The sequence below is a fragment of the Pseudophryne corroboree genome, chromosome 9 (genome assembly GCF_028390025.1).
Source record: "Pseudophryne corroboree isolate aPseCor3 chromosome 9, aPseCor3.hap2, whole genome shotgun sequence".
Taxonomy (NCBI): Eukaryota; Metazoa; Chordata; class Amphibia; order Anura; family Myobatrachidae; genus Pseudophryne; species Pseudophryne corroboree.
The window spans coordinates 408389926-408462014 of record NC_086452.1 but is presented as its reverse complement, the minus strand read 5'-3'; the positions used below and the strand labels follow the sequence as shown (position 1 = coordinate 408462014).

The window sequence follows — 72089 nt, the reverse complement described above, 5'->3', positions numbered from 1 at the left end:
GTCGACATTTAACATATCAACATTTAATATGTCGACATAAGAGTTTTGCATTAAACCTGAGGTCTAACCCTAAATGAGGCTAAACCATAACCCTAAAATGATGTGGACATTCTAATGTCGACAATCAGTCAGTGTCAACACTGTGAATGACGATATTCCGTACATGTCAACATCCAGAATGTTGACTTTTATGTCATGTCGATATTTATGGTGTCGCCATCCTGAATGTTGACAGAATGACCCCATAGCCCCTGCGTCTGCTTTAACATGCAGTGGTACAATACATATGCTAACAAATAAACCCTCCCTAGGATCAGATGCTGCATTGGAACATCAGGAACCCTGAACCCAGTTCACTTGGGGGTCATTCCGAGTTGATCGCTCGCTAGCTATTTTTTGCAGCCGTGCAAATGCATAGTCGCCGCCCACAGGGGAGTGTATTTTAGCTGTGCAAGTGTGCGATCGCATGTGCAGTTTGTGCAGTTTCTGAGTAGCCCAGAACTTACTCAGCCGCTGCTATCACTTCAGCCTGTCCGGTCCCGGAACTGACGTCACACACCCGCCCTGCAAACGCTTGGACACGCTTGTGTTTTTCCAACCACTCCCAGAAAACGGTCAGTTGACACCCACAAACGCCTTCTTCCTCTCAATCTACTTGCGATCGGCTGTGTGAATGGATTCTTTGTTAAATACATCGACCAGCAACAATCCGCTTTGTACCCGTACGACGCACCTGCGCATTGCGGTGCATATGCATGCGCAGTAGTGACCTGATCGCTGCGCTGCGAAAAACAGCAGCGTGCGATCAGGTCGGAATGACCCTCTTGGAGCGGGGGTTTACTTGAGCAAACAAGTATCAGTGTCCCCACTGGTAAAGAGAACAATTCAGCTCCTGCTGTTGCAGTGTTGTTACATTCAAGTATAACCAATGTAGGTGATTTCTACTGTTACTCAAGAGCTGAAAGACTTGTTTGTTTTGCTGACAAGTTCTTAAGAAATAATGAACAGGGAATGGATGTGCAGCTGTATTCCTTTCATGCTGCACTGGCTTATGTTAAAATAAAGATACAAAAAAACAAAGAGTAGTGTATTGGAATAAAGAGCATAAGAAAATAAGATTTTACTCACCGGTAAATCTATTTCTCGTAGTCCGTAGTGGATGCTGGGAACTCCGTAAGGACCATGGGGGATAGACGGGCTCCGCAGGAGACTGGGCACTCTAAAAGAAAGATTAGGTACTATCTGGTGTGCACTGGCTCCTCCCTCTATGCCCCTCCTCAGTTAGGATACTGTGCCCGGAAGAGCTGACACAATAAGGAAGGATTTTGAATCCCGGGTAAGACTCATACCAGCCACACCAATCACACCGTATAACTTGTGATACTATACCCAGTTAACAGTATGAAATATAACTGAGCCTCTCAACAGATGGCTCAACAATAACCCTTTAGTTAGGCAATAACTATATACAAGTATTGCAGACAATCCGCACTTGGGATGGGCGCCCAGCATCCACTACGGACTACGAGAAATAGATTTACCGGTGAGTAAAATCTTATTTTCTCTGACGTCCTAGTGGATGCTGGGAACTCCGTGAGGACCATGGGGATTATACCAAAGCTCCCAAACGGGCGGGAGAGTGCGGATGACTCTGCAGCACCGAATGAGAGAACTCAAGGTCCTCCTCAGCCAGGGTATCAAATTTGTAGAATTTAGCAAACGTGTTTGCCCCTGACCAAGTTGCAGCTCGGCAAAGTTGTAAAGCCGAGACCCCTCGGGCAGCCGCCCAAGATGAGCCCACTTTCCTCGTGGAATGGGCTGTTACTGATTTAGGATGCGACAATCCAGCCGCAGAATGCTCCAGCTGAATTGTGTTACAAATTCAGCGAGCAATAGTCTGCTTAGAAGCAGGAGCACCTATTTTGTTGGGTGCCTACAGGATAAAAAACGAGTCAGTTTTCCTGACTCCAGCCGTCCTGGAAATATAAATTTTTAAGGCCCTGACTACGTCCAGTAACTTGGAATCTTCCAAGTCCCTAGTAGCCGCAGGCACTACAATAGGTTGGTTCAAGTGAAAAGCTGATACCACCTTAGGGAGAAACTGGGGACGAGTCCTCAATTCTGCCCTATCCATATGGAAAATCAGATAAGGGCTTTTACATGACAAAGCCGCCAATTCTGACACACGCCTGGCCGAAGCCAAGGCCAATAACATGACCACTTTCCACGTGAGATATTTCAAATCCACAGTTTTAAGTGGCTCAAACCAATGTGATTTTAAGAAACTCAACACCACGTTGAGATCCCAAGGTGCCACAGAAGGCACAAAAAAGGGGCTGAATATGTAGCACTCCCTTTACAAATGTCTGAACTCCAGGCAGTGAAGCCAGTTCTTTCTGGAAGAAAATCGACAGAGCCAAAATCTGGACCTTAATGGAACCCAAATTTAGGCCCATAGTCACTCCTGACTGTAGGAAGTGCAGAAAACGACCCAGCTGAAATTCCTCTGTTGGGGCCTTCCTGGCCTCACACCACGCAACATATTTTCGCCAAATACGGTGATAATGGTTTGCGGTTACTTCTTTCCTGGCTTTTATCAGCGTAGGAATGACTTCCTCCGGAATGCCCTTTTGCTTTAGGATCCGGAATTCAACCGCCATGCCGTCCAACGCAGCCGCGGTAAGTCTTGGAACAGACAGGGTCCCTGCTGTAGCAGATCCTGTCTGAGCGGTAGAGGCCATGGGTCCTCTGATATTATTTCTTGAAGTTCTGGGTACCAAGCTCTTCTTGGCCCATCCGGAACCACGAGTATCGTTCTTACTCCTCGTTTTCTTATTATTCTCAGTACCTTTGGTATGAGAGGCAGAGGAGGTAATACATAAACCGACTGGTACACCCACGTTGTCACTAGAGCGTCCACAGCTATTGCCTGAGGGTCCCTTGACCTGGCGCAATATCTAGTTTTTTTGTTTAGGCGGGACCCCATCATGTCCACCTGTGGCCTTTCATAACGGTTTACCAACAGTTGGAAGACTTCTGGATGAAGTCCCCACTCTCCCGGGTGTCGGTCGTGTCTGCTGAGGAAGTCTGCTTCCCAGTTGTCCACTCCCGGAATGAACACTGCTGACAGTGCTAAGACGTGATTTTCCGCCCATCGGAGAATCCTTGTGGCTTCTGCCATCGCCATCCTGCTTCTTGTGCCGCCCTGTCGGTTTACATGGGTGACTGCCGTGATGTTGTCTGATTGGATCAGTACCGGCTGGTTTTGAAGCAGAGGCCTTGCCAGAATTAGGGCATTGTAAATGGCCCTCAGTTCCAGTATATTTATGTGTAGGGACGACTCCTGACTTGACCAAAGTCCTTGGAAATTTCTTCCCTGTGTGACTGCCCCCCAGCCTCGAAGGCTGGCATCCGTGGTTACCAGGACCCAGTCCTGTATGCCGAATCTGCGGCCCTCTTGAAGATGAGCACTCTGCAGCCACCACAGTAGAGATACCCTGGTCCTTGGAGACAGGGTTATCAGCCGATGCATCTGAAGATGCGATTCCGACCACTTGTCCAAGAGGTCCCACTGAAAGGTTCTTGCATGGAACCTGCCGAATGGAATTTTGCTTCGTAAGAAGCTACCATTTTTCCCAGGACTCGTGTGCAGTGATGCACCGATACCTGTTTTGGTTTCAGGAGGTCTCTGACTAGAGATGACAGCTCCTTGGCTTTCTCCTGCGGGAGAAACACTTTTTTCTGTTCTGTGTCCAGAAACATCCCCAGGAACAGCAGGCGTGTGGTAGGAACCAGCTGTGACTTTGGAATGTATAGAATCCATCCGTGCTGTTGTAGTACTTCCCGAGATAGTGCTACTCCGACCAACAACTGCTCCATGGACCTCGCCTTTATAAGGAGATCGTCCAAGTACGGGATAATTAAAAACTCCCTTTTTTCGAAGGAGTATCATCATTTCTGCCATTACCTTGGTAAAGACCCTCGGTGCCGTGGACAGTCCAAACGGCAGTGTTTGGAATTGGTAATGGCAATCCTGTACCACAAATCTGAGGTACTCCTGGTGAGGATGGTAAATGGGGACATGTAGGTAAGCATCCTTGATGTCCAGGGATACCATGTAATCCCCCTCCTCCAGGCTTGCAATAACCGCCCTGAGCGATTCCATCTTGAACTTGAATTTTTTTATTTTTTTTTATGTATGTGTTCAAGGACTTCAAATTTAAAATGGGTCTCACCGAACCGTCCGGTTTCGGTACCACAAACAGTGTGGAATAGTAACCCCGTCCTTGTTGAAGTAGGGGCACCTTGACTATCACCTGCTGGGAATACAGCTTGTGAATTGCCTCTAGCACAGCCTCCCTGCCTGAGGGAGTTGTCGGCAAGGCAGATTTGAGGAAAACGGCGGGGGGGAGACGCCTCGAATTCCAGCCTGTACCCCTGAGATACTACTTGAAGGATCCAGGGATCCACCTGTGAGCGAGCCCACTGATCGCTGAAATTTTTGAGGCGGCCCCCCACCGTACCTGGCTACGCCTGTGGAGCCCCTGCGTCATGCGGTGGACTCAGAGGAAGCGGGGGAAGAATTTTGATTCTGGGAACTGGCTGACTGGTGCAGCTTTTTCCCTCTTCCCTCGTCTCTGTGCAGAAAGGAAGCGCCTTTGACCCGCTTGCTTTTCTGAAGCCGAAAGGACTGTACCTGATAATACAGTGCTTTCTTAGGCTGTGAGGAAACCTGAGGTAAAAAATTTTCTTCCCAGCTGTTGCTGTGGATACGAGGTCCCAGAGACCATCCCCAAACAATTCCTCACCCTTATAAGGCTCTATGTGCCTTTTAAAGTCAGCATCACCTGTCCAGTGTCGGGTCTCTAATACCCTCCTGACAGAATGGACATTGCATTAATTCTGGATGCCAGCCGGCAAAATATCCCTCTGTGCATCCCTCATATATAAGACGACGACTTATGTTCGCAAAATAGTATCCCTGTTTGACAGGGTTACAGACCACGCTGTAGCAGCACTATCTGCAGGTCTCAGTCTAGTACCTGAGTGTGTAAATACAGACTTCAGGATAGCCTCCTGCTTTTTATCAGCAGGTACCTTCAAAGTGGCCGTATCCTAAGACGGCAGTGCCACCTTTTTTGACAAACGTGTGAGCGCCTTATCCACCCTAGGGGATATCTCCCAGCGTAACATCCTCTGGCGGGAAAAGGTACGCCATCAGTAACTTTTTAGAAATTACCAGTTTTTTATCGGGGGAACCCACGCTTTTTCACACTTCATTCACTCATTTGATGGGGGAACAAAACACTGCCTGCTTTTTCTCCCCAAACATAAAACCCTTTTTTAGTGGTACTTGGGTTAATGTCAGAAATGTGTAACACATTTTTTATTGCCGGGATCATGTAACGGATGTTCCTAGTGGATTGTGTATATGTCTCAACATCGTCGACACTGGAGTCAGACTCCGTGTCGACCTCTGTGTCTGCCATCTGAGGGAGCGGGCGTTTTTGAGCCCCTGATGGCCTTTGAGACGCCTGGGCAGGCGCGGGCTGAGAAGCCGGCTGTCCCATAGCTGTTACGTCATCCAGCCTTTTATGTAAGGAGTTGACACTGTCGGTTAATACCTTCCACCTATCCATCCACTCTGGTGTCGGCCCACAGGGGGCGACATCCCATTTATGGGCATCTGCTCCGCCTCCACATAAGCCTCCTCATCAAACATGTCGACACAGCCGTACCGACACACCGCACACACACAGGGAATGCTATGACTGAGGACAGGACCCCACACAGCCCTTTGGGGAGACAGAGAGAGAGTATGCCAGCACATACCAGAGCGCTATATAATGTAGGGATAAACACTATCACTGAGTGAATTTTCCCCAATAGCTGCTTGTATAAACAATATTGCGCCTAAATTTAGTGCCCCCCCTCTCTTTTTAACCCTTTGAGCCTGAAAACTACAGGGGAGAGCCTGGGGAGCTGTCTTCCAGCTACACTGTGAAGAGAAAATGGCGCCTGTGTGCCGAGGGAGATAGCTCCGCCCCTTTTTCGCGGACTTTTCTCCCGCTTTTTTATGGATTCTGGCAGGGGTAATTATCACATATATAGCCTCTGGGGCTATATATTGTGATTATTTTGCCAGCCAAGGTGTTTTTATTGCTGCTCAGGGCGCCCCCCCCCAGCGCCCTGCACCCTCAGTGACCGGAGTGTGAAGTGTGTATGAGGAGCAATGGCGCACAGCTGCAGTGCTGTGCGCTACCTTGGTGAAGACCGAAGTCTTCTGCCGCCGATTTTCCGGACCATCTTCATGCTTCTGGCTCTGTAAGGGGGACGGCGGCGCGGCTCCGGGAACGAACACCAAGGACGGGTCCTGCGGTCGATCCCTCTGGAGCTAATGGTGTCCAGTAGCCTAAGAAGCCCAAGCTAGCTGCAAGCAGGTAGGTTCGCTTCTTCTCCCCTTAGTCCCTCGTTGCAGTGAGCCTGTTGCCAGCAGGTCTCACTGTAAAATAAAAAACCTAACATATACTTTCTTTCTAGGAGCTCAGGAGAGCCCCTAGTGTGCATCCAGCTCGGCCGGGCACATAAATCTAACTGAGGAGGGGCATAGAGGGAGGAGCCAGTGCACACCAGATAGTACCTAATCTTTCTTTTAGAGTGCCCAGTCTCCTGCGGAGCCCGTCTATTCCCCATGGCCCTTACGGAGTTCCCAGCATCCACTAGGACGTCAGAGAAACCCCCATACCTGCAACACACTGATCAGTCAGAACGCCCTGGTTTTCACAAGGTAAACCAGGAAGGTTATATAATTGTCAGCTGCTGTCAACCTGATTGTTGTCTCCTCCATCCAAGTTGGTACTAATTAGTGATGAGCGGGTTCGGTTTCTCGGAAACCGCCCCCCCCCCCCCGAACTTCACCCTATTTACACGGGTCCGAGCCATACTCGGATTCTCCCGTATGGCTCGGGTAACCCGAGCGCGCCCGAACGTCATCATCCCGCTGTCGGATTCTCGCGAGATTCGGATTCTATATAAGCAGCCGCGCGTCGCCGCCATTTTCACTCGTGCATTGGAAATGTTAGGGAGAGGACGTGGCTGGCGTCCTCTCCGTTATTGTTGAACTTGATTGTGCACTATTGCTTAATTGTGGGGAGGGCTGGGGAGCAGCTGTATATAGGAGGAGTACAGTGCAGAGTTTTGCTGATCAGTGACCACCAGTTATCCGTTCTCTGCCTGAAAAAAACGCTCCATATCTGTGCTCAGTGTGCTGCATATATCTGTGTTCACACTGCTTAATTGTGGGGACTGGGGAGCAGCTGTATTATATAGGAGGAGTACAGTGCAGAGTTTTGCTGACAGTGACCACCAGTATACGTTGTCTGCCTGAAAAACACTCCATATCTGTGCTCAGTGCGCTGCTTTATTGTGGGGACTGGGGACCACCAGTATAATATTATATAGGAGGAGTACAGTGCAGAGTTTTGCTGACCAGTGACCACCAGTATATAATATATAGCATTACGGTACAGTAGGCCACTGCTGTACCTACCTCTGTGTCGTCATTAAGTATACTATCCATCTACATTCTATACCTGTGGTGCATTTTAGTTTTGCAGTTTGTTGACACAGTGACCACCAGTATACTATATATAATAGCAGTACGGTACGGAAGGCCACTGCTGTACCTACCTCTGTGTCGTCATTAAGTATACTATCCATCTACATTCTATACCTGTGGTGCATTTTAGTTTTGCAGTTTGCTGACACAGTGACCACCAGTATACTATATATAGCAGTACGGAAGGCCACTGCTGTACCTACCTCTGTGTCGTCATTAAGTATACTATCCATCTACATTCTATACCTGTGGTGCGCCTCTTTTTTTCTTTGCATCATGTGCTGTTTGGGGACTATTTTTTTGAAGTGCCATCCTGCTTGACACTGCAGTGCCACTCCTAGATGGGCCAGGTGTTTGTGTCGGCCACTTGTGTCGCTATAGATTGTAAGCTTGCGAGCACGGCCTTCCTACCTCTGTCTGTCTGTTTTTACCCAGTTTTGTTCTATTACTGTTTTTCTAATTGTAAAGCGCAACGGAATATGCTGCGCTATATAAGAAACTGTTAATAAATAAATAAATAATAAAATTAGCTTAGTCACACAGCGACCTTGGTGCGCCTCTTTTTTTCTTTGCATCATGTGCTGTTTGGGGACTATTTTTTTGAAGTGCCATCCTGCCTGACACTGCAGTGCCACTCCTAGATGGGCCAGGTGTTTGTGTCGGCCACTTGTGTCCCTTAGCTTAGTCACACAGCGACCTTGGTGCGCCTCTTTTTTTCTTTGCATCATGTGCTGTTTGGGGACTATTTTTTTGAAGTGCCATCCTGCCTGACACTGCAGTGCCACTCCTAGATGGGCCAGGTGTTTGTGTCGGCCACTTGTGTCGCTTAGCTTAGTCACACAGCGACCTTGGTGCGCCTCTTTTTTTCTTTGCATCATGTGCTGTTTGGGGACTATTTTTTTGAAGTGCCATCCTGCCTGACACTGCAGTGCCACTCCTAGATGGGTAAGGTGTTTGTGTCGGCCACTTGTGTCCCTTAGCTTAGTCACACAGCGACCTTGGTGCGCCTCTTTTTTTCTTTGCATCATGTGCTGTTTGGGGACTATTTTTTTGAAGTGCTATCCTGCCTGACACTGCAGTGCCACTCCTAGATGGGCCAGGTGTTTGTGTCGGCCACTTGTGTCGCTTAGCTTAGTCACACAGCAAACTTGGTGCGCCTCTTTTTTTCTTTGCATCATGTGCTGTTTGGGGACTATTTTTTTGAAGTGCCATCCTGCCTGACACTGCAGTGCCACTCCTAGATGGGCCAGATGTTTGTGTCGGCCACTTGTGTCGCTTAGCTTAGTCACACAGCGACCTTGGTGTGCCTCTTTTTTTCTTTGCATCATGTGCTGTTTGGGGACTATTTTTTTGAAGTGCCATCCTGCCTGACACTGCAGTGCCACTCCTAGATGGGCCAGGTGTTTGTGTCGGCCACTTGTGTCGCTTAGCTTAGCCATCCAGCGACCTCGGTGCAAATTTTAGGACTAAAAATAATATTGTGAGGTGTGAGGTGTTCAGAATAGACTGGAAATGAGTGGAAATTATGGTTATTGAGGTTAATAAAACTATGGGATCAAAATGACCCCCAAATTCTATGATTTAAGCTGTTTTTTAGGGTTTTTTGTAAAAAACACCCGAATCCAAAACACACCCGAATCCGACAAAAAAATTTCGGTGAGGTTTTGCCAAAACGGGTCCGAATCCAAAACACGGCCGCGGAACCGAATCCAAAACCAAAACACAAAACCCGAAAAATGTCCGGTGCACATCACTAGTACTAATATGGGCCCTCATTCCGAGTTGTTCGCTCGGTATTTTTCATCGCATCGCAGTGAAAATCCGCTTAGTACGCATGCGCAATGTTCGCACTGCGACTGCGCCAAGTAACTTTACTATGAAGAAAGTAATTTTACTCACGGCTTTTTCTTCGCTCCGGCGATCGTAATGTGATTGACAGGAAATGGGTGTTACTGGGCGGAAACACGGCGTTTCAGGGGCGTGTGGCTGAAAACGCTACCGTTTCCGGAAAAAACGCAGGAGTGGCCGGGGAAACGGTGGGAGTGCCTGGGCGAACGCTGGGTGTGTTTGTGACGTCAACCAGGAACGACAAGCACTGAAATGATCGCACAGGCAGAGTAAGTCTGGAGCTACTCTGAAACTGCTAAGTAGTTAGTAATCGCAATATTGCGAATACATCGGTCGCAATTTTAAGAAGCTAAGATTCCCTCCCAGTAGGCGGCGGCTTAGCGTGTGTAACTCTGCTAAATTCGCCTTGCGACCGATCAACTCGGAATGAGGGCCATTGTTTTATAGTTTGTGTGGGTCTTCAGATTGTGCAGATTGTTTTAAAGACAAGTGATTGGTCAATCAGATTGTTGAATGATGTCATTAATTCCAATTGAACCATGCTGTGTGTGGATGAAAATGATGACTTGTCTATTTCTCCCCTAGATCTAGTGGCTGCAATGCTGAGTGTTTTTTTGCATTGTGCCACAACCATTTTGGTGGGGTGTCTGAGGAGGTAATTGAGATCTGATCGCAGCAGCAAATTTGTTAGCTAATGGGCAAAACCATGAGGGTTATTCCGAGTTGATCGCTCGCTAGCAGTTTTTAGCAGCCGTGCAAACGCTATGCCGCCGCCCACTGGGAGTGTATTTTAACTTAGCAGAAGTGTGAACGGTTGTATCGCAGAGCGGCTGCAAAACATTTTTCTGTAGTTTCAGAGTAGCTCAAAACCTACTCAGCGCTTGCGATCACTTCAGACTATTCAGTTCCGGATTTGACGTCACACACCCGCCCAGCGTTCGCCCAGCCACACCTGCGTTTTCCTTGGCATGCCTGCATTTTTCCAAACACTACCTGAAAACGTCAGTTGCCACCCAGAAACACCCACTTCATGTCAATCACTCAGCGGCAACCAGTGCGACTGAAATGCATCGCTAGACCCTGTGCAAAACTACATTGATCGCTGTGCCCGTACGTCGCGCGTGCGCATTGCGCTGCATACGCATGTGCAGAACTGCCTTTTTTAGCCTGATCGCTGCGCTGCGAACAAATGCAGCTAGCGATCAACTCTGAATGACCCCCCCATGTGCACTGCAGGTGTGGCAGATATAAGATGTGCAGAGAGAGTTAGATTTGGGTGGGTTATGTTGTTACTGTGCAGGGTAAATACTGGCTGCTTTATTTTTACACTGCAATTTATATTTCAGTTTAAACACACCCACCCAAATCTAACTCCCCTTGCACATTACATCTGCCCCACCTGCAGTACACATAGATTTGCCCATTAGCTAACAAATTTGCTTCTGCGGTCAGATCTGAATTAGGTCCTGAGCCTGCATCTTCATACACCGTGAGTAATTCAGACCTGATCGCTAGCAGTTTTTTGCAGTCCTGCGTTCGCATAGTCGCCGCCCACCGGGGACTGTATTTTAGCTGTGCAAGTGTGCGATCGCCTGTGCAGCCGAGCGGTACAAAAAGATCTTTTGCAGTTTCTGAGTAGCCCAAAACTTACTCAGCCACTGCGATCACTTCAGCCTGTTTTCCAAACACTCCCAGAAAACGGTCAGTTGACACCCACAAACGCCTTCTTTCTGTCAATCTTCTTGCGATCAGCTGTGCGAATGGATTCTTCGTAAAACCCATCGAAGCAAGCAACAATCCGCTTTGTAGCCGAGCACCGCGCCTGCGTGCGCAGTTCTGACCTGATCGCAGCGCTGCAAAAAATGCTAGCGAGCGATCAGGTCTGAATTACCCCCACAGTTGTGAAGGCTCTGGCGGCTTATGTGCGCCTTTGTACGCAAGCAGCAAATCAGAGATGCCATCATTGGCTGCCTCTGTACAAATCCCCTCGGAAGCATCATTAGCAATTCACAGATACGCTGTGTCCAAATACGCAATTGCAAATATCTGAATCAGGCGCTGAGTTTGTCACGATTGATATATAAATGTACATACAGTGGCTTGCAAGTGTATGCAACCCCTTAAAAGTCAACAGCTTTGCCTGTAAGACAAATGATACTTACACGGATTGCACAGGAGCTACAGAGCTCAGTGACTGGAGTGAAGATGCACCAGCCACCCATATGAGAAGCTCTACATCCAACTGGCCTTTATTGGACGGTGGCTAAAATAAGAATTTACTCACCGGTAATTCTATTTCTCGTAGTCCGTAGTGGATGCTGGGAACTCCGTAAGGACCATGGGGAATAGACGGGCTCCGCAGGAGACTAGGCACTCTAAAAGAAAGATTAGGTACTATCTGGTGTGCACTGGCTCCTCCCTCTATGCCCCTCCTCCAGACCTCAGTTAGGGAAACTGTGCCCGGAAGAGCTGACACAACAAGGAAAGGATTTGGAATCCAGGGTAAGACTCATACCAGCCACACCAATCACACTGTACAACTTGTGATAACCATACCCAGTTAACAGTATGAACAACAACTGAGCCTCCATTCACGGATGGCTCATAACAATAACCCTTTAGTGAAGCAATAACTATATACATGTATTGCAGAGAGTCCGCACTTGGGACGGGCGCCCAGCATCCACTACGGACTACGAGAAATAGAATTACCGGTGAGTAAATTCTTATTTTCTCTGACGTCCTAGTGGATGCTGGGAACTCCGTAAGGACCATGGGGATTATACCAAAGCTCCCAAACGGGCGGGAGAGTGCGGATGACTCTGCAGCACCGAATGGGCAAACTCAAGGTCCTCCTCAGCCAGGGTATCAAACTTGTAGAATTTGCAAATGTGTTTGAACCCGACCAAGTAGCAGCTCGGCAAAGCTGTAATGCCGAGACCCCTCGGGCAGCCGCCCAAGAAGAGCCCACCTTCCCTGTGGAATGGGCCTTCACCGATTTTGGATGCGGCAATCCAGCCGCAGAATGAGCCTGCTGAATCGTGCTACAGATCCAGCGAGCAATAGTTTGCTTTGAAGCAGGAGCACCCAGCTTGTTGGGTGCATGCAGGATAAATAGCGAGTCAGTTTTTCTGACTCCAGCCGTCCTGGAAACATAAATTTTCAAAGCCCGGACTACATCCAGCAACTTGGAATCCTCCAAGTCCCGAGTAGCCGCAGGCACCACAATAGGTTAGTTCAAATGAAACGCTGATACCCCCTTTGGGAGAAATTGGGGACGAGTCCTCAATTCTGCCCTGTCCATATGGAAGATCAGATATGGGCTTTTACATGACAAAGCCGCCAATTCTGACACACGCCTAGCCGAAGCTAAGGCCAACAGCATGACCACCTTCCACGTGAGATACTTTAGCTCCACGGTCTTAAGTGGCTCAAACCAGTGTGATTTCAGGAAATCCAACACAACGTTAAGATCCCAAGGTGCCACTGGAGGCACATAAGGGGGCTGAATATGCAGCACTCCCTTAACAAACGTCTGAACTTCAGACAGTGAAGCCAGTTCTTTTTGAAAGAAAATAGATAGGGCCGAAATCTGGACCTTTATGGATCCTAATTTTAGGCCCATAGACACTCCTGACTGTAGGAAGTGCAGGAATCGACCCAGCTGGAATTCCTCTGTAGGGGCCTTCCTGGCCTCACACCAAGCAACATATTTTCGCCATATTCGGTGATAATGTTTTGCTGTCACGTCTTTCCTAGCCTTTATCAGCGTAGGAATAACTTCATCTGGAATGCCCTTTTCCGCTAGGATCCGGCGTTCAACCGCCATGCCGTCAAACGCAGCCGCGGTAAGTCTTGGAATAGACAGGGCCCCTGTTGTAACAGGTCCTGTCTGAGAGGCAGAGGCCATGGGTCCTCTGAGATCATTTCTTGTAGTTCTGGGTACCAAGTTCTTCTTGGCCAATCCGGAACGATGAGTATAGTTCTTACTCCTCTCTTTCTTACTATCCTCAGTACCTTGGGTATGAGAGGAAGAGGAGGGTACACATAAACCGACTGGTACACCCACGGTGTCACTAGTGCGTCCACAGCTATCGCCTGAGGGTCCCTTGACCTGGCGCAATATTTTTTTAGCTTTTTGTTGAGGCGGGATGCCATCATGTCCACCTGTGGCAGTTCCCAGCGATTTACAATCTGTGTGAAGACTTCTTGATGAAGTCCCCACTCTCCCGGGTGGAGGTCGTGCCTGCTGAGGAAGTCTGCTTCCCAGTTGTCCACTCCCGGAATGAACACTGCTGACAGTGCTAGCACGTGATTCTCCGCCCATCGAAGAATCCTTGTGGCTTCTGCCATTGCCATCCTGCTTCTCGTGCCGCCCTGGCGGTTTACATGGGCGACCGCCATGATGTTGTCTGACTGAATCAGTACAGGTTGGTTTCGAAGCAGGGGCTCTGCTTGACTCAGGGCGTTGTAAATGGCCCTTAGTTCCAGTATATTTATGTGTAGTGAAGTCTCCAGACTTGACCACTGTCCTTGGAAGTTTCTTCCCTGAGTGACTGCCCCCCATCCTCGGAGGCTTGCATCCGTGGTCACCAGGACCCAGTCCTGTATGCCGAACCTGCGGCCCTCGAGAAGATGAGCACTCTGCAGCCACCACAGCAGAGACACCCTGGCCCTTGGGGACAGGGTGATCAACCGATGCATCTGAAGATGCGATCCGGACCATTTGTCCAACAGATCCCACTGAAAGATCCTTGCATGGAACCTGCCGAAGGGAATTGCTTCGTAAGAAGCCACCATCTTTCCCAGGACTCGCGTGCAGTGATGCACCGATACCTGTTTTGGTTTCAGGAGGTCCCTGACCAGAGATGACAATTCCTGGGCCTTCTGCACCGGGAGAAACACCTTCTTCTGTTCTGTGTCCAGAATCATGCCCAGGAAAAGCAGACGCGTCGCAGGAATCAGCTGCGACTTTGGGATATTCAGAATCTAGCCGTGCTGTTGCAACACTTCCTGAGAGAGTGCTACGCTGACCAACTGCTCTCTGGACCTCGCCTTTATGAGGAGATCGTCCAAGTTCGGGATAATTATAACTCCCTTCTTCCGAAGGAGTATCATAATTTCGGCCATTACCTTGGTAAATAATCTCGGTGCCGTGGAGAGACCAAACGGCAACGTCTGGAATTGGTAATGACAGTCTTGTACCACAAACCTGAGGTATTCCTGGTGAGGTGGGTAAATGGGGACATGCAAGTAAGCATCCTTGATGTCCAGCGACACCATAAAATCCCCCTCTTCCAGGCTTGCAATAACTGTCCTGAGCGATTCCATTTTGAACTTGAACTTCTTTATATAAGTGTTCAAGGATTTTAAATTCAGGATGGGTCTCACCGAACCGTCCGGTTTCGGTACCACAAACATTGTGGAATAGTAACCCCTGCCCTGTTGAAGGAGGGGGACCTTGATTATCACCTGCTGGAGGTACAGCTTGTGAATTGCCGCCAGTACTACCTCCCTTTCCCTAGGAGCAGCTGGCAAGGCTGATTTGAGGTAACGGCGAGGGGGAGTCGCCTCGAACGCCAGCTTGTATCCCTGAGATACAATTTGTACAGCCCAGAGATCCACTTGTGAGCGAACCCACTGGTTGCTGAAGTTTCGGAGATACGCCCCCACCGCACCTGGCTCCGCCTGTGGAGCCCCAACGTCATGCGGTGGACTTAGTGGAAGCAGGGGAGGATTTTTGTTCCTGGGAACTGGCTGCCTGGTGCAGTTTCTTTCCTCTACCCTTGCCTCTGGCCAGAAAGGATGCTCCTCTGACCCGCTTGCCTTTCTGAGGCCGAAAGGACTGCATTTGATAATACGGTGCTTTCTTAGGCTGTGAGGGAACCTGAGGTAAAAAAGTCGACCTCCCAGCAGTTGCTGTGGATACGAGGTCCGAGAGACCGTCCCCAAACAATTCCTCACCCTTATAAGGCAAAACCTCCATGTGTTTTTTAGAATCAGCATCACCTGTCCACTGCCGAGTCCATAATACTCTCCTGGCAGAAATGGACATTGCATTAATTCTAGATGCCAGCAGGCAAATGTCCCTCTGTGCATCCCGCATATATAAGACGACGTCTTTTATATGTTCGATGGTTAGCAAAATAGTATCCCTGTCGAGGGAATCAATGTTGTCTGACAGGGTATCAGTCCATGCTGCTGCAGCACTACACATCCAGGCTGAAGCAATAGCAGGTCTCAGTAGAGTACCAGAGTGTGTATACACAGACTTCAGGATAGCTTCCTGCTTTCTATCCGCAGGATCCTTTAGGGCGGCCGTATCCTGAGACGGCAGTGCCACCCTTTTAGATAAGCGTGTTAGCGCCTTGTCCACCCTAGGGGATGTTTCCCAACGTAACCTATCTGTTGGCGGGAAAGGGTACGCCATCAGTAACCTCTTAGAAATCACTAGTTTCTTATCAGCTGAACTCCACGCTTCTTCACACAACTCATTTAATTCATCAGATGGGGGAAAAGTCACTGGCTGCTTTTTCTCCCCAAACATAATACCCCTCTTGGTGGTAACCGGGTTAATATCAGAAATGTGCAATACATCTTTCATTGCAGTAATCATGCATCGGATGGCTTTTGTAGACTGTACATTTGTCTCATCCTCATCTACACTGGAGTCAGACTCCGTGTCGACATCTGTGTCTACCATCAGAGCTAGCGGGCGTTTATGAGCCCCTGACGGCTTCTGAGTCGCCTGGGCAGGCGCGGGCTGAGACCCCGGCTGTCCCAAAGCTGCTGCGTCATCGAACCTTTTATGTAAGGAGTTGACACTGTCGGTTAAGACCTTCCACATATCCATCCAATCAGGTGTCGGCCCCGTCGGCGGTGACACCACACTTATCTGCCTCTGCTCCGCCTCCACGTAACCCTCATCAAACATGTCGACACAGCCGTACCGACACACCGCACACACACAGGGAATGCTCTGACTGAGGACAGGACCTCACAAAGTCCTTTGGGGAGACAGAGAGAGAGTATGCCAACACACACCACAGCGCTATATAACACAGGGATGTACACTATAATAAGTGATTTTTCCCAATAGCTGCTTACTTATCTTATTTGCGCCTAAATTTTAGTGCCCCCCCTCTCTTTTTTACCCTTCTTGTATCAAGATACTGCAGGGGAGAGCCTGGGGAGCTGCTTCCAGCGGAACTGTGAAGGGAAAATGGCGCTGGTGTGCTGAGGAAGAAGGCCCCGCCCCCTCAGCGGCGGGCTTCTGTCCCGCGTTTTGTGAGACTTAATGGCGGGGGTTTGCACACATATACAGTGACAGACTGTATTATGTGTATAATTTGTGCCAAAAGGTATTATAATTGCTGCCCAGGGCGCCCCCCCCCCCCCCAGCGCCCTGCACCCTACAGTGACCGGAGTGTGTGGTGTGCTGTGGGAGCAATGGCGCACAGCTGCAGTGCTGTGCGCTACCTTAATGAAGACAGGAGTCTTCAGCCTCCGTTTTCGTCGTTTCTTCTGTCTTCTGGCTCTACAAGGGGGACGGCGGCGCGGCTCCGGGAACGGACGATCGAGGTCAGGCCCTGTGTTCAAACCCTCTGGAGCTAATGGTGTCCAGTAGCCTAAGAAGCACAAGCTAGCTGCAAGCAGGTAGGTTTGCTTCTCTCCCCTCAGTCCCACGTAGCAGTGAGTCTGTTGCCAGCAGATCTCACTGAAAATAAAAAACCTAACAAATACTTTCTTTTCTAGCAAGCTCAGGAGAGCCCACTAGGTGCATCCAGCTCTGGCCGGGCACAGATTCTAACTGAGGTCTGGAGGAGGGGCATAGAGGGAGGAGCCAGTGCACACCAGATAGTACCTAATCTTTCTTTTAGAGTGCCCAGTCTCCTGCGGAGCCCGTCTATTCCCCATGGTCCTTACGGAGTTCCCAGCATCCACTAGGACGTCAGAGAAAAAGAAGCAATTGCTTAAGAAACACCACATCAAAGCGCAGCTGCAGTTTGCCAGACCCAGATAACAATATGGCAGAAGCTTTTGGAGTCCGATGAGACAAAAAACTGAACTTTCTGGCTCCAATTCAAAACTCTATGCAAGGAGCAAACCTTACACAGTGTCTAATTCAGACCTGATCGCAGCAGCAAAATCTTTCTCTAATGGGCAAAACCATCTGCACTGCAGGTGGGGCAGATGTAACATGTGCAGAGAGAGTTACATTTGGGTGGGTTATTTTGTTTCTTTGCATGCAAAATTTTATTGCAGTGATTATTATTAATAAATTGGTAATGTTTGAATTGTGCACCTGCAACCTTTTTCTTTGTATGCAGTTCTACTGAAATGTCTCCGCAGGGTTGCACCTCTCATTAGCGGTGTGCACCCCAGGACCCCTCCCCCGGGTAAATACTGGCTGCTTTATTTTTACACTGCAATTGAGATTTCAGTTTGAGCACACCCCACCCAAGTCTAAATCTCTTTGCACATGTTATATCTGCCCCTCTTGCAGTGCACGTGGCCCTCATTCCGAGTTGTTCGCTCGCTAGCTGCTTTTAGCAGCATTGCACACGATAAGCCGCCGCCCTCTGGGAGTGTATCTTAGCTTAGCAGAATTGCGAACGAAAGATTTGCAAAATTGCGAATAGAAATTTCTTAGCAGTTTCTGAGTTGTTCGACACTTACTCTGCCACTGCGATCAGTTCAGTCAGTTTCATTCCTGGTTTGACGTCACAAACACACCCAGTGTTCGCCCAGACACTCCTCCGTTTCTTCAGGCACTCCCGCGTTTTTCCCAGAAACGGCAGCGTTTTTTCACACACACCCATAAAACGGCCAGTTTCCGCCCAGAAACACCCACTTCCTGTCAATCACACTCCGATCACCAGAACGAAGAAAAATCCTCGTAATGCCGTGAGTAAAATACCTAACTTTTGAGTAAAATAACTAAGCACATGCGCTCTGCGAACCATGCGCATGCGCAGTAAGCGACTAATCGCAATATAGAGAAAATCGGCAACGAGCGAACAACTCGGAATGAGGGCCATGGTTTTGCCCAACTGCTAACAAATTTCCCTCTGAAGAAACGACCAGCTTATAACGGTTGAGAAACGCGTCAGGGTGTTTTAGGATCCAAACACTCTTCACGGATTTGGTTGCCACCGATTTCAGCATCAATCACTTTATTGGACAGTCCGGTCCTGGGTCTGGAGCCACCTGCATTGGTCCCTTTGCAAAGCAGGGACCGTGGCTGCCGATCACGTGCCTGGAGCCAGCGGTCCAGTCGGGCACTGAGAGGTGAACACAGGCACCGCAGCTACAATCACCTTGGACACGCCAGGCGGTGCGCGCAATCCTGGCGCCGTGGACCAAAACTCTCGGGAAGCGGTAAGCCTAACCGCTCTGAACACAATAAGTGATTAAGGTAGAGAGCGGCAGACGGAGACGCTCTAGAGAGGCTGCAATATGAGATAAAGCCTGCTTTACAAACTGACTTTTAGCTACCTGAAGCATCAGTATATTTGCTACATTAACTGTTTCAATTCTTTCTTAAAAGAAACAATAACCATGATTACGGTATAAATACATGTATTATCACACAGGACGTGACTGGTGGATATAAATAAGGGTCTTTCACCATTCTTGGACTCTTTCTACATTGATTTCACTAAAGGACACCTGTGAAAATTATCTGGTAATCAGTAGGGTATTACTTGAGTGGAACCATAAGGATATTCGAGTGTTAGGGATCCTATGCTATGAAATATATTTTTAAAGTACTAAGTTGTTTTAAATCCAGTTGCCAATTGGTATAGTTTAAACTAATTTTGGTGTATGTGCAATTTTAGATATAATAAATATGGAATAATTCAAGTCTATTTGCGCTCTCTTTCCTTTTTTGCTTGTTTACTCTATATAGGGACGCTAATACCCTATTCTGAGAGCAGCAAATAGCATCTCAACACAGGTTCTATCACAGGCGCCTTTCCTTTTTTAGTGTATTGCTAACAAATTTGCTGCTGCGATCAGATCTGAATTAGGTCCCTTGAACATGGGATGTGACAAAAGTACAAACACAGAATGCATTTATCCATCAGGTCTGAATTAGGCCCACTGCCCATTCCTCAGTAAATACCATCCACACGGTGAAGTATGGGAGTGCCAGCAGATATACTGTGTATATATATATATATATATATATATATATATATATATATATACATATACACACTGCTCAAAAAAATAAAGGGAACACTTAAACAACACAATGTAACTCCAAGTCAATCACACTTCTGTGAAATCAAACTGTCCACTTAGGAAGCAACACAGATTGACAATCAATTTCACATGCTGTTGTGCAAATGGAATAGACAACAGGTGGAAATTATAGGCAATTAGCAAGACACCCCCAATAAAGCAGTTGTTCTGCAGGTGGTGACCACAGACCACTTCTCAGCTCCTATGCTTTCTGGCTGATGTTTTGGTCACTTTTGAAAGCTGGCGGTGCTTTCACTCTAGTGGTAGCATGAGACGGAGTCTACAACCCACACAAGTGGCTCAGGTAGTGCAGCACATCCAGGATGGCACATCAATGCGAGCTGTGGCAAGAAGGTTTGCTGTGTCTGTCAGCGTAGTGTCCAGAGCATGGAGGCGCTACCAGGAGACAGGCCAGTACATCAGGAGACGTGGAGGAGGCCGTAGGAGGGCAACAACCCAGCAGCAGGACCGCTACCTCCGCCTTTGTGCAAGGAGGAACAGGAGGAGCACTGCCAGAGCCCTGCAAAATGACCTCCAGCAAGCCACAAATGTGCATGTGTCTACTCAAACGATCAGAAACAGACTCCATGAGGGTGGTATGAGGGCCCGACGTCCACAGGTGGGGGTTGTCCTTACAGCCCAACACCGTGCAGGACATTTGGCATTTGCCAGAGAACACCAAGATTTGCAAATTCGCCACTGGCGCCCTGTGCTCTTCACAGCTGAAAGCAGGTTCTCACTGAGCACATGTGACAGACGTGACAGAGTCTGGAGACGCCAAGGAGAACGTTCTGCTGCCTGCAACATCCTCTAGCATGACCGGTTTGGCAGTGGGTCAGTAATGGTGTGGATGGCATTTCTCTGGGGGGCCGCACAGCCCTCCATGTGCTCGCCAGAGGTAGCCTGACTGCTATTAGGTACCGAGATGAGATCCTCAGACCCCTTGTGAGACCATATGCTGGTGCAGTTAGCCCTGGGTTCCTCCTAATGCAAGACAATGCTAGACCTCATGTGGCTGGAGTGTGTCAGCAGTTCCTGCAAGACAAAGGCATTGATGCTATGGACTGGCCCGCCCGTTCCCCAGACCTGAATCCAATTGAGCACATCTGGGACATCATGTCTCGCTCCATCCATCAACGCCACGTTGCACCACAGACTGTGCAGGAGTTGGCGGATGCTTTAGTCCAGGTCTGGGAGGAGATCCCTCAGGAGACCATCCGCCACCTCATCAGGGGCATGCCCAGGCGTTGTAGGGAGGTCATACAGGCACGTGGAGGCCACACACACTACTGAGCCTCATTTTGACTTGTTTTAAGGACATTACATCAAAGTTGGATCAGCCTGTAGTGTGTTTTTCCACTTTAATTTTGAGTGTGACTCCAAATCCAGACCTCCATGGGTTAATAAATTTGATTTCCATTGATCATTTTTGTGTGATTTTGTTGTCAGCACATTCAACTATGTAAAGAACAAAGTATTTAATAAGAATATTTCATTCATTCAGATCTAGGATGTGTTATTTTAGTGTTCCCTTTATTTTTTTGAGCAGTGTGTATATATATATATATATATATATATATATATATATTTCAATGTACATATATTTATTCATTAACTGTTATTTATAGTGTATGTAGACATTTGCTACAGATAAATTCCCTGTCCCAGAAACAGGCTGCCAGTATAGATGCCCATCTGTATGAAATCACAGTAAATTGGCATCGCATCTGTAATTTCATTAAAATGCGCCCTTAAAGTCTCATGTTTATGTCATAGGTTTGATTACATACCAATGTTATTATATTTCCTTTCGTGTCTAGCGTGTTTTTTATTTTATATAAAGACAGTGCCAGCAATCTACCACCCTTCCATACATTTGATGAATTAGTGTGTGCATGCCAAATGTCCCTGTTTCTTTGTTACCATAAGTGAAGCTATCATTGGATGTAACCGTGTTTCTCTCTTATCTCCAGATTTCAGGTCATTCCCTTTAGCATTATATGAAAAATTTACACCAATTAAAGTTTTTTTTCTTTTCTTTTTGGTTACTTGGTTACAATTTTTTTTTAATATCAATCCCCTCTTAATTTCACACCACAAATAAAGCTGTTTCATTTTCTCGATTTTCTTCCATTTGCTAGTCATTATTAATACGTGTTTATTAAACAGTTATTTGGCCTAGCAAATGATGGTACTGGGAATCTGTTGAGTGCTGCAATGACATCTGGTGGCCGTCATGGAATTCCTCAACAGACCTAAGTACTCCATTAAAAATATATATTGTTCAGGCACATGGCATAACAACTGTGAATAAGCTTAGAGACATGCAGACTTCTGCAACACAGGTAGAACGAAGAATTATATAGTGATTACTTATGCAGACATTATACAATAATAAGATAACAATACATTAATAATCACCTACTGGAACAAAATCTAAATTGCTTCAAATTCTTTTAACATTTATTCATATAGCGTCAGCACAATCCAATACAATTGGAATTCTGGTTACATCATTAAAAATACATTTTTATGCCATTTCCTCTGCAATTGGAGATAACTTTTAGATACATATATAATAAGAATTTACTTACCGATAATTCTATTTCTCGGAGTCCGTAGTGGATGCTGGGGTTCCTGAAAGGACCATGGGGATAGCGGCTCCGCAGGAGACAGGGCACAAAAAGTAAAGCTTTAGGATCAGGTGGTGTGCACTGGCTCCTCCCCCTATGACCCTCCTCCAAGCCTCAGTTAGGTACTGTGCCCGGACGAGCGTACACAATAAGGAAGGATTTATGAATCCCGGGTAAGACTCATACCAACCACACCAATCACACTGTACAACCTGTGATCTGAACCCAGTTAACAGTATGATAACAGCGGAGCCTCTGAAAAGATGGCTCACAACAATAATAACCCGATTTTTGTAACTATGTACAAGTAATGCAGATAATCCGCACTTGGGATGGGCGCCCAGCATCCACTACGGACTCCGAGAAATAGAATTATCGATAAGTAAATTCTTATTTTCTCTATCGTCCTAGTGGATGCTGGGGTTCCTGAAAGGACCATGGGGATTATACCAAAGCTCCCAAACGGGCGGGAGAGTGCGGATGACTCTGCAGCACCGAATGAGAGAACTCCAGGTCCTCCTTAGCCAGGGTATCAAATTTGTAGGATTTTACAAACGTGTTTGCCCCTGACTAAATAGCCGCTCGGCAAAGTTGTAAAGCCGAGACCCCTCGGGCAGCCGCCCAAGATGAGCCCACCTTCCTTGTGGAATGGGCATTTACATATTTTGGCTGTGGCAGGCCTGCCACAGAATGTGCAAGCTGAATTGTATTACACATCCAACTAGCAAAAGTCTGCTTAAAAGCAAGAGCACCCAGTTTGTTGGGTGCATACAGGATAACAGCAAGTCAGTTTTCCTGACTCCAGCCGTCCTGGAACCTATATTTTCAGGGCCCTGACCACATCTAGCAACTTGGAGTCCTCCAAGTCCCTAGTAGGCGCAAGACACCACAATAAGCTGGTTCAGGTGAAACACTGACACCACCTTAGGGAGAGAACTGGGGACGAGTCCGCAGCTCTGCCCTGTCCGAATGGACAAACAGATATGGGCTTTTTTGAGAAAAAAACCACCAATTTGATACTCGCCTGGTCCAGGCCAGGTCCAAGAGCATGTTCACTTTTCATGTGAGATGCTTCAAATCCACAGATTTGACTGGTTTTAAACCAATGTGTTTTGAGGAATCCCAGAACTACGTTGAGATCCCACAGTGCCACTGGAGGCACAAAAGGGGGTTGTATATGCAATACTCCCTTGACAAACTTCTGGACTTCAGGAACTGAAGCCAATTCTTTCTGGAAGAAAAATCGACAGGGCCGAAATTTGAACCTTAATGGACCCCAATTTGAGGCCCATAGACACTCCTGTTTGCAAGAAATGCAGGAATCGACCGAGTTGAAATTTCTTCGTGGGGCCTTCCTGGCCTCACACCACGCAACATATTTTCGCCACATGTGGTGATAATGTTGTGCGGTCACCTCTTTTCTGGCTTTGACCAGGGTAGGAATGACCTCTTCCTGAATGCCTTTTCCCTTAGGATCCGGCGTTCCACCGCCATACCGTCAAACGCAGCTGCGGTAAGTCTTGGAACAGACATGGTACTTGCTGAAACAAGTCCCTTCTTAGCAGCAGAGGCCATAAGTCCTCTGTGAGCATCTCTTGAAGTTCCGGGTACCAAGTCCTTCTTGGCCAATCCGGAGCCATGAGTATAGTTCTTACTCCTCTACGTCTTATAATTCTCAGTACCTTAGGTATGAAAAGCAGAGGATGGAACACATACACCGACTGGTACACCCACGGTGTTACCAGAGCGTCCACAGCTATTGCCTGAGGGTCTCTTAACCTGGCGCAATACCTGTCCCGTTTTTTGTTCAGACGGGACGCCATCATGTCCACCTTTGGTAATTCCCAACGGTTTACAATTATGTGGAAAACTTCCCCATGAAGTTCCCACTCTGCCGGGTGGAGGTCGTGCCTACTGAGGAAGTCTGCTTCCCAGTTTCCATTCCCGGAATGAAACACTGCTGACAGTGCTATCACATGATTTTCCGCCCAGCGAAAAGTCCTTGCAGTTTTTTGCCACTGCCCTCCTGCTTCTTGTGCCGCCCTGTCTATTTACGTGGGCGACTGCCGTGATGTTTTATCCCACTGGATCAATACCGGCTGACCTTGAAGCAGAGGTCTTGCTAAGCTTAGAGCATTATAAATTTACCCTTAGCTATATTTATGTGGAGAAAAATCTCCAGACTTGATCACACTCCCTGGAAATTTTTTTTCTTGTGTGACTGCTCCCCAGCCTCTCGGGCTGGCCTCCGTGGTCACCAACATCCAAAACTGAATGCCGAATCTGCGGCCCTCTAGAAGATGAGCACTCTGTAACCACCACAGGAGAGACACCCTTGTCCTTGGATATAGGGTTATCCGCTGATGCATCTGAAGATGCGATCCGGACCATTTGTCCAGCAGATCCCACTGAAAAGTTCTTGCATGAAATCTGCCGACTGGAATTGCTTCGAAGGAAGTCACCATTTTTTTTTACCATGGCCCTTGTGCAATGATGCACTGATTTTAGGAGGTTCCTGACTAGCTCGGATAACTCCCTGGCTTTCTCTTCCGGGAGAAACACCTTTTTCTGGACTGTGTCCAGAATCATCCCTAAGCACAGGAGACTTGTTGTCGGGATCAGCTGCGATTTTGGAATCTTTAGAATCCACCCCTGCTGTTGTAACAGTATCCGAGATAGTGCTACTCCGACCTCCAACTGTTCCCTTGACTTTGCCCTTATCAGGAGATCGTCCAAGTAAGGGATAATTAAGACGCCTTTTCTTCGAAGAAGAACCATCATTTCGGCCATTACCTTGGTAAAGACCCGGGGTGCCGTAGACAATCCAAACGGCAGCGTCTGAAACTGATAGTGACAGTTCTGTACCACGAACCTGAGGTACCCTTAGTGATAAGGGCAAATTTGGGACATGGAGGTAAGCATCCCTGATGTCTCGGGACACCAGATAGTCCCCTTCTTCCCGGTTCGTTATCACTGCTCTGAGTGACTCCATCTTGATTTGAACCTTTGTAAGTGTTCAAATTTTTTTAGATTTAGAATAGGTCTCATCTAGCCTTCTGGCTTCAGTACCACAATATAGTGTGGAATAATACCCCTTTTCTTGTTGTAGGAGGGGTAATTTAATTATCACCTGCTGGGAATACAGCTCGTGAATTTTTTCCCATACTGCCTCCTTGTCGGAGGGAGACCTTGGTAAAGCAGCCTTCAGGAGCCTGCGCAGGGGAAACGTCTCGACATTCCAAACTGTACCCCTGGGATACTACTTGTAGGATCCAGGGGTCCTGTACGGTCTCAGCGTCATGCTGAGAGCTTGTCAGAAGCGGTGGAACGCTTCTGTTCCTGGGAATGGGCTGCCTGCTGCAGTCTTCTTCCCTTTCCTCTATCCCTGGGCAGATATGACTCTTATAGGGACGAAAGGACTGAAGCTGAAAAGACGGTGTCTTTTTCTGCAGAGATGTGACTTAGGGTAAAAACGGTGGATTTTCCAGCAGTTGCCGTGGCCACCAGGTCCGATGGACCGACCCCAAATAACTCCTCTTCCTTTATACGGCAATACACCTTTGTGCCGTTTGGAATCTGCATCACCTGACCACTGTCGTGTCCATAAACATCTTCTGGCAGATATGGACATCGCACTTACTCTTGATGCCAGAGTGCAAATATCCCTCTGTGCATCTCGCATATATAGAAATACATCCTTTAAATGCTCTATAGTCAATAAAATACTGTCCCTGTCAAGGGTATCAATATTTTTAGTCAGGGAATCCGACCAAGCCACCCCAGCTCTGCACATCCAGGCTGAGGCGATCGCTGGTCGCAGTATAACACCAGTATGTGTGTATATACTTTTTATGATATTTTTCCAGCCTCCTGTCAGCTGGCTCCTTGAGGACGGCCCTATCTATAGACGGTACCGCCACTTGTTCTGATAAGCGTGTGAGCGCCTTATCCACCCTAAGGGGTGTTTCCCAACGCGCCCTAACTTCTGGCGGGAAAGGGTATACCGCCCATATTTTCTATCGGGGGGAACCCACGCATCATCACACACTTCATTTAATTTATCTGATTCAGGAAAAACTACGGTAGTTTTTTCACATCCCACATAATACCCTCTTTTGTGGTACTTGTAGTATCAGAAATATGTAACACCTCCTTCATTGCCCTTAACGTGTGGCCCTAATAAGGAATACGTTTGTTTATTCACCGTCGACACTGGATTCAGTGTCCCTGTCTGTGTCTGTGTCGACCGACTAAAGTAAACGGGCGTTTTAAAACCCCTGACGGTGTTTTTGAGACGTCTGGACCGGTACTAATTGTTTGTCGGCCGTCTCATGTCGTCAACCGACCTTGGCGCGTGTTGACATTATCACGTAATTCCCTAAATAAGCCATCCATTCCGGTGTCGACTCCCTAGAGAGTGACATCACCATTACAGGCAATTGCTCCGCCTCCTCACCAACATCGTCCTCATACATGTCGACACACACGTACCGACACACAGCACACACACAGGGAATGCTCTGATAGAGGACAGGACCCACTAGCCCTTTGGAGAGACAGAGGGAGAGTTTGCCAGCACACACCAAAAACGCTATAATTATATAGGGACAACCTTATATAAGTGTTTTCCCTTATAGCATCTTTTTTATATATTTCTAACGCCAAATTAGTGCCCCCCCTCTCTGTTTTAACCCTGTTTCTGTAGTGCAGTGCAGGGGAGAGCCTGGGAGCCTTCCCTCCAGCCTTTCTGTGAGGGAAAATGGCGCTGTGTGCTGAGGAGATAGGCCCCGCCCCTTTTTCGGCGGCCTCGTCTCCCGCTCTTAACGGATTCTGGCAGGGGTTAAATATCTCCATATAGCCCCCGGAGGCTATATGTGAGGTATTTTTAGCCAAAAAAGGTTTTCATTTGCCTCCCAGGGCGCCCCCCTCCCAGCGCCCTGCACCCTCAGTGACTGCCGTGTGAAGTGTGCTGAGAGGAAAATGGCGCACAGCTGCAGTGCTGTGCGCTACCTTAAGAAGACTGAGGAGTCTTCTGCCGCCGATTCTGGACCTCTTCTCGTTTCAGCATCTGCAAGGGGGCCGGCGGCGAGGCTCCGGTGACCATCCAGGCTGTACCTGTGATCGTCCCTCTGGAGCTAATGTCCAGTAGCCAAGAAGCCAATCCATCCTGCACGCAGGTGAGTTCACTTCTTCTCCCCTAAGTCCCTCGTTGCAGTGATCCTGTTGCCAGCAGGACTCACTGTAAAATAAAAAACCTAAGCTAAACTTTTCTAAGCAGCTCTTTAGGAGAGCCACCTAGATTGCACCCTTCTCGGCCGGGCACAAAAATCTAACTGAGGCTTGGAGGAGGGTCATAGGGGGAGGAGCCAGTGCACACCACCTGATCCTAAAGCTTTACTTTTTGTGCCCTGTCTCCTGCGGAGCCGCTATCCCCATGGTCCTTTCAGGAACCCCAGCATCCACTAGGACGATAGAGAAATACACTTTAATTATCAAACTGTTCACATCTTAAAAATCCTTGCAGTTGACATTTGAGTCTTCATAATTCAGCTTTGGCATGCTGAGACTTATAGTTCAACAACATCCAGATTATCGCTGGTTGAGGACTGGTGTGGGAACCCAGATGATTGCTGGGGATTTACGTACCTGTGGATCACTCACTACAGCTGCCAAGAAGGGGACTGTCAGTACTGCAGTTTCTAATGAATGAAAGCCATGTTATTATACACCTGCTGTGTATATACAGTCAGCCAAGAACTGAGGCTACTTTGGGAAGGTGTTTGAGTTGAAGCCAGAAGGGGGCAGGTTCTTTCTTTTTGGTGTCTGCAGAGTTTGGGAATGTTTCAGCTTCTGTTTTGGCTGATGGATTTGTTTCATACCAAAAGGCAACTGAGCTTTTCCTAGCAGAAACTGCTCCCATTTAGGGAGTTCTTCTTCCACGGAGGCCCAGTACAGATTCTGAAACACATAGCAACAGTCTCTTATTTAACCTAGTTACTTGCATTTATAGAAAATAAAAATATTTTTTTTTTGCATTACCTTTTTCTCTCATAAAATAAGAATTTACTTACCGATAATTCTATTTCTCGGAGTCCGTAGTGGATGCTGGGGTTCCTGAAAGGACCATGGGGAATAGCGGCTCCGCAGGAGACAGGGCACAAAAAAGTAAAGCTTTTACCAGATCAGGTGGTGTGCACTGGCTCCTCCCCCTATGACCCTCCTCCAGACTCCAGTTAGGTACTGTGCCCGGACGAGCGTACACAATAAGGGAGGCAATTTGAATCCCGGGTAAGACTCATACCAGCCACACCAATCACACCGTACAACTTGTGATCTAAACCCAGTTAACAGTATGATAACAGAAAGAGCCTCTTAAAGATGGCTCCTTAACAATATAACCCGAATTTGTTAACAATAACTATGTACAGTATTGCAGATAATCCGCACTTGGGATGGGCGCCCAGCATCCACTACGGACTCCGAGAAATAGAATTATCGGTAAGTAAATTCTTATTTTCTCTATCGTCCTAAGTGGATGCTGGGGTTCCTGAAAGGACCATGGGGATTATACCAAAGCTCCCAAACGGGCGGGAGAGTGCGGATGACTCTGCAGCACCGAATGAGAGAATTCCAAGTCCTCTTTTGCCAGGGTATCAAATTTGTAGAATTTTACAAACGTGTTTTCCCCCGACCACGTAGCTGCTCGGCAGAATTGTAATGCCGAGACCCCTCGGGCAGCCGCCCAAGATGAGCCCACCTTCCTTGTGGAATGGGCCTTAACAGATTTAGGCTGTGGCAGGCCTGCCACAGAATGAGCAAGTTGAATTGTGTTACAAATCCAACGAGCAATCGTCTGCTTAGAAGCAGGGGCACCCAACTTGTTGGGTGCATATAGTATCAACAGCGAGTCAGATTTTCTGACTTCAGCCGTCCTTGAAATGTATATTTTTAAGGCTCTGACAACGTCCAACAACTTGGAGTCCTCCAAGTCGCCAGTGGCCGCAGGCACCACAATAGGTTGGTTCAGGTGAAACGCTGATACCACCTTAGGGAGAAAATGCGGACGAGTCCTCAGTTCTGCCCTATCCGAATGGAAGATTAGATAAGGGCTTTTATAAGATAAAGCCGCCAATTCAGATACTCTCCTGGCGGAAGCCAGGGCCAGTAACATAGTCACTTTCCATGTGAGATATTTAAAATCCACCTTTTTCAATGGTTCAAACCAATGGGATTTGAGGAAATCTAAAACTACATTTAGATCCCACGGTGCCACCGGAGGCACCACAGGAGGCTGTATATGCAGTACTCCTTTAACAAAAGTCTGTACCTCAGGAACTGAGGCCAATTCTTTTTGGAAGAATATTGACAGGGCCGAAATTTGAACCTTAATAGATCTCAATTTGAGACCCCTAGACAATCCTGATTGTAGGAAATGTAGGAAACGACCCAGTTGAAATTCCTCCGTCGGAACACTCCGATCCTCGCACCACGCGACATATTTTCGCCAAATGCGGTGATAATGTTTCGCGGTGACTTCCTTCCTTGCCTTAATCAAGGTAGGAATGACTTCTTCTGGAATGCCTTTCCCTTTTAGGATCTGGCGTTCAACCGCCATGCCGTCAAACGCAGCCGCGGTAAGTCTTGAAAGAGACAGGGACCCTGTTGTAGCAGGTCCCTTCTCAGAAGTAGAGGGCACGGGTCGTCCGTGACCAACTCTTGAAGTTCCGGTTACCAAGTCCTTCTTGGCCAATCCGGAGCCACTAGTATTTCTTACTCCTCCTCACCGTATAATCTTCAATACCTTTGGTATGAGAGGCAGAGGAGGAAACACATATACTGATTTGTACACCCAAGGTGTTACCAGTGCGTCCACAGCTATTGCCTGTGGATCTCTTGACCTGGCGCAATACTTGTCCAGTTTCTTGTTGAGGCGAGACGCCATCATGTCTACCATTGGTCTTTCCCAACAGTTTATTAGCATGTGGAAGACTTCTGGATGAAGACCCCCCTCTCCCGGGTGTATATCGTGTCTGCTGAGGAAGTCTGCTTCCCAGTTGTCCACGCCCGGGAAGAACACTGCTGACAGTGCTATTACGTGATTCTCCGCCCAGCGAAGAATCTTGGCAGCTTCTGCCATTGCACTCCTGCTTCTTGTGCCGCCCTGTCTGTTTACATGGGCGACCGCCGTGATGTTGTCCGACTGAATCAACACCGGTTTTCCTTGCAGGAGTGGTTCCGCCTGGCTTAGAGCATTTTAGATTGCTCTTAGTACCAGAATGTTTATGTGAATAGACTTTTCCAGGTTCGTCCATACCCCCTGGAAGTTTCTTCCTTGTGTGACTGCTCCCCAACCTCTCAGGCTGGCGTCCGTGGTCACCAGGATCAAATCCTGTATGCCGAATCTGCGGCCCTCCAATAGATGAGCCTTTTGCAACCACCACAGAAGATATACCCTTGTCCTTGGCGACAGGGTTATTCGCAGGTGCATCTGAGGATGCGACCCTGACCATTTGTCCAACAGATCCCTTTGGAAAATTCTTGCATGGAATCTGCCGAATGGAATTGCTTCGTAAAAAGCCACCATTTTTCCCAGGACTCTTGTGCATTGATGTACAGACACCTTTCCTGGTTTTAGGAGGTTCCTGACAGGTCGGATAACTCCTTGGCTTTTTCCTCGGGAAGAAAAACCTTTTTCTGAACCGTGTCCAGAATCATCCCTAGGAACAGCAGACGTATCGTCGGAAAACAGCTGCGATTCTTGGAATATTTAGAATCCAGTCGTGCCGTCGAAGAACTACTTTAGATAGTGCTCTTCCGACCTCCAACTGTTCTCTGGAACTTGCCCTTTTTAGGTCGTGCAAGTAAGGGATAATTTAGATGCCTTTTTTCTTTGAAGAAACATCTTTTCGGCCATTACCTTGGTAAAAAGGCCCGGGGTGCCGTGGATAATTCAAACGGCATCGTCTGAAACTGATATTGACAGTTCTGTACCACGAACCAGAGGTACCCTTGATGAGAAGGACAAATTTTGGACATGGAGGTAATCCTTGATGTCCAGGGACACCATATAGTCCCCTTTTTTCCGGTTCGCTATCACTGCTCTGAGTGACTTTATCTCGATTTGAACCTTTTATGTAAGTGTTCAAAACATTTTAGATTTAGACTATGTGTCACCAAGCCGTCTGGCTTCAGTACCACAATATAGTGTGGAAAAATAATACCCTTTTCCTTGTCGTAGGAGGGGTACTTTGATTATCACCTGCTGGATATACAGCTTGTGAATTGTTTCCAATGCTGCCTCCCTGTCGGAGGGAGCCGTTGGTAAAGCAGACTTCAGGAAGCTGCGAGGAGAAGATGTCTCGACTCTCCAATCTTTACCCCTGGGATAATACTCGTACGATCTAGGGGTCAACTTGCGAGTGATCCCACTGCGCCCTGAGACTCTTGAGACTACCCCCCCACCTTGAGTCCGCTTGCACGGCCCCAGCGTCATGCTGAGGACTTGGCAGACGCGGTGGAGGGCTTCTTTTCCTGGGAAAGGGCTGCCTGCTGCAGTCTACTTCCCTTACCTCTATGTCTGGGCAGATATGACTGGCCTTTTGCCTGCATGCCCTCATGGGAAAGGAAAGATTGAGGCTGAAAAGACGGTGTCTTTTTTAGCTGAGATGTAACTTGGGGTAAAAAAGGTTGGATTTCCCAGCTGTTGCTGTGGTCCCCAGGTCCGATGGACCGACCCCCAAATAACTCCTTCCCTTTATACAGCAATACTTCCATCTGCCGTATGGGATCTGTATCACCTGACCACTGTCGTGTCCCTGACATCTTCTGGGAGATATGGACAACGCACTTATCTTGATGCCAGAGAGCAAATATCCCTCTGTGCATCTCACATACATATATATAGAATGCATCCTATTAAATGCTCTACATGAATAAAATATTTTCAGTCAGGGAATCCGACCAAGCCAACCCAGCACTGCATCTCCAGGCTGATGGCGATCGCTGGTCGCAGTATAACCACCGTATGTGTGTATATACTTTTTAGGATATTTTTCCAGCTTCCTATCAGCTGGCTCCTTGAGGGCGGCCGTATCTGGAGACGGTAACGCCACTTGATAAGCGTGTGAGCGCCTTATCACCCTAAGGGGTGTTTCCCAACGTACCCTAATTTCTGGCGGGAAAGGGTATAACGCCAATATTTGCTATCGGGGTAACCCTACGCATCATCACACACTTCATTTTATTTTATCTGATTCAGGAAAAACTACAGGTAGTTTTTTCACTCCCACATAATACCCTTTCTTGTGGTACTTGTAGTATCAGAAACACGTAACACCTCCTTCATTGCCCTTAACGTGTGGCCCTAATGAGAAATACGTTTGTTTATTCACCGTCGACACTGTATTCAGTGTCCGTGTCTGTGTCTGTGTCGACCGACTGAGGTAAATGGGCGTTTTTAAAACCCCTGACGGTGTTTCTGAGACGCCTGGACCGGTCCTAATAGATTGTCGGCCGTCTCATGTCGTCAACCGACCTTGCAGCGTGTTGACATTCTCACGTAATTCTCTAAATAAGCCATCCATTCCGGTGTCGACTCCCTAGAGAGTGACATCACCATTACAGGCAATTTCTCCGCCTCCTCACCAACATCGTCCTCATACATGTCGACACACACGTACCGACACACAGCACACACACCGGGAATGCTCTGACAGAGGACAGGACCCACTAGCCCTTTGGGGAGACAGAGGGAGAGTCTGCCAGCACACACCAAAAACGCTATAATTATATAGGGACAACCTTATATAAGTGTTTCTCCCTTATAGCATCTTTTATATATATACAATATCGCCAAAATCAGTGCCCCCCCTCTCTGTTTTAACCCTGTTTCTGTAGTGCAGTGCAGGGGAGAGCCTGGGAGCCTTCTCTCCAGCTTTTCTGTGAGAGAAAATGGCGCTGTGTGCTGAGGAGATAGGCCCCGCCCCTTTTTCGGCGGCCTCGTCTCCCGCTATTTTTGAAGTTAGGCAGGGGTTAAATATCTCCATATAGCCTCTGTGGGCTATATGTGAGGTATTTTTTGCCTCTAATAAGGTTTTTATTTGCCTCTCAGAGCGCCCCCCCCAGCGCTCTGCACCCTCAGTGACTGTTGTGTGAAGTGTGCTGAGAGGAAAATGGCGCACAGCTGCAGTGCTGTGCGCTACCTTTATGAAGACTCAGGAGTCTTCAGCCGCCGATTTTGGACCTCTTCTCTCTTCAGCGTCTGCAAGGGGGCCGGCGGCGCGGCTCCGGTGACCATCCAGGCTGTACCTGTGATCGTCCCTCTGGAGCTAGTGTCCAGTAGCCAAGCAGCAAATCCACTCTGCACGCAGGTGAGTTCACTACTTCTCCCCTAAGTCCCTCGTTGCAGTGGTCCTGTTGCCAGCAGGACTCACTGTAAAGTAAAAAACCTAAGCTAAACTTTCTCTAAGCAGCTCTTTAGGAGAGCCACCTAGATTGCACCCTTCTCGTTCGGGCACAAAATCTAACTGGAGTCTGGAGGAGGGTCATAGGGGGAGGAGCCAGTGCACACCACCTGATCTGGTAAAAGCTTTACTTTTTTGTGCCCTGTCTCCTGCGGAGCCGCTATTCCCCATGGTCCTTTCAGGAACCCCAGCATCCACTTAGGACGATAGAGAAAATGTAATACTGTATAATTTTCCAATACTTATCATTCCAAATATACAGCTGCCGTGGGGTTTCCAGTTCGGTGATCCGGTGTAACCAGTGCCACACCCTTATCATATTGTACAAGTAGTGTACCAAAGAGGACTATGGGACGTCTAGTTCCACACACGGTAAGCATTATAAATGCACAAATATAACATGGTTGCATGCCAACACAGCAGACATATGGGCTGATTCAGATGCAGTTGCAATGTTGACGCAGTAGCGATCCTTTTTTAGTGAACAGAGACAGCCACCGAAGCTCAGCAACTGCATATTCCTTCGCAACGCAAATGTGAAGAACCATGACTCCCAGAGTGCCTCTATAGCCGTGCAGATGGCCAAGGAAGCTGCGACGCTGGCTCCATATACGAGATCGCAGTCGCACAACGAGGTCACGACTCGCTTGCGTTTTTGTAGACCCTCCCTGTTACCTCCCCCAAACGGACTCTTCCTGTCACTCACTCTGCGATGGTATGTAGCGCCCTCCACTCTCACTGGTACTGTATTCCCCAGTATCCCATCCGTTGACACGTGCTCTTCTCTCCTCAGACACCCTGTCCATTCCCATGGGATTCCCTCCTGGCAACTTCCAGTCCCTTTCCCAGAAGCCTTTCCTCTCTCCAGTGGCATACTGTCCCCCTTCTCCTCTCCTGGAATCCAGCCTCTGACACCCTCCCAACTCTCTCCCAGCAGCCTGTTCCCTGGGACTACCCATGACCACTAGCATATTTCTGTCACATATGAGACCCGCACTAATGAAAGAAGGGGGCTCTGCCGGCATTAATGAGATTGAAATTAGAAGTGAAGTGAGACCACTGAAAGGAACGGAGAAAGCTTGCAGCAGATTGTACAGGATAAATGATTGCAAGACTAGTTGCTATGCGCAAATGGCAGCCAAATGGAATACCTCAACGGACAACCTATACATTCTGTTGTTAGAGAGGGACTCGCAAGAGTTAATGACCATTATTCAATTAGGGAACGGAGCACATAAGACAGGACACAGAAATGCTATTCACAGTCCCTGGGAAAGTCAGACACAGCACTTTGGAGAAAGAAGTGACTGACAGCTTGATCCTTATCAGCAGTAATACTCACTACACCACCTGGCAGTCCTCTACCACAGACCTCTCTTTTGCTTTTTTCACATTCTCTCCATCCCCATCCCACGTAATCACCTTACTCCCAACCGAGCCAAACGGATCAGCACCTATTTCCATTTTCTAAATGAGACCTGCGCTATAACCATCAGTCACATGATATATATTATATTCAATTAAAGTCGGATCCATTCCGACATGTATTTGTCGGAATGGATCCGACAACCCCTATTCAATCCCATCTAAAATTCGACTTTTTCAAGTCGAATTTAGATGGGACCCAGAGGAGGCGAGGGGGGGTGAGCCGCGGGGGAACAGCCGGCGGCAGCCAGAGGAGATCAGCGCTACGGAGTAGCGCTGCAGCAGGATGTCACTCAGCCGCCCGACCTCACGGCAGCTTCCACCCGGACTGAGATGGTCGAAAAGGGGGCCAAAACCTGTCGGATTTGGCCCCGTTTTCAACATTAACACGTGGACCGGCAGCTATTCCGCCGATCCACGTGCTTTTCAAAAAGTCGAATGCCTCGACTTGTCGAAAAGCATTGAATAGGTCGAATCACGTTTCGACCTTAAAAAGTCGAAAACTGCGGTCTTTTCGACAGACGGCAGTTTTCGACTGCAATTGAATATACCCCTAGTCATGAAGATCACTGGCAATCAGGCATAACAGTAAAATCTACTGAATGCAGTTTTCAATTGAATTAGAGTTGACAAAGAGTAAAATATTGCATAGATCTGAGGATGGAGGCGCCTGGCCCCACTCAATTCACAGGGGTTTGCACGGGATGTTCTAGGGGTGCCCGGGCACACCCTAATCCTGGCCCAGCACAGGAGCCATTAACCTCTTTATGGCACTATACATGCTAAAACAAGTCTGTGAAGTTTCATGTGTTACAACATCTACAAGGTATACGTTTAAATTGCCGACTGTCGGGATCCCGGAGTTCAGGATACCGACGCCGAAATCCTGACAGCTGGCAATGCCGGCAGCCGGAATACCGGCCAAACAGGACTATTCCCACTCGTGGGTGTCCGCGACACCCATAAAGCGGGAATAAAACCTGTGGCGAGCGCAGCAAGATACCAAGCCCGTAGCGTGGCGAGCACAGCAAGCCCTTAAGGGGACTCTTTGCGCTCGCCCTGCTGCCGGCATACCGTTGTCGGTATATTGAATGCCGACATCCCGGCCACCAGTAAATCCTACTGAACCCGTCCTGACGGGTTGGGTTTGTTTCATCGGTGGCCAGGATCCTGGCGGTCAGCATACAGACGCCGGGATCCCGGCCATCCGTATGTCGGCAGGGGGGTGAGCGCTCGCCACACAAATGGCCGGGATGCCGTTATCGGTATATCGACGGCCAGCATCCCGGTGATCAGGAACCTGCACTATCTAGATAAGAATTTGGAGTTTAGTAATTGTGTGTATTCCGGAAGTCCTGCCTGCCATGAATACCGACCTCCAGCTCAACCACAGCACGGTCAGGGCTGACATGTGATCTTCGTCTTAGAGTTTTCTCAGCTATTTGCAAATCCTGTAAGAGAAGGAGACGTAGAAAATACCATTTGGTTACAACATTTTCTGTTTCTGAACTCAATATTAGCAGTTTCAGATCTTTCATAATTCCTCTCTAATATACAGGATAATATCTCTCAGATTGTAGTCCACTCTCCTCTTACCCATTGTTTCAGACACACCGGGGGCGAACGCATGGGGAAGGGGAGTCATCGCCCACCTGGTCTATTTTAAACAGACCGAGCAGTACGAGAGACAGGGGCAGTTGTAGGGGTGTCTTAAGACAGGAGGGGGTCAGTGTACAGTTTCCGTCCGGCCCCTTCCTCTCTAGCTGGCAGCGCAGCGACTCTGTCAGCCTTAGGGTCACTAGGAAACCCTAGCACTGTGCCAGAGTCTATTGCGAATGCGCAGGTGTCCAGGGAAATTGCTTAGCGGCCATTTTCCCAGTGATTTTCTTACTGTGCATACACGAAATGCTGGGAAAATGGGTGCCATTTTCTTGGTGATTTGTGCAGCGCTGCTGCAGACGTGCGAGACCGGAGGAGAAAGTGTTCAAGAAATGGGTGCAGGGTGTGCAGTGTGGGCCCCTCTGGACCCAGGGGCCTGTGTGCATCACACACCTTGCACCTATTATGTAGATACAGATGGAGCCCTGCTCATCTATCCCTTTAATAGGATTAACTGAGCCAGGGCTGTCGGACTTAATCCCCTGTTGTATTGTTCTCTCTGTATTGTATTGCAGCTGAGAACAATAGATGAAAGGCTTATGCTAATAAACCTTGGTGCACCATGGCACAGCAGAGAAGGCTGGATGAGCGTGACTCCATCTGTATGCCACTGGGTAGATATAGTAAGCCTCGGAGAGTATTAATGTGGAGACCAACCAATCAGTGCCTGTTATTTTTCAAACACAGTCTGTAACATGGCAGTTAGAAGCTGATTGGCTGGTTCTTTATCAGTCTCCAAGGCTTAGTACATCTCCCCTACAGAGAGAGAGAGAGATGCGGTTATGGCCATTGGGACTCAGTGGACTAAACTAAACAGTTGCATTCATGATATGTACAACTGTGTTAAGGTGCATACACACGGTGAGATTCGGGACAACCCCGATTCTCACTGTGCGATAGGGACTAGGTCGGTATTGCAAGTATAGATGACTGTGCTTGCGATACTGGCTTTGTCCGATTTTGGCTAAGTGTCAATTTTGACTATCTTTTCTACGAGATAGTGAAAATTTACTTGCCTGCGCAGTCTATATAGGCTTGCGATACCGACCGTGCGGGATCTCGCATCGGCATCGCATTGGGATCTGCACTAACATCCCTTACGATTTTGACTATATAGTCAAAATCGTAAGAAAAAATCTCACCGTGTGTACACACCCCAACTGAACAGCACCAACTGTTTTTTCTTTTCTTTTTTTTTAATAAATTCTAGTTGTTAGTCAACTTCTTAAATGGATTCTTTAATTGTATAATATTATTTTTCTATCTATGTATATATGAGGGAGAGTTATAAGCACACAGCTAGGTACGGCCCCATCTGGAATACTGTGTCCAGTTCTGGAGACCCTATCTCCAGAAGGATATAAATACATTAGAGAGTGTACAAAGAAGGGCAACTAAAATGGTGCATGGCCTACATCACAAAACTTACCCGGAAAGGCTAAAAGATCTTAACATGTATAGTTTGGAGGAGAGAAGGGAAAGGGGGGACATGATAGAAACTTTCAAATATATCAAGGGTCTTAACAAAGTTCAGGAGGGAAACATTCTTCAAAGGAAAAGAAGTATTAGAACTCGAGGGCATACATTGAGACTGGAGGGGGGGAGGTTCAGGGGAAATTTAAGGAAAAATTACTTCACAGAAAGGGTAGTGGATAAGTGGAATAGCCTCCCATCAGAGGTGGTAGAGGCTAAGACTGTAGGGCAATTTAAACATGCTTGGGACAGGCATATGAATATCCTTACAAAGAATTAAGGTTAAAAAAGGGTTGAGATTGCCTAAAGGATAAAATAAAAAAGGGGCAGACTAGATGGGCCAAGTGGTTCTTATCTGCCGTCAAATTCTATGTTTCTATGTTTACAATCCAAACCAACATGTGGTATCTGCACTCAAATGGAAAAGCCATAAAAATTGTAATTAGGGAGAAATGAATGGTGTACACCCAAGTTACTTGTACATATAAATGAAATTGTTACTGACTGTAATTGTAACATATCTTGGAAATGTCAACCTAAGCAGGCCATATATCAGGCGGGTGATTCCTACATCCCAAGAACACTTATCGACGAAAATCGATGATCAGCGATCCAGAAGGAAATCAGGAAAAAACTTCATGTTAAAAAACCCTGACTTACCGATCCTGATAATGTAATTGGCGATTCAAGGATTACTAACGTGTTGGATTTCCCTGATCCTGACTGCATTTAGGTCTGAATTACACATTTTGAGAAAAAAAATTCTGTTTATTTTTTGGGGGTTAATTCAAAAACTATGGTGTAAATCCCCAGCAGGGGTGATAAGGGGGCACCTACAGATGGAGTGCCGCAGCCTAGAGCACTCTGTAGTCTTGGCTGCATGTTGCCTGTGGAGTTAGAGAGGCAGCACACTGTCAAGTACACTATGTTTCGCTGCCCCCCTCCTGTACTTCAGCTGTAGGTCCCACTGTCATCGGGACTGGATGACAGCACTCTCTTCTGACTCTACAAAGTAAACTCCTGTGCAATCATTAAAGTCTGGGGGTGGGGTGGGGTGCGGTAACGATAAGCAGACACTCCTGTATAGTACAGTTTAAAAAAGTTGCGTGTATCATTTTTCTAAATGTGCCTTAAAATATACTTATTCAGCACAAACTGTGTGAACGGCATTAAACCATATTGGAACAGGCAGAAAACATGAATTGAGCTTATTGTTCAATGTACTTTTATCTGACTGCCAACATAGGTTGATATTTAGAGTTAGGAGAAAATCCAGTGAAGGATGCAGTTTGCACTTGGACAACGCATATTGCAATGCAGGGGGGGTGCATGGGCCTAATTCGCAAGGTGGTTGATTATCGATAGACTGCGCATGCGTACGGATCGTAGTGCGCATGCTCAATGCCAAACTGCGAACAAAGCCAGAGACTTTTTTGATCGCTAGGCGTGCGCAAGTTGATTGACAGGAAGCAGACGTTTGTGGGTGGTAACTGGCTTTTTCTGGGAGTGTCAGTAAAAACGCAGGCGTTCCCAAGCTTTTTCCGGGAGAGTGTGTGACGTCAGCTCCGGCCCCGATCAGCCTGTTTGTATCGCACTGTAGAGGTAGGGCCTGGGCTGTGCACGGACTGGAAAAATCATTCGATGGTGAGTGAGTTACGAATGGATTTGCAGCTGACCGGCGTTCACATAGATTTCCGCACACGGCGTATGCAAACTTGCACGTGCCGGGTTTTCACTCTGTCTGGGAGGCGACTATCCGATCGCAAATCTCTGCAAATTCGCAGAGGAGCGATCGGGTCTGAATTAGGCCCCATATACGTTCTTTTTGACAGTGAGAAGACTGGCTGCCTTTGCACGAAGTGCACAAATACTGGGCAATGTTATTTTCAGAATGCAATACAGAGCTGAGCTAAGACACACACCTCTCCACACTCTAAATTTCTCTGCACATTTAAAGTGGTGTGTATGTGTGTGCCTTTGTGTACAAACACGTGGTGTAGCAGTGGATAATAAATGATCGTCACATAGTGTAGGCATTCAATGAAAGGTCGCATCACCCTAAATTTGATTGTCTCGTTTTTGTCGAATTGCGAGACCAACGTGACCGATGAAGAGATAATTGGCAAGGAAACAACTGGCTTGCTATGTGAGCCTATCTTTAGTCTGGGACATACGATGGCTGTCCAAGTAGAAAATTCATGTAGATCAGCACCGAGCAACAACACTGCTTGGAAGCAAACACTGTATCTTGCTGGCTCCAGATCAGCAATCAATATACCCCTTGGCAGAAACCAAATTCTAGCAATGCATCTTGTCAGTGAGCAAAACCCACATGCTAAGTCCCCTTCCACAGACACACTGCTGTTGTATCTCCGTGTTCTATCACAATAAGACACAAACATCTACAGATATAACAGTGTGCCATACACAGAGCGTAAAATCTCACTGACACAATGAGAGGAATCCATTCGTGGTCAGGGGGGTGGATTGCTGGGCAATGTCATTTACATGGCAAAGCTTTATGTCAGTGCTATGGCCACTGGGCGTTTATACGCTGGTAACGCAATACGGAAGCAATTTTGCTGAAACAAATGAGAAAGCATTTAGGTATTTCCTAGAGATAATGGGGCTGATTCTAAGTCGCAATGCGCAGGGATCTCTCGGATTTCCTGCGCCAAAGAAGGAAATCAGCTTTTGCGTGTGCGCTGGATCAGGTATGCGCACACTGATGGAGATTGATCCATTCAGTTACAGACCACACTTTCTGTGAAACTTGGTGACGAACATGCGATCGCAAGGTACTCTGCTGTCTGGTGGGCGATGTCAGGGTCATGTAAGCTGATGTCCGGACGTCTGTTTTAACTGGATCTTTTACACCCAGCCTGGGGCATAAATTATTAAGCACTAAGCAAGCTGCCACGGCCAGACAGAAAAGTGGGTGCAGATGCCTCCAACTGTGAGTCAGACCCAGTATGAAAAAAGGAAGGCCCATCATGAATAGACACACTGGGCAGCTGCCCAGGGCCCCACAACTATAGGGACCTCCGAGCAGGGGCGAATGGTGGTCACACAATCCTAGCAGCGAGGCAGCATTCTCTACATTCCTCCCAGCCTGCAGCCACAGTGAATGGCTCTCAGCATGCTGATTGGTGGATTACTGGAGCCATCCAGCAATCAGAGTGCAGCATTCTCTACATTCCTCCCAGCCTCCAGCCAGACAGTGAATAGCTCTCAGCATGCTGACTGGTGGATTACTGGAGCCATCCAGCAATCAGAGTGCAGCATTCTCTACATTCCTCCCAGCCTCCAGCCACACAGTGAATGGCTCTCAGCATGCTGACTGGTGGATTACTGGAGCCATCCAGCAATCAGAGTGCAGCATTCTCTATATTCCTCCCACCCTGCAGCCAGACAGTGAATGGCTGTTAGCATGCTGATTGGTGGATGGCTGAAGCATGTGGAGAAGCATGCGCAGGGCCGCAGGACGGGCATGTTACAATTTTTTCATTGTTTCCCATGAATGGGTGTGTAGTGGCCCCAGTGCATTGCTTTGCCCAGGTCCTACAGTGCTGTTAAGACGGCCCTGCAAGTAAGCCACTCCCTTCCTGGAGGACAGACTTCTGGGAAACAATACATCTCTGTGAGGCTGCTGTAAATGTGAAGCAATAACTAAATCTGCAGGTCTGGACTTTTCATGTCACTTACTTCTAGAATTCCCTGGTTTCTCCTATGTGCTGCCTCTGATGCTTGGATGTATGGCTCAGCGAGTTGCTGTCCGTTGTGAATCTTCATCTCCTCATAGAGTTTATGCTTATCTGCAATTCTAAGCAAAATACATATAGTGGTATATAGGGATTACTTAATTATTCTTTTCATTTCTCATAGGAATGTTTCTAGAACCACAAGATAAAAAATACAATCTGAGGATTATATAACTACTAAAAAAAAAAAAAAAAAAAAAGAACTAACTCCGCAGTTACCTAGGTTCTGTATATTGTTATCAGCATTTGTATTACTGGTTGCAGTGATGTGCGGTGGGGAAGGCAGAGCCTCTCCTGTCATACTAACATATAAGCCAGAGTATTGACTTGATTTTATGAAAAATACAAAGAATAAGTTAGAAATATCTTCTTTGTATTATTCTAATAATTTTTATAGTCCAAACTCTGGAGTAAAAAGTATATGGCAGATGAGGCAGTGCCTCCCGTGTCTATCTTTTCCACACAACTCTGATCAACACTTACCAAATTTCCAGCAGTATATACTGCTGCACCTGTGTATAATGCCCACATGTATATACTGCTGCACCTGTGTATGATACACACATATACTGCTGCACCTGTGTATAATACCCACATGTATATACTGCTGCACCTGTGTATAATACCCACATGTATATTCTGCTGCACCTGTGTATAATACCCACATGTATATACTGCTGCACTTGTGTATAATGCCCACATGTATATACTGCTGCACCTGTGCATAATGCCCACATGTATATACTGCTGCACCTGTGTATAATGCCCACATGTATATACTGCTGCACCTGTGTATAATACCCACATGTATATACTGCTGCACCTGTGTATAATACCCACATGTATATACTGCGCACCTGTGTATAGTAGCCACATGTATATACTGCTGCACCTGTGTATAATACCCACATGTATATACTGCTGCACCTGCGTATAATGTCCACATGTATATACTGCCCACATGTATATACTGCTACACCTGCGTATAATACCCACATGTATATACTGCTGCACCTGTGTATAATACACACATGTATATACTGCTGCACCTGTGTATAATGCCAACATGTATATACTGCTGCACCTGTGTATAATACCCACATGTATATACTGCTGCACCTGTGTATAATGCCCACATGTATATACTGCTGCACCTGCGTATATTGCCCACATGTATATACTGCTGCACCTGCGTATAATGCCCACATGTATATACTGCTGCACCTGTGTATAATGTCCACATGTATATACTGCTGCACCTGTGTATAATGCCCACATGTATATACTGCTGCACCTGTGTATAATGTCCACATGTATATACTGCTGCACCTGGGTATAATGCCTACATGTATATACTGCTGCACCTGTGTATAATGTCCACATGTATATACTGCTGCACCTGTGTATAATGCCCACATGTGTATACTGCTGCACCTCCTGTATAATGCCCACATGTATATACTGCTGCACCTGTGTATAATGTCCACATGTATATACTGCTGCATCTGGGTATAATGCCCACATGTATATACTGCTGCACCTGTGTATAATGTCCACATGTAATTACTGCTGCACCTGTGTATAATACCCACATGTATATCCTGCTGCATCTGTGTATAATGCTCATATGCACCCTTAGGCTCATATATTGTGTGTAAATCTGGTTCAGAGGCTAGCCAGTGCCTCCTGAGCCATTTACCTCACCACACGTCCCTGACTGGGTCTCTCAAAGCTATAAGGATGTACGGAAAAGGAGAATAAGGTAACCATCAGAACATAGTAAAGTTTCAACAAACTTTATTGCCCCTTGTTACAGTCCTGCGGTGTCTTTCTGCCTCTTCCCCGTTAACCATACGGACCTACGCAGTGTTTGTAGATTAGACGAAACCAGTGTGAGAAGGGAGGATTCACCATGGTGACTACAATATCTATTACATTCTGTGACTGATTGACTATTCTGCATGTACACTATTAGGGGGATAACAAAGATTGTTATACTCCGTTAGTACCAGAACAACTTGCTTTTAAACGATTATCAATTTAATAATACTGACCGGAATTGTTCCCTTGCCTGCGTCTCCAAAGCTACTTATATAAACCCCCCTAAGTCATTCCTTGGTCTATCGTTGTACTATTTTATGATTATGAATTTGGAACTGTTTAGTATATTTCTTTGTTTTCATTAAATTTGAATTTCCTTTTCAGCTGCTGCTCATATTGAAAATCCCAACCTTCACATATTGTCTTCTCGCTTTATATTACTGTGTAACACTTCTCCGGAGATTGCACTGTATGTGCTACAGCGACATGCAATGACAAACACATCCAATGCATTCACAGCATATGTCTGCAGCAGTGTATCTATTATAGGGTGCCAGTGTCAGATACAACACTATGGGCCAAATGTAATACTGTAGGTACAGTAGCGCCTTATTGGAAGTACAGGGACTTGGGCGAGTCAACAGTAAGATTTAAAGCGGCAATGTTTTCGTAGGCAAAAGCAATCTGTTTTTGTCTTAATGAACATTTCTGCTTTTAAACTGACTTCTAACTGACTGAAATCTAGGCACTTTCAGAAACCAGCTACTTATTACGGGTTACATACTATTTACCGGCGGGCGGCATGCTGGCTATCAAGATCCCGTCAGCGGCATCCTGCCCGCCAGAATGCCGGCAGTGGGGTGAGCGCTAAGAGTCCCCTTGCAGGCTCGCTGCCCTCGCAACGCTGCGGACTCGGTTTATTCCCACTCTATGGGTGTCGTGGACACCCACGAGTCAGAATAGCCCCTGTGCGCCGGGATTCCGGCTGTTGGCTATAGGGATTCCGGCATTGGTATCTATTATATTTGGCCCTGTGTGACAATGAACTTACATGGCTTTGTGCATCTTTTCCAGTTCCTCCTCTCTGGCTGAGTACAGAGTCAGACTTTCCTCACAGCCGCCCTTAAGAAAAGAGCAAAGCAGGATTATGTAGACAAATTTGCCAATAAAGCATTAGGCTACGTACATTGGAGGTCATTCCGAGTTGTTCGCTCGCAAGGCGATTTTAGCAGAGTTGCTCACGCTAAGCCGCCGCCTACTGGGAGTGAATCTTAGCATCCTAAAATTGCGAACGAAGTATTCGCAATATTGCGATTACACACCTCGTAGCAGTTTCTGATTAGCTTCAGACTTACTCGGCATCTGCGATCAGTTCAGTGCTTGTCGTTCCTGGTTTGACGTCACAAACACTCCCAGCGTTCGCCCAGACACTCCTCCGTTTCTCCGGCCACTCCTGCGTTTTTTCCGGAAACGGTAGCGTTTTTTCCCACACGCCCATAAAACGGCCTGTTTCCGCCCAGTAACACCCATTTCCTGTCAATCACATTACGATCGCCAGACCGATGAAAAAGCCGTGAGTAAAATTACTAAGTGCATAGCAAATTTACTTGGCGCAGTCGCAGTGCGGACATTGCGCATGCGCATTAAGCGGAAAATCGCTGCGATGCGAAGATTTTTACCGAGCGAACAACTCGGAATGAGGGCCCTTATGTAAACTGTATGCAAAGAAAAAATAAAAGGCACTGATAAAAAGTTGGGTGTAAATAAGGGATGCGGTTACATTCCGGACGGTCGGGAACCCGGTGCATGGGATACCAGCGCTGGAATTTCGACACATGACGGAATGCCAACACTGGAGTCCAGTGGCGTGTGGTGAGGTCAGTGGCTAGTGAGGCACTATAGCCATAATGTCCGCCGAATCCTGCCGATGACCCCTAGCCAATGCCCACTACAGCCTCTGAGCCGATACCCGCTGCCACCGCCAATGGCTTACAAACTCGCCCACAATCAACTGACCCAGCCCTCCGCCACTAATTTCTATCTCAGTCCGATGCCGCCAATGCCCGCTGCCTGCCTGCTCATCATACTTGTGATATATTGTACATTTTTATAGAAAAAAATAAAAATTAGTGTTTGGGACTGGGAAGGGAGTGGGAGGAGGACATGAATGCAATTTTGTTGTCCAGGGCTTCCATTAACTTAATGGAGAAGGGTCTGAATGGGTTAAAAAAAAAATGCGTGAGGTCCCCCCTCCTAAGTATATCTAGCTTCGGGCTCTTTGAGCCGGTCCTGGTTGTTTAAATACTGGGGGGAAAATTGGACAGGGGTTCCCCGTATTTAGACAACCAGCACCGGGCTCTTAGTCCGGTCCTGGTTTCAAAAATACGGGGGACAAAAGATGTAGGGGTCCCCCGTATTTGTACTACCAGCACCGGGCTCCACTAGCCAGAGAGATAATGCCACAGCCGGAGGACACTTTTATGTAGGTCCCTGCGGCCGTGGCATTACCCCCCCAACTAGTCACCTCTGGCCGGGGTACCCTGGAGTGGGGACCCCTTAAATCAAGGGGTCCCCCCCTCCAGGCACCCAAAGGCCAGGGGTGAAAACTGAGGCTGTCCCCAACACCCCTGGGCGGTGGGTGCTGGGCTGATAGCCATGTGTGTAAAAAAAGAATATTGTTTTTTGTTGTGGAACTACAAGGCCCAGCAAGCCTCCCCCGCTTGCTGGTACTTGGAGAACCTCAAGTACCAGCAGGCGGGGAAATAACGGGCTCGCTGGTACCTGTAGTTCTACAACAAAATTATTAAAACACACTTCCACACTCACACATACTTACCTACATCCCACGCCGGTCACGTCCACTTGTCCAGTAGAATCCAATAGGGGTACCTGTAAAAATGAGAGAGATTACTTACCTACATTCCACGCCGGTCACGTCCACTTGTCCAGTAGAATCCAAAGGGGTAGAGGACCTGTAAAAATGAACATTATACTGACATATCCATACCTCCCAACATGACCCTCTCCAGGAGGGACACAATGCTCTGCTTCTGGACTTTTCTCTTAATTTATGATTGCCATCACCTGTGCTGAACAGGTCTATGGATTAGAAAGGTGTTTGAGCACAGGTGATGGGAATCATAAATGAATAGGGAAGTCCAGGAGCAGTGCATTCTGTCCCTCCTGGATAGGGTCACGTTGGGAGGTATGCATATCTACAGGAGGGGGATAGAGGAGAGAGAGAGAGAGAGCGAGAAAGAGAAAGAGAAAGAGAGAGAGAGAGAGAGAGAGAGAGAAGAAGAGAAGAGAGACACGCGAACTAACCTGCTGCTGCTGTTGCTGCTGGAGCCGGCGGAAGAGGACAGCCGCACGTGCTGTACGGCCACCGCTGCTGCCTGTCAGATGATCGGGAGCCGGGAGGACGGAGCCAGAGGGGGAGGACGGGGGAGAGCTGCACGCTCCGCAGGACTGCTGCTGCTGGTAGTGAGGTGAGCGGGAGCCGGAGCAGGAGGACGGGGGGGGAGGGAGAGAGCCGCACACACTGAAGGCCCACCGCTACTCCCGGCTATCATCAGCGCCGGGACCCGCCACATGTGGGTGATTGGACAAGCGGATCCAGCCCTGGATCCGCTGTCCAATCACAGGTGCCTCGCTGACATGGGGGTGGTGTCCTGTCAGCGAGGCACTTGGAACAGTGCCGATTTCCCTATGTTTTTTCATGGGCTTTTAAAAGCCCAGTGCTAGGCTTCGCCCCCCGCACTGTCCCCGTTCCCATTATCCACGGGAGGCACTGCTATCAGTGCCTCCCAAAGTAATTTAAAGCAGGAAAATTATTAGGATTCAATAAAGAAGATACTTATGACACATAATGTGTCATAAGTATCTTCTTTTTATTATTTTAATAATTAATCACAGGGGAGGCCCTGCCTCCCCTGACTGCACGTCCCTGCTGGAGTCCCAAAAGAGGCCAGCACACCAAATCAGAAATCCCGACCTCCGTGATCCTGATCGTTGAGACAGCGGGGCGGGTAAGAACTAAGCCGGGGATGGAGGGGTTAACCCCCTGGGGACTTAGGGTTAGGGTGGGGGGTTAGACGGTTAGGTTTACTGTGCTGGGAGGGGGGGGGGTTAGGTTTAGGCGCCACCTGAGAGGGGGTGGGGGGGTTAGGGTCAGGCTGCATGCGGAGGAGAGGGGGGGGGGGAGTTAGGGTTAGGCACCTAAAATGGAGGACTAGGGCTAGGGCAGGATAGAAGGAGGGTTAGACTACTTACTGCCCCTTGTCGGGATTTCGACTGTCAGAATGCTGCTGTCAGTCTCCTGACCACCGGCATCCCGATGGCTGGCATTTAAATAAACTCAAAAGCGTGGGACTGGATTATAAAACAGTTAAATGGACAAGAACCTGGTTGCAGGATAGGAAACAGACAGTTGTAGTAAATGGAGTGCATTCTATGGAGGGAAATGTTACCAGTGGAGTACCCCAGGGATCTGTACTTGGACCAAAGCACTTTAATATCTTTGTTGGTGACATTGCAAATGGTAATGACGGGAAAGTATGCTTTTTTGCAAATGACACAAATATATGCAACAGGGTAGACCCACCGGGAGGGGTAAAACAAATGACTGATGATCTAGGTAGACTTAAGAAATGGTCAAAAATGTACCAACTACAGTTTAATGCTAAAAAATGCAAACTCATGCACTTTGGGACTCAAAAACCCAAAGTCTAAATATAGTACTAATGGCACTATACTGGAAACTACTGAGGAGGAAAGGGATCTAGGAGTCACTATTTCAAGTGTCTTAAAGGCAGGAAAGCAATGTAACAAAGCAATGAGGAAGGCTAGTCAGATGCTTGGTTGCATAGGGAGAGGAATCAGTAGCAGAAAGAAAGAAAGAAGTAATAATGCCACTGTATAGGTCATTGGTACGGCCTAATTTAGAATACTGTGTTCAGTTCTGGAGGCCATATCTTCAGAAGGATATAAATACATTAGAGAGTGCACAAAGAAGGGCAACTAATATGGTGCATGGCCTACATCACAAAACTTACCCGGAAAGGCTAAAAGATCTTAATATGTACAGTTTAGAGCCGAGAATGGAAAGGGGGGACATGATAGACACTTTCAAATATATCAAGGGTTTTCACAAAGTCCAGGAGGGAGACATTGTTCAAAGCAAGAGAAGTATTAGAACTTGAGGACATACACTAAAAATGGTGGTTGGTAGGTTCAGGGGAAATTTAAGGAAAAAGTACTTCACATAAAGGGTAGTGGATAATAGGATTTTAATACCTACCGGTAAATCCTTTTCTCTTAGTCCGTAGAGGATGCTGGGGATGCTTCAAGAACCATGGGGTATAGACGGGATCCGCAGGAGACATGGGCACACTATAAGACTTTGAATGGATGTAAACTGGCTCCTCCCTCTATGCCCCTCCTCCAGACTCCAGTTATAGGAACTGTGCCCAGGGAGACGGACATTTCGAGGAAAATTTTTAAACTAAGGTGAGATACATACCAGCTCACACCTCAAACACGCCGTACAACATGGCATTCAACAACAACGCATGCAACGGCATGACTAACATCAGCCACAGACTGACTGAACTCAACACAACATGTGTGTAACCATAACCAATAACTGCAGATACAGCCCGCACTGGGACGGGCGCCCAGCATCCTCTACGGACCTTGAGAAAAGGATTTACCGGTAGGTATTAAAATCCTATTTTCTCATACGTCCTAGAGGATGCTGGGGATGCTTCAAGTACCATGGGGTTTATACTAAAGCTCTAGAACGGGCGGGAGAGTGCGGATGACTCTGCAGCACCGACTGACCAAACAAGAGGTCATCCTCAGCCACGGTATCAAACTTGTAGAACTTCGCAAAGGTGTTTGATCCCGACCAAGTAGCAGCTCGGCAAAGTTGTAATGCCGAGACCCCCCGGGCAGCTGCCCAGGACGAGCCCACCTTTCTGGTAGAATGGGCCTTCACCGATTTCGGTAACGGCAATCCTGCCGTAGAATGAGCCTGCTGAATCGTATTACAGATCCAGCGCGCAATAGTCTGCTTAGAAGCAGGAGCCCCAATCTTGTTGGGAGCCCACAGGACAAACAGAGCCTCTGTTTTCCTAATCTGAGCCGTTCTGGTGACATAGATTTTCAAAGCTCTGACCACATCGAGAGATTTCGATTCCGCCAAAGCGTCAGTAGCCACTGGCACCACAATAGGCTGGTTCACGTGAAATGATGAAACCACCTTTGGCAGAAATTGCTGACGAGTTCTCAACTCCGCTCTATCAGCATGGAAGATTAAATAGGGGCTTTTGTGAGACAAAGCCGCCAACTCAGACACCCGCCTTGCGGACGCCAAGGCCAACAACATGACTACTTTCCAAGTAAGGAATTTTAACTCAACCTTACGCAAAGGTTCAAACCAATTAGATTGTAGGAACTGCAATACCACATTAAGGGGGTTATTCCGAGTTGTTCGCTCGTTGCCGATTTTCGCAACGTACCGATTAAGGGGAAAATGCGCATGGTACGCAGTGCACATGCGCTAAGTATTTTAGCACAAAACTTAGTAGATTTACTCACGTCCGACCGAAGAATTTCCATCGTTGAAGTGATCGGAGTGTGATTGACAGGAAGTGGGTGTTTCTGGGCGGAAACTGGCCGTTTTCTGAGAGTGTGTGGAAAAACGCAGGTGTGCCAGGATAAAACGCGGGAGTGTCTGGAGAAACGGGGGAGTGGCTGGCCGAACGCAGGGCGTGTTTGTGACGTCAAACCAGGAACGAAACGGCCTGAGCTGATCGCAGTGTAGGAGTAAGTTTCGAGCTACTCAGAAACTGCTAATAGTTTTCTATTTGCAATTCTGCTAATCTTTCGTTCGCAATTCTGCTAAGCTAACATACACTCCCAGACGGCGGCAGCCTAGCGTGTGCAATGCTGCTAAAATCTGCTAGCGAGCGAACAACTCGGAATGACCCCCTAAGATCCCACGGTGCCACAGGAGGCACAAAAGGAGGTTGGATATGCAGCACGCCCTTCACGAAGGTCTGAATTTTCTGCAAGAAGATTGATAAGGCCGAAATGTGTACTTTAATGGAGACTAACTTCAGGCCCGCATCCACACATGCTTGCAAAAAATGGAGCAAACATCCCAATTGAAATTCTTCCGTAGGAGCCGTCTTGGATTCACACCAAGACACATATTTCCTCCAAATACAGTGGTAATGCTTTGCCGTTACTTCTTTTCTAGCCTGAAGAAGTGTGGGAATGACTTCACTGGGAATACCCTTCCGGGCTAGGATTTGGCGTTCAACCGCCATGCCGTCAAACACAGCCGCGGTAAGTCTTGATACACGCACGGCCCTTGTTGTAACAGGTCCTCCCGTAGAGGAAGAGGCCAGGGATCTTCTATGAGCAACTCCTGAAGATCTGGATACCAGGCCCTTTTTGGCCGATCCGGAACAATGAGTATCGCCTGAACCCTTGTTCTTCGTATAATCTTTATCACCTTTGGAATGAGTGGAAGTGGAGGGAACACATAGACCGACGGAAACACCCACGGTGTCACTAGGGCGTCCACCGCTATTGCTTGAGGGTCCCTTGACCTGGAACAATATCTCTGAAGTTTCTTGTTGAGGCGGGACGCCATCATGTCTATTTGAGGAATTCCCCAACGACTTGTCACTTCTGCAAAGACCTCTTGATGAAGACCCCACTCTCCCTGCTTCCCAGTTGTCCACTCCCGGAATGAAGACTGCTGACAGAGCGCTTGCATGTCTTTCCGCCCAGCGAAGAACTTTCGTGGCCTCGGCCTTTGCCGCTCTGGTCTTTGTTCCGCCCTGGCGGTTTATGTACGCCACTGCTGTTATGTTGTCTGACTGAATTAAGATGGGCAGACCGCGAAGCAGATGTTCTGCTTGTAAAATTCCATTGTAAACGGCTCTTAATTCCAGAATGTTTATGTGAAGACAAGCTTCCTGGCTTGACCATTTTCCCTGAAAATTTCTCCCCTGTGTGACTGCTCCCCAGCCTCGGAGGCTTGCATCTGTGGTCACCAGGATCCAATCCTGAATCCCGAACCTGCGTCACTCTAGAAGGTGAGAACTGTGCAGCCACCACAGAAGGGGGATCCTGGTCCTGGAAGATAGGATTATTTTCCGGTGCATGTCCAGGTGAGACCCGGACCACTTGTCCAACAGGTCCCACTGAAACACCCTGGCATGGAACCTGCCATACGGAATGGCCTCGTAGGCCGCCACTATCTTCCTCAGCAACCGAGTGCATTGAAGAACTGACACTTTTGCTGGTTTCAGAATCTGTTTTACCATGTTCTGTATTTCCAGAGCCTTTTCCACTGGAAGAAAAACTCTCTGTAATTCTGTATTCAGAATCATACCCAGGAACGACAGCCGTGTCGTCAGAACCAACTGTGATTTTGGCAAGTTTAGGAGCCAACCATGTTGTTGCAGAATCGTCAGTGAAAGCGCAACATTTTTCAGCAAATGTTCCTTGGATCTCGCTTTTATAAGTAGATCGTCCAAGTACGGGATAACTGCGATTCCCTGCTTGCGCAGGAGAACCATCATTTCCGCCATAACCTTGGTGAAAATCCTCGGAGCCGTGGACAGACCAAACGGCAACGTCTGAAATTGGTAATGACAATCCTGAACAGCGAACCCCAGGTATGCCTGATGTGGAGGATATATGGGAACGTGTAAGTAGGCATCCTTTATGTCGACCGACACCATAAAATCCCCCTCATCCAGACTGGAGATCATTGCTCGGAGAGATTCCATCTTGTATTTGAATTTTTTCAGAAAAAAATTGAGGGATTTTAGGTTCAGAATCGGTCTGACTGAGCCATCCGGCTTCGGGACCACGAACAGGCTCGAATAAAAGCCTTCCCTCTGTTGTGACAGGGGTACAGTGACAATTACTTGATTTTGACACAGCTTTAGTATTGCCGCGCATACTACCTCTCTTTCTAGAAGAGAAGCTGGCAAGGCCGATTTGAAAAATCGGTGAGGGGGCACGTCTTGAAACCCTAATCTGTACCCTTGGGTTACTATCTCTAAGATCCAAGGATCCAGGTCTGAGTGCACCCAGACCTGACTGAAAAGTTTGAGACGTGCCCCCACCAGTGCGGAATCCCGCAGAGGAGCCCCAGCATCATGCGGTGGATTTGGTAGAAGCCGGAGAGGACTTCTGCTCTTGGGAACTTGCCACAGCCTGTAACCTTTTTCCCCTTCCTCTTCCTCTCGCAGCAAGGAAGGAGGACCCTCGTCCTTTTTTGTATTTATTGGGCTGAAAGGACTGCATCTGATAGTGGGGCGTTTTCTTCTGTTGTGCAGGAACATAAGGTAAAAATGATGACTTCCGCGGTAGCCGTAGATACCAGGTCAGTGAGGCCGTCACCAAACAAGACACTATCGTTAAACGGTAACGACTCCATCGCCTTCTTAGATTCAGCATCAGCATTCCATTGATAAATCCACAATGCTCTCCTAGCTGAGACTGCCATGGCATAGGCCCTTGATCCCAAGAGGCCAATATCCCTTACAGCTTCTTTTAAATATGCTGCAGCGTCCCTGATATGACCCAGAGTCAAAAGCACGTTATCCCTGTCTAGGGTATCTATCTCAGATGACAAGCAATCTGCCCACTTTTCAAAAGCGCTACTCACCCATGCCGAAGCAACGGCAGACCTGAGTAGTGAACCCGTAGTGACATAAATGGATTTTAGTGTATTTTCCTGCTTACGATCCGCAGGATCCTTTAGGGCTGCCATGTCAGGAGACGGAAGCGCCACCTTTTTGGATAGACGCGATAAAGCTTTGTCTACCGTGGGGGTTGACTCCCACTTTTCCCTGTCTCCAAAAGGAAACGGATATGCCACTGGAATTCTTTTGGGAACCAGTACCTTCTTGTCAGGATTTTCCCAAGCCTTTTCAAAAAGAGCGTTCAGTTCATGAGAGGGAGGAAACGTCACCTCAGGTTTCTTTCCTTTATACATACAGACCCTTGTATCAGGAACAGCAGGGTCCTCTGTTATATGCAATACTTTGTTTATTGCCACAATCATGTACTGAATGCTCTTAGCCAGTTTAGGATTCAATCTGGCATCACTATAGTCGACACTGGAATCAGAGTCCGTGTCGGTATCCGTATCTGCTATCTGGGTAAATGCACGTTTCTGTGACCCTGAAGGGGTCTGAGCTTGTGACAATGCATCCTCCATGGCTCTTCTCCATGTCTGGTTCTTAGACTCAGATTTATCAAATCTCTTAGTCAACCGAGCCACATTTGCATTCAAAACACTCAACATATTTACCCAATCATCCGTCTGCGGTGCCGACACGGTCACTCTCACAGTCTTTTCTGTCCCCACTCCAGCCTCCTCCTGGGAAGAGCACTCAGCCTCAGACATGTCGACACACACGTACCGACACCCCCAACCACACTGGGGCTATAGGAGACAGACCCACAACAAAGCCTGTAAGAGAGACACAGAGGGAGTTCTGCCAGCTCACAACCCAGCGCCTATCCCGGTACTGAAGCGAGTAAAAGACTGCCCAGACCTGTTAGCGCTTTTATATGTAAATAATTAGCACCAAATCTCTTGTGCCCCCCCCCCCCCCCGTTTTGCACCCTGTTACTTGTACAGCAGTGTGGGAGGCCAGGCTCAGCGTTCTCTGCAGCTTCTGTGAAGAGAAAATGGCGCTGTCAGATCTGTGAGGGCTAAGCCACGCCCCCTTCATGGCGAGCTTCAGTCCCGCTTAAATTACATATTTATACTGGAGGGGGTCCGTAATTAGTGCCTAGGCACGGTTTACACATTTGCAAGTGCTATTTGAGGGTCCTATGTTGCCCAGGGCGCCCCCCCCCCCCTGCGCCCTGCACCCTGCAGTGCCGTTCTCATGTGGGAGCATGGAGCGCAGCATCTCAAAAGCCGCCTTCTGCCGTCACTGAAGTCTTCTGATCTTCCTTTACTCACCCGGCTTCTGTCTTCTGGCTCTGTGAGGGGGGTGACGGCGCGGCTCCGGGAACAAGCAGCTAGGCGCACCAAGTGATCGAACCCTCTGGAGCTAATGGTGTCCAGTAGCCTAGAAGCAGAGCCTTTGAACTCAGAGAAGTAGGTCTGCTTCTCTGCCCTCAGTCCCACGATGCAGGGAGCCTGTTGCCAGCAGGTCTCCCTGAAAATAATAAACCTAACTAAGTCTTTTTTCTGAGAAACTCTGGAGAGCTCCTCAGTGTGCATCCAGTCTCACTGGGCACAGACTCTAACTGGAGTCTGGAGGAGGGGCATAGAGGGAGGAGCCAGTTCACACCCATTCAAAGTCTTATAGTGTGCCCATGTCTCCTGCTGATCCCGTCTATACCCCATGGTTCTTGAAGCATCCCCAGCATCCTCTAGGACGTATGAGAAAATAAGAATTTACTTACCGATAATTCTATTTCTCGGAGTCCGTAGTGGATGCTGGGGTTCCTGAAAGGACCATGGGGAATAGCGGCTCCGCAGGAGACAGGGCACAAAAAGTAAAGCTTTAGGATCAGGTGGTGTGCACTGGCTCCTCCCCCTATGACCCTCCTCCAAGCCTCAGTTAGGATACTGTGCCCGGACGAGCGTACACAATAAGGAAGGATTTATGAATCCCGGGTAAGACTCATACCAGCCACACCAATCACACTGTACAACCTGTGATCTGAACCCAGTTAACAGTATGATAACAGCGGAGCCTCTGAAAAGATGGCTCACAACAAATAATAACCCGATTTTTGTAACTATGTACAAGTAATGCAGATAATCCGCACTTGGGATGGGCGCCCAGCATCCACTACGGACTCCGAGAAATAGAATTATCGGTAAGTAAATTCTTATTTTCTCTATCGTCCTAGTGGATGCTGGGGTTCCTGAAAGGACCATGGGGATTATACCAAAGCTCCCAAACGGGCGGGAGAGTGCGGATGACTCTGCAGCACCGAATGAGAGAACTCCAGGTCCTCCTTAGCCAGGGTATCAAATTTGTAGGATTTTACAAACGTGTTTGCCCCTGATTAAATAGCCGCTCGGCAAAGTTGTAAAGCCGAGACCCCTCGGGCAGCCGCCCAAGATGAGCCCACCTTCCTTGTGGAATGGGCATTTACATATTTTGGCTGTGGCAGGCCTGCCACAGAATGTGCAAGCTGAATTGTATTACACATCCAACTAGCAAAAGTCTGCTTAGAAGCAAGAGCACCCAGTTTGTTGGGTGCATACAGGATAACAGCAAGTCAGTTTTCCTGACTCCAGCCGTCCTGGAACCTATATTTTCAGGGCCCTGACCACATCTAGCAACTTGGAGTCCTCCAAGTCCCTAGTAGGCGCAAGACACCACAATAAGCTGGTTCAGGTGAAACACTGACACCACCTTAGGGAGAGAACTGGGGACGAGTCCGCAGCTCTGCCCTGTCCGAATGGACAAACAGATATGGGCTTTTTTGAGAAAAAAACCACCAATTTGACACTCGCCTGGTCCAGGCCAGGTCCAAGAGCATGTTCACTTTTCATGTGAGATGCTTCAAATCCACAGATTTGACTGGTTTTAAACCAATGTGTTTTGAGGAATCCCAGAACTACGTTGAGATCCCACAGTGCCACTGGAGGCACAAAAGGGGGTTGTATATGCAATACTCCCTTGACAAACTTCTGGACTTCAGGAACTGAAGCCAATTCTTTCTGGAAGAAAAATCGACAGGGCCGAAATTTGAACCTTAATGGACCCCAATTTGAGGCCCATAGACACTCCTGTTTGCAGGAAATGCAGGAATCGACCGAGTTGAAATTTCTTCGTGGGGCCTTCCTGGCCTCACACCACGCAACATATTTTCGCCACATGTGGTGATAATGTTGTGCGGTCACCTCCTTTCTGGCTTTGACCAGGGTAGGAATGACCTCTTCCTGAATGCCTTTTCCCTTAGGATCCGGCGTTCCACCGCCATGCCGTCAAACGCAGCCGCGGTAAGTCTTGGAACAGACATGGTACTTGCTGAAACAAGTCCCTTCTTAGCGGCAGAGGCCATAAGTCCTCTGTGAGCATCTCTTGAAGTTCCGGGTACCAAGTCCTTCTTGGCCAATCCGGAGCCATGAGTATAGTTCTTACTCCTCTACGTCTTATAATTCTCAGTACCTTAGGTATGAAAAGCAGAGGATGGAACACATACACCGACTGGTACACCCACGGTGTTACCAGAACGTCCACAGCTATTGCCTGAGGGTCTCTTAACCTGGCGCAATACCTGTCCCGTTTTTTGTTCAGACGGGACGCCATCATGTCCACCTTTGGTAATTCCCAACGGTTTACAATCATGTGGAAAACTTCCCCATGAAGTTCCCACTCTGCCGGGTGGAGGTCGTGCCTACTGAGGAAGTCTGCTTCCCAGTTTCCATTCCCGGAATGAAACACTGCTGACAGTGCTATCACATGATTTTCCGCCCAGCGAAAAGTCCTTGCAGTTTTTGCCACTGCCCTCCTGCTTCTTGTGCCGCCCTGTCTATTTACGTGGGCGACTGCCGTGATGTTTTATCCCACTGGATCAATACCGGCTGACCTTGAAGCAGAGGTCTTGCTAAGCTTAGAGCATTGTAAATTGCCCTTAGCTCCAGTATATTTATGTGGAGAAAAATCTCCAGACTTGATCACACTCCCTGGAAATTTTTTCCTTGTGTGACTGCTCCCCAGCCTCTCGGGCTGGCCTCCGTGGTCACCAACATCCAAAACTGAATGCCGAATCTGCGGCCCTCTAGAAGATGAGCACTCTGTAACCACCACAGGAGAGACACCCTTGTCCTTGGATATAGGGTTATCCGCTGATGCATCTGAAGATGCGATCCGGACCATTTGTCCAGCAGATCCCACTGAAAAGTTCTTGCATGAAATCTGCCGACTGGAATTGCTTCGAAGGAAGTCACCATTTTTTTTTACCATGGCCCTTGTGCAATGATGCACTGATTTTAGGAGGTTCCTGACTAGCTCGGATAACTCCCTGGCTTTCTCTTCCGGGAGAAACACCTTTTTCTGGACTGTGTCCAGAATCATCCCTAAGCACAGGAGACTTGTTGTCGGGATCAGCTGCGATTTTGGAATATTTAGAATCCACCCCTGCTGTTGTAACAGTATCCGAGATAGTGCTACTCCGACCTCCAACTGTTCCCTGGACTTTGCCCTTATCAGGAGATCGTCCAAGTAAGGGATAATTAAGACGCCTTTTCTTCGAAGAAGAACCATCATTTCGGCCATTACCTTGGTAAAGACCCGGGGTGCCGTGGACAATCCAAACGGCAGCGTCTGAAACTGATAGTGACAGTTCTGTACCACGAACCTGAGGTACCCTTAGTGATAAGGGCAAATTTGGGACATGGAGGTAAGCATCCCTGATGTCTCGGGACACCATATAGTCCCCTTCTTCCCGGTTCGTTATCACTGCTCTGAGTGACTCCATCTTGATTTGAACCTTTGTAAGTGTTCAAATTTTTTTAGATTTAGAATAGGTCTCACCTAGCCTTCTGGCTTCAGTACCACAATATAGTGTGGAATAATACCCCTTTTCTTGTTGTAGGAGGGGTAATTTAATTATCACCTGCTGGGAATACAGCTCGTGAATTGTTTCCCATACTGCCTCCTTGTCGGAGGGAGGCCTTGGTAAAGCAGACTTCAGGAGCCTGCGCAGGGGAAACGTCTCGACATTCCAATCTGTACCCCTGGGATACTACTTGTAGGATCCAGGGGTCCAGTACGGTCTCAGCGTCATGCTGAGAGCTTGTCAGAAGCGGTGGAACGCTTCTGTTCCTGGGAATGGGCTGCCTGCTGCAGTCTTCTTCCCTTTCCTCTATCCCTGGGCAGATATGACTCTTATAGGGACGAAAGGACTGAAGCTGAAAAGACGGTGTCTTTTTCTGCAGAGATGTGACTTAGGGTAAAAACGGTGGATTTTCCAGCAGTTGCCGTGGCCACCAGGTCCGATGGACCGACCCCAAATAACTCCTCTTCCTTTATACGGCAATACACCTTTGGAATCTGCATCACCTGACCACTGTCGTGTCCATAAACATCTTCTGGCAGATATGGACATCGCACTTACTCTTGATGCCAGAGTGCAAATATCCCTCTGTGCATCTCGCATATATAGAAATGCATCCTTAAATGCTCTATAGTCAATAAAATACTGTCCCTGTCAAGGGTATCAATATTTTTAGTCAGGGAATCCGACCAAGCCACCCCAGCTCTGCACATCCAGGCTGAGGCGATCGCTGGTCGCAGTATAACACCAGTATGTGTGTATATACTTTTTATGATATTTTCCAGCCTCCTGTCAGCTGGCTCCTTGAGGACGGCCCTATCTATAGACGGTACCGCCACTTGTTCTGATAAGCGTGTGAGCGCCTTATCCACCCTAAGGGGTGTTTCCCAACGCGCCCTAACTTCTGGCGGGAAAGGGTATACCGCCCATATTTTCTATCGGGGGGAACCCACGCATCATCACACACTTCATTTAATTTATCTGATTCAGGAAAAACTACGGTAGTTTTTTCACATCCCACATAATACCCTCTTTTGTGGTACTTGTAGTATCAGAAATATGTAACACCTCCTTCATTGCCCTTAACGTGTGGCCCTAATAAGGAATACGTTTGTTTATTCACCGTCGACACTGGATTCAGTGTCCCTGTCTGTGTCTGTGTCGACCGACTAAAGTAAACGGGCGTTTTAAAACCCCTGACGGTGTTTTTGAGACGTCTGGACCGGTACTAATTGTTTGTCGGCCGTCTCATGTCGTCAACCGACCTTGGCGCGTGTTGACATTATCACGTAATTCCCTAAATAAGCCATCCATTCCGGTGTCGACTCCCTAGAGAGTGACATCACCATTACAGGCAATTGCTCCGCCTCCTCACCAACATCGTCCTCATACATGTCGACACACACGTACCGACACACAGCACACACACAGGGAATGCTCTGATAGAGGACAGGACCTACTAGCCCTTTGGAGAGACAGAGGGAGAGTTTGCCAGCACACACCAAAAACGCTATAATTATATAGGGACAACCTTATATAAGTGTTTTCCCTTATAGCATCTTTTTTATATATTTCTAACGCCAAATTAGTGCCCCCCCTCTCTGTTTTAACCCTGTTTCTGTAGTGCAGTGCAGGGGAGAGCCTGGGAGCCTTCCCTCCAGCCTTTCTGTGAGGGAAAATGGCGCTGTGTGCGGAGGAGATAGGCCCCGCCCCTTTTTCGGCGGCCTCGTCTCCCGCTCTTAACGGATTCTGGCAGGGGTTAAATATCTCCATATAGCCCCCGGAGGCTATATGTGAGGTATTTTTAGCCAAAAATAGGTTTTCATTGCCTCCCAGGGCACCCCCCTCCCAGCGCCCTGCACCCTCAGTGACTGCCGTGTGAAGTGTGCTGAGAGGAAATGGCGCACAGCTGCAGTGCTGTGCGCTACCTTAAGAAGACTGAGGAGTCTTCATGCCGCCGATTCTGGACCTTCTTCTTGTTTCAGCATCTGCAAGGGGGCCGGCGGCGAGGCTCCGGTGACCATCCAGGCTGTACCTGTGATCGTCCCTCTGGAGCTAATGTCCAGTAGCCAAAGAAGCCAATCCATCCTGCACGCAGGTGAGTTCACTTCTTCTCCCCTAAGTCCCTCGTTGCAGTGATCCTGTTGCCAGCAGGACTCACTGTAAAATAAAAAACCTAAGCTAAACTTTTCTAAGCAGCTCTTTAGGAGAGCCACCTAGATTGCACCCTTCTCGGCCGGGCACAAAAATCTAACTGAGGCTTGGAGGAGGGTCATAGGGGGAGGAGCCAGTGCACACCACCTGATCCTAAAGCTTTACTTTTTGTGCCCTGTCTCCTGCGGAGCCGCTATTCCCCATGGTCCTTTCAGGAACCCCAGCATCCACTAGGACGATAGAGAAAAGTGGAATAGCCTCCCGTTAGAGGTGGTAGAGGTAAAGTAGAAGAATTTAAACATGCTTGGGATAGGCATATGAATATCCTTACAAAGAACTAGTGGGGCATACACACGGGGAGTAATTGTTGCCTATTTTCTAGGCGATCTGGCTAGATCGCAGTTTACCGGCACTGTAAAGCGGAGCGTGTGGTAAATCACGTCATCGCTTGCCATGTCCACCTACTTCACTCGGCAAGTGGGCGGCTAGGCAGTGTGTGGAGGCCAGAACCAGGAAACTTGCCAACCCTTGCAGGCACTATTCGATTTTCATGAGCCTCCCAGCCACTCCGAGACAGCAGGCACGTATATGGTGCGCACAGAGCCGGCGCTACCCGCTCAGCAGCTCCTGCAAAGCAGGGAGGCGCTGGTCGGAAGAGGCGCTCTCCCCGCTCTGCTGTTGCTGCTGGCTCCCGGCTGCCTCTGCGTCTGTCACACTGTATGACAGCCGCAGACAGCGTGAAGCGCGGCTCCGGCTCCCTCCCTCCTGTTTCCGCCCCCTCCTCCCCACTGGCAACGGCGCCGGCATGAGCCGGATTAAGGTAGGGGCTCAGCGGGTTAGTACTAAAGCAGTTGCCGGGCCAAAACGTCCGCAAAAGGTCTGTCCCGGCGAAGTCCCCAGGGAGCAGCTTCACTTCTCTGAAGTGCTCCACAGAGCGCCGGGTTGTATGCTTGCTTGAAGTTGCTAATGTATGGGGGTGAGTTTTCCGCCCCCGGCTGTAAGCTGACAGAGGGTGGGAAGAAGTCAGTAGCGGATCTTGCCATGGGCAAGCAGGACTTTTGCCCGGGGCGCCGCCTTCTGGCACATTTCAGAGCGCTACAGTAGTCTGTACAGGGGGCGTAGATGACCACGCCCCCTTACGAAGCCACGCCCCCCATTGCCGCCCGGGCCGCGCAAAGCCCCAGAACCGGCCCTGGAAGAAGTGTACTGTGGGTGGGGGTGCAGTGTGCCGGCAGTTGCTACTGTATGTCCCGACGGTGTGGGGAGGAGGTGGGTTGAAGTGCTGACAGCTGCCAGCGCTCCAGGGCAGAGGTACTGTGGTTATTGGCCACTTCTTCTTTGGGGATGAGGGGGGGAGGGGAGGGGGCATTATGTGTGGCACGTCTACTGTGGCTTTTCTCTGGGGCACTACTGCTGTGGGCGCTCAGTGTGACATGACTATTGTGGGCGCTCAGTGTGGCACGACTACTGTGGGCGCTCTGTGTGGCACGACTACTGTGGGCGCTCAGTGTGGCACGACTACTGTGGGCGCTCAGTGTGGTATGACTACTGTGGGCGCTCAGTGTGGCACGACTACTGTGGGCGCTCAGTGTGGCACGAATACTGTGGGCGCTCAGTGTGGCACGAATACTGTGGGCGCTCAGTGTGGCACGAATACTGTGGGCGCTCTGTGTGGCACGACTGCTGTGGGCGTTCTGTGTGGCACGACTACTGTGAGCATTATGTATTAGGCACGCTATCATTGTGGGCATTTTGTGTGGCACTACTTCTGCGAGTGTTATTTGTATAAGGGACACTACTGTGGGTATTGTGTACAAGGAGCACTACTGTGTGTCATAATGTGAATTAGGTACACAACTATTTGGTGCAATATGAATGGGGCACTACGTGTGGTATAATGTTAATACGATTGTGATACTGTGTAGCATAATTTGAATTGGGGGACACAATTATGTGGCCACGCCCCTTCCATGTGAGACCACGCCCCTTTGGCGAGCACTGTCCCTTTACTACATATATGAGGGAGGGTGCAAATTTATTGTTTGCAGGGGAGCGCCGGACACCCTAGCACCGGCCCTGGGTGCGCATGTATTTCCATTGCCTGTACTGGTGTATGCTCGGTTTTGGACCATGCGCAGTGCGAACACATGAGAGGTAAGCGCCACAAACATCAGGCCCTCAGTGGCCACTATTACGCACACCTTTCTAGCACTCATCCCCCGTAACAGTTTAATATCATACACCCTTGGTACCGACACAGTCTCCACACTGAGCTACACAGTCTACTCATGTGTAATATGGTGATTTTCTTGGTTTGTATTTAAAATACTGGAGGGGCCTATGAATTAAGGAAGGGGATTCCCCCGACTGTACACACACTTTGCTCACCTCTTTATGTGCCACATGTAACGTCGCCCGAGTTCGGCGGCTGTGCGGGATGCCGGACGAACTCTGAATTTTTTTTAAAGGGGCATGGTTTTACTTTGTGATTGCCCATTTAAAAAAAAAAAAAAGTCTGGTTTTACCTTGTAAGTGATAGCCCCTTTAAAAAAACATCCGAGTTCTGCGGCATCCCGCACGGCCACCGAACTCGGGCGGCATTACATCCGGCCAATGTATGTGTGCGCATTTGTCGAACCTACAATAGCATAGCGGCTGCCATTCTGATCCCTTCCCTGCATTATTACATGCAGGGAAGGGGAACCTACTACACAAACGTGCGCAGTTACCGATTTTGCCCCCAACAACCCTTAATACATCTCCCCCATAATAATAAGTTACTTCAAAGCCAGTTATCACAGAAACTGTAGGACATATTCTGCCAATCCCACTTTGGAATCACCAAGCTGCCATTGGTGTATATATTTGCTTACTAGGATAATAACCCCTAATTCTCATCCATAGTCTGGCACGTCATGCTGGGACTTGTAGTACCATGACAGCTGGAGAAGCACAGTATGGTAGATGTGGTGCCCAGTCACTGAGCTGCTGCAGAACCTCACCTGTCCATCAGGCATGCCTGGTTATATAGCTGCTGCAGCAGCAACCTGTCAATCACCGACCGGAGTATCCCTCTGACGTCCCCGTGGCGCTACTTCCGTGTACAGCCGTCACCCAGGCAACCAACCGGAAGCGGCGCGCTGTTATAGAGTCGACGTTGCACGAGCGCGCCCTGCTGTCCCCACACTGCACCTATCGCCGTGCAGCCCTCTCGCGGGCTCTCCGTCACTAACAGCTAGGAAAAGTCGAATTAGTTAAAGCTGATTATTCGTTTGTAAAGCAGATTTCTCTCTTGTGTCATTCTAGACTAGCTGCGGCAGCCATTTTGATGTAGACCAAGATCGCTCCTAGTTCCTAGGCAACGTGTTGTTCCCTGTGATGAGGACACTTTTAGCAGTGAGTTGCCATTTTGTGTGTGATTAGCTGTGTGCAATGGCAGGAATGGAAATAGCTGTGTGCTGCTGCCCTCTAGTGTCAATAATGTGCATGTGTAGATTTTGTCGGGTGATCACAGCCATGCAGTCCCTGGGCAGCTACTGGGCACAGAAACTGTGAATAGATGTGGGGGAAATACACTAGTCCAGTGTTTCCCAACCTCTGTCCTCAAGGCACACAGACGGTCCAGGTTTTAGTAATAGCCGTGCTTGAGCTCAAAATAACTGAGGTGCTAATTAAGTCACCTGTGCTCAAGTATGCAGATTGCCTCTGTAGTGTTTTTTGCAATTGCAAACTAGACCTCTGTTTATTTGGTACTAGCTGGAGTAACCGGCGTTGCCTGGGATTTTAAGAATGTTTGTTTACAAAAATACATTCAAATATTAAACACACAGTATAAATAAAATTGTAGATAGCTGAATACCCGTGCTTCACTACGGGATGAGGATGGTAAATTAGCATACCTCCCAACATGACCCTCTCCAGGAGGGACAGAATGATCTGCTCCTGGACTTCCCTCTTACTGTATGATTGCCATCACCTGTGGTGAAACACCTTTCTTATCCATTACCCTGTTCAAAACAGGTGCCGGCTATCTTCAATTAAGAGAAAAGTCCAGAAACAGAGCATTTTGTCCCTCCTGGAGAGGGTCATGTTGAGAGGTATGAATTAGAATGATAGTTGTTCGTTAATTTACGTTGGTTGGAGACAGGGGCGTCAGAACGTTTTTAGGTTGGGGGGGCAAGATATAATCTGAGTTTGGCGCCCCTAGCTTCCCAGCCCACTGTGACAGCGGATGACATGAAAGGCATATGTGTCGGTGCATCATTATGATTATTAGCATTACCAGCAACATGGTAAACATGGGATCTGGTTTGGATCCCAGCAGTCGGAATCCTGACACTGCTCGGAATGCTGGCGTTGGCATCCCGAATAGGATCACAATCCCGGCGCCGGTTCCTGGATGTCTGTGTGCTGGGCAACCGGAGAGGTAAGCCATGGAGGGTGGAAGTGGGGGGGGGTGGAAGGGTTAGGTGTAGGCTGTGGGAAGGGGGTGTTAGGGTTAGGCTGCAGGGAGGGGAGGGGGAGGTTAGGTTTAGGCCGTGGGAAAGGGGGGATTAGGGTTATGCACCCCCAGGGAGGGTTAGTCTGCGGGGTGGGAAGGGTTAGGGTTAGGCTGCGGGGAGGGAAGGTTAGGCACTAAGGGGGGAGGGTTAGGCACTAAAGAGGGGCGGGGGGGTTAGGGTTCGACTGCGGTGAGGGAGGGTTAGGTTTAGGCTGCAGGGATTGGAGGGTTAGGGTGAGGCTGCAGGTAGGGAGGGTTAGGGGGTATAGAGGGGAAGGGTTAGGACACTTAACTCCCAGGTGTCGGATTCTGCTCATGGGGATGCAGCGTTAGGTGTTCTGACAGTGTGCAGGCAGTTGAATGATATATACTGTACCCTGGCTGGTCTCTGTGTCAGCCCCACATACAGTACATAAGGTAATATCTCATCTCCCAGCCAGAAGCAGCAGTGTGTCAGCACCAGCGGAGGAGGTCAGAGGAGAGAGGAGGGGATGGAAGGAAACAGAAGCCCCCGGACCGCCTCCTTCCTCTTTGTCATGTCCTGCAGCCGGCTGCGTACTTAGTACTATAATTGGTCAGTTCGACTTATTATTAGTACTGCTCATACTACTGCTGTGGGCCCCTTTGTTGCTTTGGGCCCCGGTGCAGTAGTTCCGCCGCTGCGCGGCAGGTATCCAATCGCAGCGCTCCCAGTGCCGGCGTGAGCAGGGGCAGAGGCGCTGGTATACAGGAGCACCATCAGCGGGAGGCAGATGCCAGGCAGAGAGAGAGGAGGGGAGGCAGATGTTGGGCAGAAAGAGGGGGGAAAAGATGCTGGGCAGAAAGAGGGGGGAAAAGATGCTGGGCAGAGAGGGGGGGCAGATGCTGGGCAGAGAGAGGGGGGACAGATGCTGCGGAGAGGGGGCAGATGATGGGCAGAAAGAGGGGGGGCAGATGCTGGGCAGAGAGAGGGGGGACAGATGCTGGTCAGTGAGAGGGGGAACAGATGCTGCGGAGAGGGGCAGATGATGGGCAGAAAGAGGGGGAGCGGAAGCTGGGCAGAGAGAAGGGGGACAGATGCTGCGGAGAGGGGGCGGATGCTGGGCAGAGAGAGGGGGGATAGATGCTGCGGAGAGGGGGAGCAGATGCTGGGCAGAGAGAAGGGGGGACAAATTCTGCGGAGAGGGGGACAGATGATGGGCAGAGAGGGGGACAGATGCTGCGGAGAGGGGGGCAGATGCTGGGCAGAAAGAGGGGGAGCAGCTGCTGGTCAGAGAGAAGGGGGGACAAATGCTGCGGAGCGGGGGACAGATGATGGGCAGAGAGAGGGGGGACAGATGCTGCGGAGAGGGGGGCAGATGATGGGCAGAGAGAGGGGGGACAGATGCTGCGGAGAGGGGGACAGATGATGGGCAGAGAGAGGGGGGGACAGATGCTGCGGAGAGGGGGGCAGATGATGGGCAGAGAGAGGGGGGACAGATGCTGCGGAGAGGGAGGCAGATGCTGGTCAGAGAGAGGGGGGACAGATGCTGCGGAGAGGGGGGCAGAGAGGGGAGGCAGATGCTGGTCAGAGAGAGGGGGGACAGATGCTGCGGAGAGGGGGACAGATGATGGACACAGAGAGAGGGGACAGATGCTGCGGAGAGGGGGGCAGATGATGGGCAGAAAGGGGGGGGACAGATGCTGGGCAGAGATATGGGGGGGCAGATGCTGCGGAGAGGGGGGCAGATGATGGGCAGAGAGAGGGGGGCAGATGCTGCAGAGAGGGGGAGCAGATGATGGGCAGAGAGAGGGGGAGCAGATGCTGCGGAGAGGGGGCAGATGATGGGCAGAGAGAGGGGGAGCAGATGCTGGGCAGAGAGAAGGGGGACAGATGCTGCGGAAAGGGGGCGGATGCTGGGCAGAGAGAGGGGGGACAGATGCTGCGGAGAGGGGGAGCAGATGCTGGGCAGAGAGAAGGGGGGACAAATTCTGCAGAGAGGGGGACCGTTGATGGGCAGAGAGGGGGAGACAGATGCTGCGGAGAGGGGGGCAGATAATGGGCAGAAAGAGGGGGAGCAGATGCTGGGCAGGGAGAAGGGGGGACAGATGCTGCGGAGAGGGGGGCAGATGCTGGGCAGAGAGAGGGGGGACAGATGCTGCGGAGAGGGGGGCAGATGCTGGGCTTCTTCTGGCCATATTGATGATACCAGGGAGGGGAGGAGACGAGAGGCACCGCAGTGAGTTGCAGGGACTTCCCCTGCTGCTGCTCTCACAGTGAGTACGCTCTAACCCCTCCTCCCATCCCTGTGCTGCCAGCGCTCCTGCCTGTCATGCAGTGTGACAGGGGCAGCGGCAGCCGGCAGCAGCAGAATAGCAGAGCAGGGAGAGCGCCTCCCTGCTTTGCAAACTCTGAGCGGGTAGCGCCGGACCTGGGTGCCTCTCTCATGTTTGGGGGGAGCGAGCTGCCCCCTTGCCCCCCCTATTCCGACGCCCCTGGTTGGAGATCTAGTATATAGGCATATCTTTTTTTTTTTTTTTTTTTTGCAATCTTTGTTTATTTGTTATATAAAAGATGTTGTACATAGGAAAAAAAATGGAAATATACCATTCAAATACAAAGAAGCCGTTACCAAGGCCGGTCATATAGGTTATAGAAAAGTCAATCGAGACGTGCCGCCAAACAAATAAAGATATGAGTAAAACAATCCTTGTGGCGCATGGTTATTCCTTTCAAGTATCAATTAACAAAACATGTAAATAACATGACAATAAGAAGAAAACAGCAGATAAAAAAGAAACAAAGAAGGGAAAGCAAGAATAATAGGATTTTAATACCTACCGGTAAATCCTTTTCTCGTAGTCCGTAGAGGATGCTGGGGTCACTTCAAGAACCATGGGGTATAGACGGGATCCGCAGGAGACATGGGCACTTTAAGACTTTCAAAGGGACGTGAACTGGCTCCTCCCTCTATGCCCCTCCTCCAGACTCCAGTTATAGGAACTGTGCCCAGGGAGACGGACATTTAGAGGAAAAGGATTTATTGTTAAACTAAGGGGAGATACATACCAGCTCAAACCTCAAGCACGCCGTACAACATGGCATTTAACACAACGCAAGTCAACGGCATGAACAACATCAGCAACAGGCTGACTATAAACGTAACACAACATGTGTGTAACCACAACTAATAACTGCAGATACAGTACGCACTGGGACGGGCGCCCAGCATCCTCTACGGCAGGGGTGGCCAACCAGTCAGAAACAAAGAGCCAAAAATTTTGTTGGGCACGTCAAAAATCCGACATCGAGCCGCAGGCGCACATGCAAAAATGGGGTGTGGCCTTGTGCCTGCTAGGCCACGCCTCTGGTATAAAATACATTTCAAAAACCAGATCCACATATAATACATTTTTAAAGCCAGATCTACATTTAAAAAGACACTTCCACATAAAACAATTGAGAAAGATCCACATAAAATATATTGAAAAAGCCAGATTCACATAATACACTTCAGCTCCCCCATGTGTCACTGCAGCCAGTACCCTACTGTGTCACTTCAGCCAGCTACCTCATGTGTCACTCCAGCCAGTACCCTGCTGTGTCACTTCAGCCAGCTCCCCCATGAGTCACTCCTGCCAGCACTCTCCTGTGTCACTCCTGCCAGGACCCTCATATGTCACTACATTCCCCCCCCCCAAAAAAAAAAAAAACACACCTCGTGCCATTGCAGCAGCCCCTTATGTGTCCTCTGTTTGACAGTGGGTGTCTCACCTCAAGTATCTGGCTCTCTCATTTCTCAGTACCCGTAGTGCTGCTGTTGACTGTCTGGCTGGAGTGCAGCAGTTTCCGGATCTGTTGTGGTCACATGACTTTGAATAAAGAAAGAGCCGCATGAGGCTCAAGAGCCACAGGTTGGCCACCACTGCTCTACGGACTAAGAGAAAAGGATTTACCGGTAGATATTAAAATCCTATTTTCTCATACGTCCTAGAGGATGCTGGGGTCACTTCAAGAACCATGCGGTTTATACCAAAGCTCTAGAACGGGCGGGAGAGTGCGGATGACTCTGCAGCACCAATTGACCAAACATGAGGTCCTCATCAGCCAGGGTATCAAACTTGTAGAACTTCGCAAAGGTGTTTGAACCCGACCAAGTAGCCACTCGGCAAAGCTGTAATGCCGAGACCCCCCTGCAGCCACCCAGGACGAGTCCACCTTTCTGGTAGAATGGGCCTTCACCAATTTCGGTAGCGGCAATCCAGCCATAGAATGAGCCTGCTGAATCGTATGACAGATCCAGCGCGCAATAGTTTGCTTGGAAGCAGGAGCCCCAATTTTGTTGGGAGCATACAGGACAAACAGAGCCTCCGTTTTCCTAAAATGAGCCGTTCTGGCCACATAAATTTTCAAAGCTCTGACAACGTCTAGAAACTTCGATTCCAGCAAGGCGTCAGTAGCCACTGGCACCACAATAGGTTGGTTCAAGTGGAACGACGAAACCACTTTCGGCAGAAATTGCTGACGAGTCCTCAACTCCGCTCTATCTTCATGGAAGATCAAATAAGGGCTCTTGTTAGACAAGGCCGCCAATTCAGACATCCGCCTGGTGGATGCCAAGGCCAATAGCATGACCACTTTCCAAGTGAGGAATTTCAACTCCACCTTTTGTAAAGGTTCAAACTAATGAGATTGAAGGAATTGCAACACCACGTTAAGATCCCACGGTGCCACAGGGGGCACAAAGGGAGGTTGGATGTGCAACACGCCTTTCACAAAAGTCTGAACTTCTGGAAGGGAGGCCAATTGTTTCTGGAAGAAAACCGATAATGCCGAAATTTGTACTTTAATGGAGCCCAACTTTAGGCCCGCATCCACACAGGCTTGTAGAAAATGGAGAAAACGTCCCAACTGAAATTCTTCCGTAGGAGCCTTCTTGGATTCACACCAAGACACGTATTTTCTCCAAATACGGTGGTAATGTTTAGACATTACACCTTTCCTGGCCTGAATAAGAGTGAGGATGACTTCCTTGGGAATACCCTTCCGGGCTAGGATCCGGTGTTCAACCTCCAAGCCATCAAACGTAGTCGCAGTAAGTCTTGGAACACGCACGGCCTCTTCTGTAACAGATCCTCTCGTAGAGGAAGGGGCCAGGGATCTCCTATGAGTAATTCCTGAAGATCTGGATACCAAGCCCTCCTTGGCCAGTCTGGAACAATGAGGATCGCTTGAACCTTTGTTCTTCTTATGATCTTTATCACTTTTGGAACGAGCGGAAGCGGAGGAAACACGTACACTGACTGAAACACCCACGGTGTCACTAGGGCATCCACCGCTATTGCTTGAGGGTCTCTCGACCTGGAACAATATCTCTGAAGTTTCTTGTTGAGGCGAGACGCCATCATGTCTATTTGAGGAATTCCCCAAAGACTTGTCACTTCTGCAAAGACCTCTTGATGAAGACCCCACTCTCCTGGATGGAGATCATGTCTGCTGAGGAAGTCTCCTTCCCAGTTGTCCACTCCTGGAATGAAGATCGCTGACAGAGCGCTTGCATGCCTTTCCGCCCAGCGAAGAACCTTTGTGGCCTCTGCCATTGCCGCTCTGCTCTTTGTTACGCCCTTGCGGTTTATATACTCTACTGCTATTATGTTGTCCGACTGAATCAGGACGGGCCGATTGCGAAGAAGATGTTCCGCTTGCAGAAGGCCGTTGTAAATGGCCCTTAGCTCCAGAACGTTTATGTGTAGACAAATTTCCTGGCTTGACCATCTTCCCTGGAAGCTTTCCCCCTGTGTGACTGCTCCCCAGCCTCGGAGATTCGCATCCGTGGTCACTAAGATCCAGTCCTGGATCCCGAACCTGCGTCCCTCTAGGAGGTGAGCGCTGTGCAGCCACCACAGGAGTGAGATTCTGGTCTTGGAAGACAGGATTATCCTTCGGTGCATGTGCAGATGGGACCCGGACCACTTGTCAAACAGGTCCCATTGAAACACTCTGGCATGGAATCTGCCAAACTGAATGGCCTCGAAGGCCGCCACCATCTTCCCAAGCAACCGAGTGCATTGCTGGATCGATACTTTTGCTGGTTTCAGAATTTGTTTGACCAGGTTCTGAATTTCCAGAGCCTTTTCCACTGGAAGAAAAACTCTCTGTAATTCTGTGTCCAGAATCATTCCCAAAAACGACAGCCGTCTCGTTGGAACCAACTGTGATTTTGGCAAGTTTAGAGCGTAATATTCTGCAGTAATTGGTCCCTGGATCTCGCCTTTATCAGGAGATCGTCCAAGTCCAAGTACGGGATAATTGTGACTCCTTGCTTGCGCAGGAGAACCATCATTTTGGCCATTACTTTGGTGAAAATCCTCGGAGCCGTGGACAGACCGAAGGGCAGCGTCTGAAATTGGTAATGACAATCCTGTACTGCAAACCTCAGGTAAGCCTCATGTGGAGGCTAAATGGGAACATGTAAGTAGGCATCCTTTATGTCTACCGACACCATAAAATTCCCCTCCTCCAGACTGGAGATCACTGCCCGGAGAGATTCCATCTTGAATTTGAATTTTCTTAGGTAGAAATTTAGGAATTTGAGGTTCAGGATTGGTCTGACTGAGCCGTCTGGCTTCGGGACCACGAACAGGCTCGAATAAAAGCCTTCTACCTGTTGCGACGGGGGAACCTTGACAATGACTTGATTGTGACACAATTTTTGTATTGCGGCGCATACCACCTCCCTGTCCGGAAGAGAAGCTGGTAAGGCTGATTTAAAAAATCGGTGAGGGGGAACGTCTTGAAACTCCAGTTTGTACCCCTGGGACACTATTTCTAAAACCCATGGGTCCAGGGCCGAACGAGCCCAGAACTGACTGAAGAGCTTGAGACGTGCCCCCACCGGTGCGGACTCCCACAGAGGAGCCCCAGCGTCATGCAGTGGATTTGGCAGAAGCCGG

At 48.6% G+C, this 72089-nt stretch overlaps 1 protein-coding gene across 1 annotated transcript; it reads right to left on the bottom strand.

Moving 5' to 3' along the window:
- Positions 1-27763: 27763 nt before the first annotated feature.
- CEP15 (centrosomal protein 15) lies at positions 27764-63937 on the bottom strand. The gene is made up of 5 exons (XM_063938833.1): positions 63679-63937; positions 45003-45073; positions 42075-42192; positions 36614-36688; positions 27764-28308 (listed from the first exon to the last, which is right to left on the bottom strand). The coding sequence occupies exons 1-5, from the start codon at positions 63691-63693 to the stop codon at positions 28114-28116; spliced, it is 474 nt and encodes a 157-aa protein (XP_063794903.1). The 5' UTR covers positions 63694-63937; the 3' UTR covers positions 27764-28113.
- Between the last annotated feature and the right edge of the window lie 8152 nt (positions 63938-72089).

Bases quoted from the DNA above. Each gene is read 5' to 3' on its own strand.
- CEP15 (XM_063938833.1), bottom strand. The intron at 42,193-45,002 runs GTAAGTTCATTG...TATTTTGCTTAG, and splicing joins GAAAAGATGCACAAAGCCAT to AATTGCAGATAAGCATAAAC. The intron at 28,309-36,613 runs GTCGGTATTCAT...TATGTGTTTCAG, and splicing joins GTGCTGTGGTTGAGCTGGAG to AATCTGTACTGGGCCTCCGT.